Raw genomic sequence first — 72,089 nt, forward strand, 5'->3', positions numbered from 1 at the left:
ATGGTTGCTGTTGTTGTTTACTGCTTCAATTAATAATTGTGAGCTTTGCAAGGAAAGACCGGAATTTTCTTAGTTTTCTGATCAAGACGTACCTAACCAAGGACAACCTAGCTGTCCCAGCCCATATTGTTTACAGCAGTGGTTCCCAACCTGTGGTCAGGGGACCCCTGGGGGTCTGCGAAGCCTTCTCAGGGGGTCCGCGAGAGCCTAGAAAATTAAAAAATATTAACAAATATTGACAAATTAGGTCCCTAGCTTCCAGTAATGACTCAGGCGGGGGTCCCCGGATTCCCATGATGATTCAGTGGGGGTCCCTGGGTTCCATTAATGTTAAAGATGGGGTCCACAGAAATCAAAAGATTGGGAACCACTGGTTTACAGTGTTTCAACTCACCAAGGGCCAGATGTATGAAAAAAGCAATTTGCGACTTGCAAATTGCGAGTCCCTGCGACTCGCAATTTGCAACTCGCAAATTGCTATGCAGTACGGTGTCTCAGACACCGACTGCAACTCGCAATGGGGTCGCAATGACCCACCTCATGAATATTCATGAGGTGGGTCGCAAATTGCGGCCCCATTGCGAGTATAGGCACTCGCTAACATGGAGGCCTGCTGACGTCAGCAGGCCTCCATGTTAGCGACCTGCTTGTCAATAAAGCAGTTTTTTTTTTTTTAAAGTGTAGCCCGTTTTCCCTAAGGGAAAACGAGCTGCACTTTAAAAAAATCCGAAACCTTTAGTTTCGTTTTTTCAGGGCAGGGAGTGGACCCTTGGACCACTCCCTGCCCTGAAAAATTAATATCTGGTCCAGTCACAAAGGGGAAGGGGTCCCATGGGGACCCCTTCCCGTTTGCGACTGGGTTACCATCCACTTCAAGTGGATGGTAACTGCGAGTCCATTTGCGGCCGCTTTCGCGGCCGCAAATGGAATTGCATACCAGTGCGAGTCGCTAATAGGAAGGGAACACCCCTTCCTATTAGCGAGTCTGAAATGCATTTTGCGAGTCGGATCCGACTCGCAAAATGCATTTCTGCATAGCAAACCCACGTTTGCGAGTCGCAAACGGCGATTTTCGCCGTTTGCGACTCGCAAACGGGTTGCTACATCTGGCCCCAAATCCGAATAGACTCTAGACTCTCTGAATCCAATCTAATAGTATTACGAGATAATCTTCAAATGTCTTCTGCAGTAGAATGTTTCTTCCTGCCTGTTTCTCATTGGTGCATATTGTGAGAGCCATGCACTTGTGTAATAATAAGCCTTTATATGAACCTTTAGAAACGTTGGCCCTTGTATGTTCTGTAATTCTTAATGAGAATGTTACAGCCATATTTCTATGTGTGACCTTGGTAGTAGTAGAGAGGGTCCAGTGATTCAGTATAGCAGCTACACGCTCCCTGTCCGAGGATTTGTGCGCTGACACTACATTCAGACCCACATCACCAAACAAACCAGACAACACCGCGCTTCTTATTCACGCACTACTTGCTGGCAGATCTGGGCTACAGCTCTTTCACAGAAGACAGCCATCTATAATGTGTAATAAACCACGAATGAGGAAGCACAAAACACAGTCATACTTTGTTCCCCTGAGGTACGGAACAGGCGGATGATTGTTCATCTCTGGCCTGAATCACATGGTTAACCCCGTCTGGTGCCGGCTGCTCCGAGAGAGCCCCCCAGGTGTCCGCCACGGGATGCTGGCCAGGGGCCTACCTATCATTAGGGCATCAGTGGCAGCGTGGCACAGGGGACCAGGGATGTGAGGGGGGCACTCTTCCATTAAGGCTGCCTTTTACAGCTCAACAGTAGGAGAGGGAGCCATTTTCTGTCATTGGATTGGGGCTCGTGGACACTTGTAGCGTCACTAATGTCCCAAAAGAGATATGCATGGTGTTTTTTTTGGTTAAGCGGCAGACTTCTATTTTTGCGTTAGTCGAAGCTGCTCTATGTAGTTTGTGTTCTCTCACTGGAACAGGACGGATTCAGTCAGTGCTTGGTTTACGACAGATGTTTGCATAATAAGAAAAGAGGAACAGACCGAAGACTGCAGGGAAGAAACCGGAAGAAACTAGCTACTAAATCCCACAGTGTCAGCTGATAGGAAATCACAGCCACTCGGTGCTCGTCATCTCGAGGGAGGCAGACGTTCCACCTTGCGTCCTGCGTGGAGAGGCTGCCCCTGGTTTCATCATGGCCAGCGGCTCGGAATTCTACTTTAATGTGGACCATGGCTACCTCGAGGGGCTGGTCCGAGGGTTCAAGGCCGGCATCCTGACAAGCACAGACTACGTCAACTTAGCGCAGTGTGAAACGCTGGAAGGTGAGGGTCGCAAAACCACCACTCTCTCTCTCTTCCCTCGTATCTCTGTGCGCTCCTTAGGGTCGAGGCTGAATGAATGAGGAGTGCGAGCAAAGCAAATCTTGAACAATGCTTGGCTAAACTATATAGTGCCGCTTGGAAGGGTCACTGGTCTCTAGGCACTAGGCCGTATATGGAAGACACCAATTTTGTTGCTACTTACATCTCTTGATCCCCTCACCCCCCCCCCCCCCCCCCCCCAGACCCCCCCACCGCAGCCTCAAAACAATTACCTTCACAGAACGGGGGCTAATGAAAAATTGTAAAAATGTCCTCTTGGTGACATGGTTAATTTGATAGATTGATGAATAAATAGAATCCAGCTTTTGTCAGAGATGGTGATACCAAGGGCCTACATCCCCCTAGCTATGGTTGAGATGCAGGCGGTGCTCTGGAGAGGGGAGCATGGTCTGCTCTGAAGTTCACCTTGTCTCTTATTGTAAAATCAAACTGAGTGTATCCGGGAACTACCAGTTACACTAGCACACTTTACGTGCTTGCACTAAACACACTGACACATTGGCAGAAACCAGGACAACACTGCCTAAACATGCTGGCTTTGTTTTTACTTGTTGTGTACACATTAACTAATTTACTTGCCGAGATTATGTGAAAAGGGTGACATGAATTCGGGACTTTTGATAACTTGGTGAAGTTTTTTGTGAAGTATTTTTTAAAATAGTAAATTAGTAAATTTTCAGAGGTTTAATTTTCTGGTTGCTTGCAATCAGTGGTAAGCCGAAGTGTAAAGTGTTTTCATTAATAACAGGTGAAGCCTGAACAATGACGCAGCAGATTAATAAAAATCAAAGCTGAGCGTGAACGAAACCTCAAAAAGACAAAACCGAGGTCCTTAGAGTAAAAATTGCCTTAAAGCGTAATCCAATCCGAAGTTCTTTTTTTCATTTAAAAAAAAAACATTTTACATGTTGGAAGTATCTAAAAGGCTTTTCAAAAGCCAAAGGCCGAAAAACAAAGAACGAGGAGGGTGGTGAGATTTCCCGGTATTTCGATGTGTTATTTAGTAGATATCTGTTGCTCACACATAAAGGTTCATCACCCTTTCTTCGGCTTCCCTTTTTGTCCACTCTGGGCCTGTGACCTGGAGCTCGCTACAGGTTCTCAAACACCTCTGTTTCTGTGAGCTACATGAGATTCCACTCCTTCCCCTTGCATGGGCCTGCTCGCTGCCCTCTACATTCACTTCTGCTTCCAGGCTTTACTATATTTCACGTAAAACTCCTTGCTGCCTCTTACCAGTGATGCAAATAACATCTGATCTCATCACTTCCTTGCAATTTGTGCAGTGTTGCCAGAATAATGGGCCTTTCTTGTGCAGTTCTACCAGGAGCTATTGGGTCATGACTTGCTTGTATCTGTGTGAGCGTCTATCAGTGCCCAAGTTTGGGAGACTGTAATTTGTTCACCGATTCCACCATCAAACGGACGGTTTATTGATTTTGCTCTGCTGTAGCCAGCATTTCTCAACTTGAGTTGCATGTATAGTTGGGAGATTCACTCAGTCAGCAGAGGACACAGAAGGGCCTTCAATTGTCTTTGTGTTTGTACTCAAAGTGATAGCAGCAGCTGCATGGAATATTTTGATTAATCTCATACATGCTGTCAGCCATCGATTGAGGATGCCCTGGTACTACATCACCTAGTCTACACTCCGAGAGAAAGAGCCCTCTGGGCCATTTGCCCCTCAGAGGCGTGGGTTACAGGAGGAGCCGCGGAGCCGCTCATGTAATTGAGAAGGTCCAGGAACTACAGTGGTTGTGACGTTAATAGAGGTTATTGCCTTATTTGCATGCAGCATTACCCCATGCGAGTGAAAGAATCCCCTTCGACTGCCTGTTCTACCAATCCAGGAGCATGTGGCTGACCTGAGCAGGCTCCACTCATAGAATGAGCTCATGGCAGGTGGGTGTAAGGATATGTTTGAGGATGACACCTAAATAGTGATTGTGGATCTCATTCTCACACAAATAAAGGTGTTTCAAGTTTTAGAGCCAGATATATCAAGCAATTTTAAGAAATCACTATTTAAGAAATGCAAAATGGGATGTATGAAGATTGCGAGTCGGTAATAGTGATTTCTTAAAATTCGCAATCGCTATTACCAATTAGAGAATGGGACTCCATTCATCCCTATGGGCCTGCAGGCCCATAGGTGCAAATGGTTTTGCTTTACCTAATTTGCAAATTCCAGTTAGGAATTCGCAAATTAGGAAATGCAAACCCCAGGGTGCTGGGGGCCTAAGGACCCCTTTGATGCACCCCAAAAAATATTTGCGGACATGTCATTTTTAAAGGGGTACACACACTATTTTCACTGGGTGGACACCTTCCTCCCTGCCAAGAAGTTTGGCCCCACTGTAAAACACTGAATTTGTCGCTGTGTAATTTTCAGACACCGGGACATATTCAGGAGCGCCTGCACATTGTCTGCTTTCGATCTGAGCAACAATGTGCAAGCGACGAGGGGGTCTTTCCAAGTCAAGACTCCAGCTGGCCCATAACAACAGCCAGCTTTAAGGGCCCATCCGGCCTTTCTTTGTTGGAGTGCCCTTGATGGAAGCTATCTGGAGCCTCACCTCTTGATGCAAATACAGTGGAGGGGAAATAAAATGCCAGCACTTTGCATCTGCTTGAGCAGCATGCTTTTGACTTTGTTTTAGTCCCTGTTAATGAGCGATATGCATACACTGTAAGACTGTCAAATGTGTTTGTCTCCCCCAGTTTTTGCACAATAAATAACTTATATACTGCTATTTTATTTCTGTTAAAGCACTATTCATTAAAATGCTGGGTGTCAGAGCACTTTACATCACACGCGCTCATTACATTGACAAAAATCATACACATATGTACATCAGTGTTCAGGATATGTTACATAAGAAAGTGAGGGTTGCAAGGTGTAGAAGTCACATATCACCCTTCATAGCTTACTGAGATATATTAGTAGGATTACAATTTATGAACTGCAGTTAAGAAAAGTATCTCTGTGTTAAAAGCAGTAACTCACTCACCTATCTATGTAAAAAAAAAACTGTCATCCGCATGTTACATGCTGTGCTTTGCAGAAGGCACATTAACCCTCAATGCTACTTTCAGTCAAAACGGGGTGCCTATGCAAAACACAGATCTTTCCAGCAAATACCAAAGTTATCTTAACATTCCTTCAGATGTACTGGAAAGTCAGAGATCTCTGCAGCAGGTGCCTTAACCCCATAAGATATTTCATAACTCAGACTTTGCAACCAATTGAGCAGAACAGATTTACTGTCCTGTTTCTCCTTGTTACCAATTTTGTGTGGGAGAGATTTTACAAAAAAAGGCCCATATTTATGGGCTTTGTGGTGCAGGGCAGCACAGCAAGTCCCCTTACTATGATACCCTGCATCACAGGAAAAGAGCAGGAATATGCCATATTTATCCAATATGGCATTCCTGTCCTTTCCCTCTGCGCCGGCACCCTTTTGGCAGCCTAGCACCAACACAGGCAACCTTGCACCATGGTGCAAGGGTGCCTGCGTTGCATGCAGGATTGTTTTTGAGTTAAAAGAGACACCTTCCTGCACAAAAACAATCCTGAGAGGCTTTTTCCTCTACACATAGAAAGAGGAAAAAACAAGGAGAAATAAAGATATTTCTCCTTGTTATGCCTCTCCTGGGTAGGTGTACGATTCTGGCACATTCCTAGATTTACAAGTCCTTGTTATTCTGGACATGCGTCAGAATCTATGGGAGTTGCGTGGGATAACCCACCACAATGCCCATGGAACGCCTACCCAGGGCAGAGTAAGAAAATGCAAGGATTGTGCTGCATTGCCTTACTCCATATTTTTGAAGCAATTTAAAGCCATGCAAAATTACTTTGCGTGGCTTCAAAAATATGACTTAGTGGTTTGGGCCATGCATGTACCACACTGCGTGGTGCAAGCATGGTGCAACCCATTCATAAATAAGCCCCAAAATGTATAAGTTGAGGCGCAGGTTTTGCATCAGAGTTGCGTCACTTTTCTGGCATAACCCTGATGCAAAATATGTTTTGGGATTTCAGTGCCTCACACATTCCAGTTGCATGGATTTGTTAAGAAACAAAACATGAATGGAAGGCAGCACATTGCCCTGCGTTGTGTTACCTTGTGTCAGGTATGCGTTACATGCACAGGCAGCTAAAGCAATTTAACTTACATGGAAATGTGCTGCATATGGACTGTTATGCCTTGCGGAGATAGTTTGTTCAGTCCTTTGGTAAAGTAAGCTATATGCAACAAAAGCAAACAGTTTATGTGTAGCTTACAAAAATGATTTTTCTGTCTAAATGAGGAGTGTTTGCATATACTTCTGATAGACCTGCTAAACATACGTGTGAGGGCTTAATACATGATGTCACTTCTTACGATGTCACTTCCTGAAAAGTCATAGGTGGTGCTGTTACTTCCTGTTATGTCACTCCCTATAATGCCACGTAGGACGTTAGGCGCCGTAATGTCACTTGCATACTGCCTAACTTGATGAGCGCCCCCGCTTCTGTTTTTTAGGACTTGTGCCCTGTATTAAACTCAGACTTCGCAGCAGTTACAATTGCTGGTCGTACATTCATTGCAGCCCCTTCAAAGGCACCTGCTTTGTGATAAAGCATAAGAGCGTTAGCTTTCTCGGCTCCGCGTGCGCGTATGTCCTCCGTGACCTTGAAAGACCGCGAGCGGCACGTGTTTTGTAAGCAGACTGTGCTTTTCCTCTGGTTGTTTGGCGACAAGCACGGCTTCCCCAGGGTTGGTTCGCGCTGGTGAGGCTCGGTCTGGTTCACTGGGTTACCAACCGTGCAGGTTTACAGCAGAAACAGATGTTTGTTTGTACGCTCACAAGTTTTATGTTCTCATTGCATGAATAGGAATGATTCATGACTACAATGTCCATAGTGCAACGTGAGAGCAAATGAGAAGGAGGGCTTCTAAAGACCAGGCCCTCTCGCGATAGCCTCGTGTGACTCATGGAAGGGGTGAAAACGTCATGGCTGTATTTCAGTGGGTGACATGAAGCAGTGAGTAGGACTGGCCTTTGGATGGTGCATGTAGACAACATCCACATACATCGGCGTCCATCACATCGTCATGCAGATATGTAGAAAGAACAACACACATACATCCATGCACACGGAAAATCAGGCTGGTTATCATAGTTGCAATGACCGGAGCAAGGGCAATCTCCACTCAGCTTCCAATGGTAGCTAGAGGAAAATTGGTTACAATAATATTTGTATCCACTTTAGCTCTTTCTCATGGCTCTAAATCGCCCCATTAGTCTTACGTGAAGATTACAGTTTTGAAATCGGGCAGTATAATATAGTTTTCATCCCTAGGTTAATAACATGAGTACCATTGTATTTTGTTTTGTTCAGCGGCTGTGTGTGTGCCAGGGAGAGAGAGAGGGAGAGAGAAAGAGACTGTGTGTGAATGTGCTAAACTGCGTGAGTGTGTGTGTGTCAGGGTTCTAGCGCTTTAAAGCAAATATTTTTTTTAAACGAAGTACCTTCAACTGAATATCTTGCCAATGGTTTTATAACTCAATAATACAGTTCGGCATCTGTTATGGCTTCAACGAGGTACATAGAAATATAAATGATCCCCTCAGTTTTAAAGCAGAAAAGATTATTTCCAAGTTGTGACACCTTTAAATTAATACTCACTTAAGACTATTCATAAATCATACCCATGGACCTTTTTGAGAAATTAAACTGGACCCTAGGTTATGTCCTAACAGAGAGAGCATTACTGCCAAAATGTGGCATGTTATATACTTATTGTGACTGCTTGAAACCCAAGTAGGAGTGTCCCCGTGCTTATATAACGTGCACCGGCAAAGCCAATAGATCTCACCTTTGGGACCTATTGACTTTGCCAGTAGTTGTTATCCTGTTAGCATTCCCAATGCCAAACAGCATGGTTAAAAATAAATAACTTCAGATTCTGCCGGACAATTTTTGTAGAGGTAATCCGTGGTTGATAGTGACAATGTTAAACACTCCTTTATCCAGGAACGAAAATCCTGGAGTAAAGAGTGTGATAATTAAAAAGGGACATTTCAAAGAGTCTAAAATAAACCTGCAAGAAAGAGCTGCATCAAACCAAGTACATTTAAACGCCACACTGTCCTGGTGTTTCACATGATATCTGAGTTCTTCTGGCGTAATCATACCTGATGGGAAAGGTATGACTAAGTATCAGTTTATATTTTAATGGAAAGCAATTTAAAAATGGAAACACTCCTGTTGAAAGCTGGTGGCAATAGTGAGCATAAGACAGCGAGCGTATGAGTGAATATAATAAATGCTTCTATGCAATGTCTTTCAGGTCTGCAAACGAGTGAATAGAGCTGCGGCCTTGCCTCTTATTAACTACTCTCATGACTGAAGGCACTTGTCTGAGGTACAAGTGAATATATGGCTGCACTTATGGCTCGTCTAGTATGTGCACAGCATTAATGCTGTTCTCCATGCTCTTGAAGGAACAGTGTTAAACCTCAGTAAGCCTGGGCACCTTAAATGGTGCTATGACACTCAAGTACTGCCATAGACAGAGCTCTTCGCAAGACTGTTGTTGTGTTTACAAATCCTTGAATGTGAATAAATAGTACTATCAATGACTACTCATACTTAAAAGAACAGTGCTATGCCAAAAACTATTGGGACTAAAACACTGATGAAGGGTGTCATGGGAAGAGGCACAGTAACGCCTATAAACATCAAACATTGAACAACAATAAATGGTGCAGAGTGCCCCTTGAGTCTTTCATGTTAATGTTGGGTGCTATAAAATAAAAAAAATTGACAAGGCTGTTTTTTTCCCTTTTTTGTGACTGACTCGAGTTGGATCAGCAACTAAAAAGAAAAACAAATACAGAAAATATTATTTATTTTATAAAACAAGTGTGAGGAAAGCAATATGGGTGTGGAGCACTAAAAACAATGGGAACCAAAGTCTATCAAAGGTGCGCTCATCTCTGCATCTAAATGCCCTTATACTCTCTTGCATATTACAGGCACTAGTGCAACATATACAGTACTCTGCAGGGGTGCAAGCTGAACAAAGCTACTGAATAGTCCTGAAAAATCATGTGAGGTGCAATGTCCAGTATTAAAGGCCAGCAAATTTGTGCCGCAGGCTTGAAAGTGCACAGACATGCACACTCTTGCTTCTGTGTTATTGTGCTGGCAATTTCCACCCACCACGATTGTACTGTTTTCCCAGCCTATCTTCCTTTTCATAGCAGCAGACTCCCATTGCAGTGACCAGCTATGGCGAAACTGAAATCCAAGCCACTAACAGTGTGTATTACAAGAATGGTATGTTTAAAGCAGAAGCGTCATGTAAGCTGTGTCCCATGGCATAATGCGCACTGTTTTGGAGCTAAGAGAAAATTGGGAGAGGGGAGCAGCAGCTCTTGGATGTGCTCTATGGTAGGCGCAGGTTGGACTGGCCTCTTGGCAGGACAAGAGTTGGCTGTGACCATGTTGAGGCAGCTCCAAAATCTGTGCAGAGAGAATCCTTTGAGAGACGCAACACAGAGGAAAGGGTGGGGTTTATGGGTGTGAGAAAACAACGGACTGCTGAAGAAACAAGCATTTAGAATGCAATAGTCTCATGTTTGCTCGAGTTAGAGCTCATAGCTTTGTAAATTACTGACTGAACTTTTATTGCCACCCAGACTGAAAATAACAAGAGGAAGAGAGCGAGAGTGAGCTGGCCCTGGAAAAGCCCCCCTCTGATGTTGGTTTATGTTTACAGAGGGAGCTGGTGGGGAGGAGGGACTGAACACACACCCACAGTGCAAGGCAAACAGGCCAATACTGAAAGAACAAGTCCCCTTCAGAAGAGATAAACAGGACATAGCGTCATTACACAGTACTTTGTGCTGCTCCCAAAGTGAGAAAAGGCAGGACAAAGAGGCAGAAAGACAAAGAAAGTTTCAATCTAAAATGTCCTAGGAACTTGGGGCCAGATGTACAAACCTTTTTTCGCAAAAAGCACATCACGATGCCCAATCCCCGTTTTGCGAGTCAGTAACCTGGTTACCGACTCGCAGAATAGGACTGTTCCCCTTCCTAATTGCGAGTCGCAGCGCAATTCTGTATTGTTTTGTGACCGTGAACGCGGTCACAAAGCAATCGCAGTTACCACCGGTGTCACACTGGTGGTAACCCATTTGCAAAGGGGAAGGGGTCCGCATGGGACCCCTTCCCCTTTGTGAATGGCATGAAAAAAACATTTTCAGAGCAGGCCTAAGGACCACTGCCTGCTCTGAAAAAATGAAACGAAAACGTTTAATTTTTTTAGTTTTGTAATGCATCTCGTTTTCCTTCAAGGAAAACGGGCTGCATTACAAAAAAAACTGCTTTATTTAAAAGCAGTCACAGACATGGTGTTCTGCTGTCTCCAGCAGGCCACCATCCCTGTGAGTGCCGCCACTCGCAAGGAGGTCGCAAATTGCGACCCACCTCCTTAATATTAATGAGGTGGGCCTTTGCGACCCCCTTGCGAGTCGGAGATGGTGTCAGGGACACCATCCTACATTCTGGATTGCGAGTCGCAAATTGCGAGTCGGTCTGAGTCGCAATTTGCGAGTCGCAATCCAGATTTTAGCTACACCTGGCCCTTAATTCTTTATTTGCGGGTTGTCTAAAGACTTGCCTTGTAACTACAGGCCACTTGAGAGTGAGAGGTTAGCACCTGTCCAGGGAACTGGAGGAAAGTCTTTCGACAAGGACACATTTTTCAGTAGTGTGTCACACCTGATCCCATATGTGTTGGATACCTGATCTAAAATAGGAGAGATGCTAGTCATACTTGACTTAACAACATGGTGGGTGTGTTGTTCGAGGAGAACTATGCTTGATTGCTGCCTGGAGTAGGTTCCTGGATACAGGAATTGTGAATCACTGTATGGGAATGAAGTAGCACATCATTTAGAAGTGGGAGTGGACCGATGGAGGGTCAATTATAGGTAGATAAAGGTAACAGCTGCTAGTCCTAGTTTGCATTTTGCTACTCCTGGCTTTGCTCTTACTAACCCAGATTTCAGAAATCATGAGGGTTGTAGCAGGCACAGAATTTGAACAAGGCTTATTACCTCTGCTTAGTTTCTGCACATTTCTCTGCTTACCCTTTCCTTAGCCATTGAGCACTGATAGGAGGCTATTGGTTATACCCAGCGGCGGCTCCTCTGCTATGGCGGAGGAGCATTGCCCCCCGCCAGCAGCCAGGGCCGGCGTAAACAAAAATCACCTATTACATGGAAGATCCCCACCTTCTGTGACAGTCTTTTTTAGCGCTCCTCCACCCCATGACCACCTCCTCAGATTCCCTCACTACCACCCAGCAAATGTGCCACTCATCTCTCCATAGCCCTCCTTTCACTTACATTAATTTGTTTTAAAGCCCTTATAAAGGCTGGGTTTACTAATTCACTCAGCTATCCACATAAAATATAGTTCTGTTCTTTGTAGCAGGCACATTAACCCTCTATGCTATTCTTATCTCTCTCCCCAGCAGGAACATTAATCACAAGAGGTACCTTGACATTTTAATTGCTTCCTGGAGGATGGAGCACAAATAATTTTTCAGCAGGTGCTTTTAAATGCAGGTTTTGCAAGTTATTGCTAAACAAAGCCCCCCTAACGTCAGCGACCCCCAATCCAGGTTAGCACCGGGTGTGGCTGCACCACTCACACTGCCCTAAATTCGGCCCTGCCGGCAGCAGCTTCTGCAAACCTTTTACAACGAAACGTTAATAAACCATGTTTTGTATGATTTTGTTGTTAAAGGGGTGAGGCATCGGGGTGATGGGAATTAGGGATGTCCTCAGGGCGCATATGTACTGCCAAATACACATGCGCACTGTGCTCTCTCTAGCCCAGCACTATGTTGCCAGACTGGTGAGAGCAAGCACAGGCCCAGCCAGGGCGCCCCCAGCCAATCCTAACACTGCTCTGAGTAGCATCAGGATTGGCCGCAGGGCAGGCTGGGTGTCTGTGCCTCCTGTCAGGAAGAAGGAGCAACAGCACGGCGACAAAGCAAGGAAGGTAAGTTTTAATTTAAAAAAAATATGATTTCATGTTTATGATTTAATGTTTATTCACCCGCCAACTCCCCCCAATGCCGCCCGTTCCTTCACAGCGCAGCGAGCTGCAAATGGCTATACCCCAAAGCAACGTTGATGGCCTTTGCCATTTTGGGCATTTTGAGGTATGTTTTCTTTGCAGTCTGTAAATCCTCACATTCGTATCAGTTTGATGTTTTTAATTGTATTTCAGATTTAAAGTTACACCTGCAGTCCACTGACTATGGCAGCTTCCTGGCGAATGAGACCGGCCCGTTGACTGTGTCCACCATCGATGACAAATTGAAGGAAAAACTGTTGACAGAATTTCATTACTTCAGAAACCATGCCTTTGAGCCGCTTGCTACTTTTCTGAACTTCATCACGTGAGTGGCTTTTTGCAGCTGGCTGGAGGTGGTCTCATTCATATACAGATAGTTGGGGTTGGAATAGCAGACACAGACGGGAGATCTCGGTTGTTGCATTTGGCAGAAAAACTTTCGATTACACAAATTGAGGTTGATTTAGTGAACTGTATATGTTTGCTTCTCTGCGTGATGTTAGTGATGGGCAAATGAACGCAATAGCTTCCTTTGGTCTTAATTGGTAAAAGGTACCTTATTTAGAGTTGGGTGGTGATGTAGCTTTGCCTTTCAAATGACACAGAACCATGCTGGTTACTGATAGATCTCTTGTGGCGGGACTGGTTCCCACGTTCTCTTCCTGGTCTTACTGGGAGACACCATCTTGTGAATCCTAATTTGGAGGTCTGAGGCCGCACAGGAGTTATGTGATAGTGCAGATATACAGAAGAAGATGCCCTCTTCCATCTCGTGGTAGCTGTGAGTAGTTATGTGTCATCAGCAGTCCAACTGATCTTTCCCTCTACATTGGCTTAGCCTGCTCCTGCTGTGGTGCTGACGTCCATGGCCATGCTCTGTGCCTTAGCCCTCACTTGCCCTTTCTGACCCCCGGCCCTGCCTTTGCGACCCCTGACCTCAGAAGGGGCAAAATCAGTGCCAGGAACACAGTGGCAGCTCGTCCTCATAAACATCGGTTGGGGCTACACTATGTTTTCTGTCAACATGTTACTACACTAATACTAAGTAAGGTTTCATTGATCACTGCTAGTGCAATAACAAATGGAGTACAATTAGCTGGAATATAGCTTCCCTGGCAGCTGAGCTATGTAAAAAAATGCGCTTAAATGTATGTTGTGTGCATGCAGACCATGTCATTAGGAACTTGAGCATTAAACTGGGGCATCTAGGGAAGAACTCTCTGCAGAATGTTTCCTAGTTTAATTTAATGTAACCAAATAAAAGGACAATTCTGCTGCCACATCGCATCAGCAACTATGTGTGATTAAGCACTGTCGGTAATGAGGAGCAATAAATAAGGTTCTACCCTCTGCAAACCCTAGTCAAATCGCTTGGAAAGTTTGCCTCCCCGGTACCTGTGAGATGGCTCCCCGGTGTCTGTGAGAAATGGGGCGACATTTCCTAAGAAAGGAGGTCGTCCCTTTTCAGAGAAAATATAGTAGTTTTCTAGAGACCACTGCAGGGGAACGAGTGTCTTGTCTTATTTGAGTGAATCGATAACAAGCATTCAACCTCTGGAGTTTAAAGAGAAAACAGCAGCTTTAAAAACAGACCATCATTCGTTTCACGTGTATGGTTTCCAGAAGAAACAACCTTATCACACCTGGTGTTTCAATAGTTCAGACTTTACATGTGACACGAAGCGTGCAGGACGAACGTGTTTGTGCAGAAAGGTGATCTGGAACACATTTGATTGAAGTGGCCAGCATTTAGTGAATGTGGCACATTGATACGTCCCCTCTTATGTGCTAAGTTGTTTGTTAAGGTCTGCTCCACTATTCAAGTTACTTCTGTAAGAGTGTGCACCTTACTAATGGGTAATTCAGGGGCCTCACATTCTGAGCAAACGAGAGCTCCTGAAGACAATTAACTGCTGCCACATCTGCCTGAACTTTGGACATGCTATAATGGATTTTACCTGCATTAAGAGATGTAGTCCAATTGGATTTATGTAGCGCTTACTGCCCCTGACGAGGCGTTGAAACGCTTTATAGTAGGTAGCACTCTGCAAAACAAAGTTCGTGGTTAATCCCGTGCTTATTAGTCAGTGTTGTGTATTGTTGGTTATTGGGTTCGACTTGTGCTCTTAAGAAACTGTCAGAAGCATGTCCTCCTGTTTCATACGGTAGATTCGTTTTATTGAAGTTTCTTGGGATACAAGATGTAATTATTATAATAAACAATTGGTATACAATGTTATCTTCAATATTATCAGATCAACAAATCCCCAACAAGCCCCCACCCCCACTGCTGCTCTTATATCAGGTCTCTCGATAAGTAGTAAGGGATAATCTTGTGTGGGTGGATAGTGAAGGAGTGTCAGGGAAAGCTTGACTCACATCAGGGCCCCACACCTCCCCCCTGCTGTGGTGACAATGCCCCCCCCCTGGGACCATCTCTGTTGACCCCTCTGGGGCGACAGCATCTGGGGGTTCTTTCAAATCAGAACGTATGGCTGCCCAGGTTCTTAGGTCATCCTCCAATCTGTCATCTTTACGGATACAATTAATGCATACACAGGCATCTGGCATGCACGTTCATGCATGTTTCATGTGTATCTCTCATTGGCTGACACAATATTGTGAATGTAAGATTCGATAGGTGAGCAAAGTTTTGCTATATATAACTCCACCTATATGTACTTTGACGATATATATATCTTCAAGGTACTTACGTGTGGAGTTAAAATCTAGTAAATCTATGCTTACCTATTTGCACTTACTTTCTCGATATTTTGGTCCTCAATATTTTTGACACACTATTAAGTCCACACAAAATTTCTGTTTCTGATATTCAGTCAGTGATCCCTTGGTGGGATTAGTATTTTGAAGACTAAGGTTATTAATTCATAGAGTTTTTCTATTGAGTTTATTTGTTCTAGCTGAGTATTTATGAATAGTTGTGATTCCAATTTACAGCATGTTTAGTTTGTACCACTGTTTGTACGTTGTAGTGGAGTGGGTGGATTCAGTTGATATTTTATTTGGGATCTTCAATGAGAAGGTGGGGAACTTCCACGTAAATAGTGAATTTTGTTGAATAGTGATTAGCTCTAGGTTGGAGAAAATTACATCCAATCTATGACCTACTATATGAATAGATCCAGAGGAGATATCTTGTAAGTTGTGTGCTTTTAGTTGTGTGGTTTCAGTCCTGATATGATTGTATTTGATCCCAATGCTCAGCATCCAGCATGCATCCAGGCCCTTTATAAGTCATGTGGCAGATACCCTAACGTATTGTCTGGTGGGCAGCTCACACATTACAAAAGGCTCCACATGTTCCTGTGCACATCTGGTTGTAATCAATGCATGATGGGGTGTAGTTACCCACCAGGGTAACTACCTCAGTGGGTAGAACAGCTGATCTACCGACACCTTGGTCTGGGAGAAGTCAAGATACAGGCATGGCCTCCACAAAGGAACCTATGAATAGAAAGGACATCCCTGTTGGTCCTGATTGGCTCCATACATGAAATGACAAAGTAACGTCACCAGAATTGTTCAGAACACTTCACACATGGAGGAAGGAATTGCCTGAGTTTGACACTGACACCATTATTTGAAGAAAAAAAACTTTCTGTAGGGGCTGAGTTTCACTTCATGAAGGCAATTAGGGAACAGGAGGGCAAATCCAGCCCTGAAGGCAGAGTCTCTATCTCTCACTCTTTCTCTCCCTCTCTCTCCCTCTCATCCTCTGTTTGTCTGTCTTTCTTTTTCTGTTCCTGCACATCAAGGGAGAGGCAAGGTGTGATGCTGAGGTGCTGAGCTGCTGAGCTGCTGAGCTGCTGTCCTCTAGGCCTGGATACAAACCTAATTCTGAGGATCCACTAGTCTGGGGATGTCTGGAGAGCATTAGATCTCTCATGTGTTGGGTTAGAATGATTTCCACTTCACCCATTTCAGCTGCGAAACCCAGAGTCCACCAGTTTTCCAACCAGTCTGTTCTTCTATGCACATTATGTATTCCCCCTATCCAGGCCACATCACCAGAGATTATGATTTTTCTCATTTCCTTCTACTCACAGAGTGTCTATTGGTTAGTAGTACATTTCAGGGTAAAACTGGTCATACTGGATATACGGAGATGGTGTACGCATTTTATTACCACGTACAAATATGTATTAACAATTGCCTTTCTTCTAAAGTTAGTGTATAATATTATTTATATTGTGTATTGCTGGGATTGTTCCCACTCCATATTCCATCCTGTTGCTCCACAGGGTTTCTGAGTCCCTAGGTGGGGTATAATCATCTCACAAACAACCCTCACTAGGGATAAGAACATCATACAATTATGCAGGAGGATTTTATTGGCCCCTATATTCTGACCTACTTCCCACCTCAGGTGAACCTCTACCGTAGTGAGCCCGTTACCCCTGGTGAAGCCAGTGAACAATAACTTCTATTGTTGTCTAGCTTTCCATAGCTCGGCCAAAATCCTGTCTTTATTGATGATTGACTTTAAATTGTACAGAGTTGCATATGTCTCCAGTAGGATATATACTGTTGATATGTTTCAACTTGAGCAAGGTATTCTGAGGGTCATTTAAACATGGGGTTAGGCGGCAGTGGGACGTTTGCCTTAAAATAAGACATCTACCAAACAATGCCCCCCACATCCACCCACACCTGTGTTCCACCACCTGATTTAGATAGTGTGGGGGAGGCACAGTGCTGCCAGTGGGATAACCCATTTATCAGCCTTTGCACCAGAGGAAAGGGCATTCGATGTGTCACTCAGAAGCCATTCTCATTGGTAGTCCTTCTGTCTGGGATGCCACTGAAACCATGCTGGTGCGAGATAGCTAACCTTCTAAATGTCCCACTAGCAATGGTGGAGACTTCCAGCCCATATGGGACAAGACCTATGCACGTCCTGCAAATGGACCACAGCTTTAGAGGGTCTATATACAGGACACCTGTAGGTGACAGAAGTTCTGCCAGGTCACATTGGTATTGCAAAACTTCTCCTCAGCTTGTTTTTTCCCTGAAGCTGCTCCCCAGTGCATGCATGGCACATTTTAGGATAAAAAGGTCTACCACAGCGGCAGTCATCTCTAAATCTGGCAGCACATGCACCCAACTGCTGTTGAGGAAGAGGCATTATCATTTCTAGTTCACAAGGTAAGGTCACCCTCAGAAGATACATTTTTGAAAATACTGCAAGTAAAGAGCAGCAAAGCACTGGATCCCCACAATTTCCTTACTGTTTGTGTCACCTTTAGCCTCTACTAAGGATTTGTTTTAGAGTTTAATTTAGTGGCTGGAGGATATTTGCTAAAATTGGCGAATGTCCTGCCTGTAGTATTTATAGTGTATACCTATGCATACACTCTAAATAAGGTGGATGGGCCATCTCCAAACTCGAAACAATTCAACAAGGCCCTCATTACCAGTGAAGGGCTACATTATGATCCCTGTGTAAACTAGCGTTTACTCAGGGAACAGAATTACAAGTTGTGTGCTAATTATTACACACTCGCAGATTACCCCTGATTCAGTCTGGCAGATCAGTCTTTCCAGTGTTTGACGGGAAAGTAAGTTAATGCAACACAAGCCTCCAGAAACGATTTTAGCTTTCATCAGGACTAGAAGGGTGACCAAAATTTGAGAAAGATCTTGGAGAAGGATCATATTGTCCTCTATTTTTAAAGCCACCTAGGAGTCAGGAAGCATCAAGGCTCCAATGCATTCCTAATCATCATTGGTGCGAACGTCATAATGGTGAAAGTCTAAAAAGTATTCACTGTGAGCTATCGAATCTGTGTTACTTTCAGCTAATTTGGAAGGAAAGTGAAGATTTGAAAATAACTATTAACTGGCTAAATCCTCTGGGTCAGGGGTTGGCTTCAGGTAAAATGGTATCATTGAAACTGTCCTAAGGCTTAGTGGAACAGAAAAAAGAGGGGAAGGACGTAATAATAATAACAACATGTAATGGTTCAGCTAATCTCAGGTGGATTGCCAAGTAAGGTTTAGAGGAGGGAGCCAGCTGATTTACTGAATGAAATAAATGAGTTGAATTATTTGCATCTATGAGAACAGATGATTTCTAGTGGTGACTCAAGGATAGTCTGATGTTCAAGCTGGACTCTGAGCAGTATAGATTTACTTGAAATCTCATAAATCATGGATATTTTTTAACTGATCAAGGGAATACATTCTCCAGCTATCCTCCCCCATCTAGAAACTATACTACAAGACATCCACTATTTTAAATCACTGAACCGATCAATTGTTTTTTAATTTTTCTTCAACTTGCCGTTTTTTCTTTCATTTCAGGTACAGTTATATGATTGACAACGTCATTCTGCTGATCACTGGGACATTGCACCAACGACCAATTTCGGAACTGGTCCCAAAGTGCCACCCTCTCGGGAGCTTTGAGCAGATGGAAGCAGTGAGCATTGCACAAACTCCAGCAGAGCTCTATAATGCAATTCTAGTGGACACACCTCTAGGTATGAAAAATATATTTCCTATTTATTCTTAGTAACGTGTGTTCTTTACAATAAAAAGCTAACACCGCATTTCAAAAGAAATCAAGATATGTTTTTATTAAGTTGCTTTTTATAAATTAGAACTCGTTAAAGAGGTGTCAAACATCATTCTCCACACAGATGTCCAGATTTTGGAGGTGGAAGTGCAACCACTGCTTTTCACCCAGTTCCAAAAAACTGTGGCAAATGCCAGCACTTAGGGTTGGGCACCTGAAGTTGCCTCACGACTTCAAAGGGGGATGCAGTGAACAAGCAGAGCCCCATAACGGATTCACTTTTGGCATAGATGCTGAAATTGTATTGAGATTATTACACATCAGTTCTTATTGACCGTGAGTGCTTTGCAGCCCCACTGAGGAATACGATTATGGCTGCACAGTTTATCCAGGAATAAACAAAAAGCATTATTGTTAGAAATGGGGTCTTTAGTTGACAGTGGTTTGCACCCTGTCCAAATAGGGACCCTCGCTCTAGTCAGGGTACGAGAGCCACATAGATAAGTACACACACACACACACCCACACACACACACGCACACACACACACACACACACACACACACACACACATACAGTGAGAGCACCACAAAAGTGCTCCACACCAGTATAGAAAAGTAGGCAATTTATTAGAGTAAAACAAGACCAAAACAACCAACATCCAACATATACAAGCAAAGATACACATTTTTAAAGATTAAATCTCAATAAAGCGATTAGAAACACAATAGCTCCAACTGGGGTTATTACAACATCTTGACGTAGTTGTTCCCAACAGTCTGACACCACTAGCGAGGTAGTGCCGGCTGGTCACAGAGTCGCATGGACCCCTGGTAAAGTATCTTTGGAAAGCGAGGAAACACAGAGGTTGCACGGAGTCGGGGAGGTAACGCGTCGCTGAAGCCAGTGCAGCATTGGTTCCTTACTGCTACTGGGGAGGTTAGCCGTTGATTCCTTACTTCTAGGCAGGGGAGGTTCCTTACGGTTGCAGGGGAGGTAATGTGGCATTGGTAGCGAGGCATCGGTTCCTTACGATCCGGCGGAGTCGATGAATCCAGCAGGTCAAGATGCAAGGCGTCAGCTTCGGGGGGTCGCAATCACACCATCGGGCCACAGGTGCTGTATCGGAGTCGGAGTCTGGTGTCATGGACGTCGGTGATACACACTCGGGCACTGTGGCCGTATTTCAGAGGCACTGCAGCTGCGTCATACCTGCAGCATCAGTCACGATCGTTGCACTGAGTGGGGACCATGGCTCGGGTGCAGGCAGCGGCACGGAGTCGGACAGCGGCGCCGGTACCAAAGTTGCTCTGGAGTCAATGCACGTGGTTTCTTCTTGGTTGGTAACTGAACTCACTTCCAAGGCCCCAGGTTTTGGATTTGGCACCACTTGCTGAGTCAGGACTCTCAGAAAGAGAGCCCAGATGCTGGCAGATAATGTCTTTGATGCCCTTGAGACTTCTAACAGGATAACAGGAAAAAAGTTCAGTCCAAGCCCTTGGAGAACTTTTAGAATCAGGATGTAGAAAGCAAAGTCCAGTCCTTTCACTCCTAGGACGGAAGCAGCAAGCATCAGGCCAGCACAGCAAAGCAAAGCAACAGGCAGAGTAGCAGTCCCTCCTACGGCATCTATCTCTGCTTCCTGGCAGAATGTCCTCAGCCCAGGATTCTAAAATTGTGGTCTCAGAGGTCCAATATTTATACTCATTTCTGCCTTTGAAGTAGGCAAACTTCAAAGGAAAGCCTGTGTAGTGCACAAGACCCTGCCTTTCCTGCCCTGGCCCCAGACACACTCCAGGGAGTTGCAGACTGCTTTGTGTAAGGTCAGCCACAGCCCTATCCAGGTGCAAGTGTCAGCTCCTCCCACCACTCTAGCCCATCAGGATATGCAAGGCACATCTCATCTCCCTTTGTGCGACTCTCTAGAGTGAATTCACAAACAGCCCAACTGTCATCCTGACTCAGACATGTATTCCAAAACCAGGCAGAGGCACAGAATGGTTAAGCACGAAAATGGCCACATTCTAAAAGAGGCATTTTCAAACTGATGTATTTTTAAAATGTGAATTCAGAGTGCCCAAACTCCATATCTCTATCGGATCTCAATGAGAAATTACACTTAAAAGATAATCTCCATGTTACCCTATGGGAGAGATAGGCCTTGCAATAGTGAAAACTGAATACAGCAGTATTTCACTATCAGAACATGTAGAACACACCAGTACATGTCCTGCCTTTTAATTACACTGCACCATGCCCATGGGGCTGCCTTGGGCCTACTTTGACTTACATGTAGCAAAAAGGAAGGTATGGGCCTGGCAAGTGGGTGCCCTTGCCACGTCGAATTGGCAGTTACAACTGCACACACAGGCATTGCAATGGCAGGTCTGATAAATATTTACAGGGCTACTCATGGGGGAGGCACAATCGGTGCTGCAGGCCCACTAGTAGCATTTGATTTACAGACCCTTGGCAGACACTGTGCACTGTACTAGGGATTACTAGTAAACTAAATATGACAATCATGGATAAACCAATCACCAATACCATTTAGATAGAGAGTACTTACTTTAGCACTGATCAGGGGGTGGTAAGGTGTCCAGAGTCCTAAAGCCAGCAAAAACTAAGTTCAGCACAGGATCAAAAACAGGTCAGAGCTCAAACATTTGGGGATCACCCTGCAAAAAAGGCCATTTCCAACAATTATTAAACCACAGCAAACCACAAAAAGAGGCCTTTTAAAATATGTTTTCGGAATTTCCTTCTTGGAAGGCCACCATCCCTCCCCTGAACACTGTTGCCAAGCTGTTGGACATGTGGAGCTAGGCATGGCCGTAGTTCTCACGTAGTAGTGTTTTGACAGCATATATGACGGTGCTCATTCCAACCATCATTCACAAAAGGTGTAAGTCCTTACAGCCAATTGAAAATGTGCGAATAATGCACATCCACTTATCACCCAGCACAGTTGTTCTGTAATATAGCCTTAGAACCCGCCGTAGCGGGCTCTACCGGCTATTAAAGGCCCGCTCCCCGGGTTAAATGCCCGAGCCGAAGGCGAGGGCATTTAACAAGGGAGAGGGACTTTAATAGCCGGTAGAGCCCGCTACGGCGGGTTCTAAGGCTATTAGAACATTCTGCCACACAGGGCAGAATGTTCTATTAAAAAAAAAAATGTTCACGGAGCCCGAGGGGATTTAAATCCCCTCGGCCTCCGTGAGGCTTTGTTCACAGCTGTTGCTGTGAACAAAGCAAACTTTGGAATGTTGGCGCTGCGGGCTTTTACCGGCCAGTAAAAGCCCGCAGCACTCCATTGTTTTCAATGGAGCCCCCAGCATTCCAATGTTCCAATGCAGATTATATTTTCCTTACATATCTAATTTAGTTGCAAATACACATATAATTGCAAAACGCAGATCTTGCTTCAAAGACATGTTTGCTGGCAGATCAAACTTAGGCCCATATTTATACTTTTTAGAGCCGCATTTGCGTCATTTTTTTTACGCAAAACCGGCGCAAACTTCCAAAATACAATTGTATTTTGGAAGTTTGCACTGTTTTTGCATCAACAAATGACGCAAATGCGGCGCTAAAAAAGTATAAATATGGGCCTTAATACCCTGGTGAATTTAGCAAAGTAGTCCACATTAGGAAGTCTAGTGTAATTTATAGAAACATGATTGCTCCCTGGGGATAAGCAAGAACATAACTTTGGAAAGATATTAAATACAAATTTTTAACTAGTTATTAGGAATCTACTATCTCACCAGTCAAGAAACAGAGAGTTATTTGTCTTAGGACTCACCTCATTTATGTGAGGACTGTAAAAAGAAAGATGGGCTAAGTGGTAATGCTCCAGACTTTTAAGTATTTTCCTAGGAAGACTATCAAATGGAAAAAAGGTTTGATGTGCAATGCACATTTCCACCACAACTACTCCTGCAGCTTGTCCTGCAGAATAAGTGTGGGGCAGCAAGAGTACTCATTAAAACTTATGACTTTTATAGATTTTCATGAGAACTTTTGTACATATTTGTGAATCACCAAAAAGCCAGAAATCTACTTAAATGGTAGGAAGAAATGAATGAGCAGATTCACGACTTTTAAAAATAATTTTGTAAGTTGTCCTTTTAGGTTTCAGAACAGAGTATTGGTTTTGGATATCCTTTATCTAGATAGCAGCAAACCTCTTATGCTAAGTAATGTCACTCTTTTTCCTCCAACCACTCAGACACTTCAGCTCTGCAGGAATCCTATGCACCCACACCCCATGCATCCACTCAACCAGATCAGGAGGATGGGCATTCTTGTACCTCACTCCTAAAGCATGGAACTACCTCCTACTCCACATTAGAGCATCCTCCTCTCGTTTTGAATTCTGCAAGAGCCTGAAGACCTGGCTTTTCAATTAACTAACCTACCCTAGCCAGGGCTAAGCAGACACACACCTTCTCAGCAGGCACCAGCTGAAATCACTGCTTTCAGAGTGATAGTGCGCCTTACAAGTAGACATAGCATAACTCTTGTTTGAAGCACAACAGGAAGCACAAACCAAAGGTTTGTAGTGCCATCTTCGGGTGCTGTAAAGTGAAATGTTCCTTTCACCACACTGTAGACACATAAGATAAAACAATAAATAAAATAAATCTTTCAACTTAAACTATTGGTCATTTTTAGGAGTTGTATGCATGATTATGTATGGGTAAGGGACTTTGGGCATAGACTTGAATTTTGAACTGTGTAAGTGCAGTGTGTCTTTTTATAACATTAACTAATGTAGTCAAGATCTGTGATGCAATTGCTACTTAGCAGGGCCACCATTGTGCTGGCCACAGAAGTGTTTTTTTCCCATTTACTGCTGTATTTTACGATTACATGTTTTTGCATACAGCCACTTTTTTTCAAGACTGCCTCTCAGAAAATGACCTTGATGAAATGAACATTGAAATAATGCGCAACAAGCTGTACAAGGTACGTTGTGTATTTTACCACGAGTAATTTTCACATTATTATAAAAGTACCAATTTTTCACAAATCTGAAACATTAGTATTGTGTATGAATGGGATTTATTGCACTTTAAGGTTAATTCCAATAATTAAGATTCAGATTTTTAATGCAGAAATGTTTGCTGCGGCTTGGGCTGATATGGCTACGGTGCACAGGGAAAACACAGGGAGGTTGTAATACAGTGGGCCTCTTTTGGGTGTGAATTGGGTGAAGGATCCTATGCCCAGGGCCAAACTGGGAACTTGCAAATGGTGTCAGACCAGCCCTCGTACCATATATAGCGAGTGAGTACAGCAAGCAAGACTTACAACTACAAAAGGGGTTAGGGGGTTCTCCAACACATTTTTTCATTATATATTCAATAGCCGACGGAAGCAGATGTTGCGTCAGTGGTGTTCAGCAGTTGCAGTGGCAAGCACAGCCATAGCTGGGTCGTGCCGCGTTGCGGACTCACCAGGACACGAACTCAGTCCCGAATCCACCCGCTCGCACAGCCCAGCCCAGGTGCAGTAGCAACCCACAGCGGGCTGCAGGTTGTGCAAGCGGGACAAGCAGCGGAGGGAGCAGAAGCGTAGGAGTGCGGGAGAGCTGAAGACGCGGGCCCCGCTCCACCCACTCGGCCCACGGTGGTTCTACGCCACATGTCAGCCACACTGAACCAAGCCAGAACCAAGTCAGAGCCCACTGCACCATTGCAGCAAGTAAGTGCAGGCCCGACCTGTCCTAACCATCCTGTCTTGTCCTGACCCGCCTGATCTCCTCCGGCAAGTGAACCAGCCTCATCCCTGAATCTTAGCTCCCTTCTTCCCTCCTTTACCGCTCCCTCCCCTCTCCCTCTATCTTCTCCCAGAGGAGTACAGTGAGGCAGGTGAGTGTGGGTGGTGAACGGAGGCATAGGAGGAGAGCGGGTGGCAGAGAAGGTAGGAGGGGGCTAGAGGGGGCAGCGCCGGTCCTGAGAGACCAGTATTTGGGTTTGGACTAGGACTTGGACCAAGAGAAGTATTTCAACAAGGCAATCTAACAAGGCAAGAGGAGCGCTCGCTAAGTTGCACAGTGCTGAATACTACTGAGCGCAGCTGGACATTTGGACACCACAAGCACTGCAGCACCACAGCACCATAGCACCACAGCAGGCCAGAATTGTTAGTGCACTGTTAGTGCAAGCCAGCAGCCATAGGTGGCTGCTGCTAAGGGAGAGCCCCGGTCCCCCATGAAGGCGGCCCATCCAGGTCTGAGTACGGCTTGTGGAGGAGAACCAGTGAGACCCGCTCAACATCAGAGTGTGGTTGCAAGACTCCCGAGGCAGTGGGAGCCAAACGTGAGCCAGATGTGAGGGGCTCCTATCTCAACTCCAGCTTCAATCCTACACCAATTTAACAACTGAGCATTGATTTATAGGACCTTCAGGATCCAACAGTAGCGGGCATTTTTCATCCATTCATCCACTCAAGCTCACTTAGGGCCAGATGTAGGAAAGAAGCAAATTGCGACTTGCAATTTGCGAGTCCGTGCGACTCGCAAATTGCAAGTCGCAATTTGCTATGCAGAAAGGTGTCTCAGACACCTTCTGCGAGTCGCTATGGGGTCGCAAAGACCCACCTCATTAATATTAATGAGGTGGGTCGCAATTTGCGACCCCATAGCGACTCAGGGCACTCACGGGGATGGAGGCTGTTAGAAATGGGGTCTTTGGTTGACAGTCAGGTTACCCCCTGTTCAAGCAAGGACCCTCACTCTAGTCAGGGTAAAAGAGAATCACCCTCAGCTAACCCCTGCTTACCCCCTTGGTAGCTTGGCAGAGCAGTAGGCTTAACTTCAGAGCGCTAGGTGTAAAGTATTTGTACCAACACACACAGTAACTTAATGAAAACACTACAAAATGACACAACACCGGTTTAGAAAAATAGGAAATATTTATCTAAACAAAACAAGACCAAAACGACAGAAATCCGACATACACAAGTCAAGTTATGAATTTTTAAAGATTAAACTCAAAAATAGCGCTTAGAAACAAAAAATGCTTCAATGAGATGTTAACACGGCGTCGTGACGGAGTCGTTCCCAACAAGCCGACACCAGCGGCGCCGGACACGGAGTCGTGTAGACCCCCAACTACAGTACCTTTGGTGAAGAGTGAAAACAAGCCGAGGCGCGAAGTCAGGAATCGCGGCGTCTGTGCGAAACGTTGAATCCGTGCACTTCAAGCGGCGTCGGTCACGACTTGGTGCGGCGACTTCCACGGAGTCGCGGACTTCAGCGGGGCTGCTGCGGCGACGGGCCTGCGAAGAGTGTCACGTTCCAGCGAAGGTCACGGCGTCAGGTGCAGGCGGCGTTACCGGATTCAGCAGCGGCGTCGGTCTGGAGTCGTCCGAAGTCGATTTCCTTGGATTTCCACCAGCTTTCCTTTCAAGGGCCCAGGGACTGGATAGGGCACCACTTGTCAGAGCAGGAGTCTCTCCAGAGACTCCAGGTGCTGGCAGAGAGACGTCTTTGCTGTCCCTGAGACTTCAAACAACAGGAGGCAAGCTCTAAATCAAGCCCTTGGAGATTTCTTCACAAGATGGAAGGCACACAAAGTCCAGTCTTTGCCCTCTTACTCTGGCAGAAGCAGCACTGCAGGAAAGCTCCACAAAGCACAGTCACAGGCAGGGCAGCACGTCTTCCTCAGCTATCAGCTCTTCTCCAGGCAGAGGTTCCTCTTGGTTCCAGAAGTGTTTCTCAAGTCTGTAGATTTGGGTGCCCTTCTTATACCCATTTTAGTCTTTGAAGTCACCTTTCTTCAAAGGGGACTCACACCTACTTGTGAAATCCTGCCTTGCCCAGGCAAGTCATCAGACACACAGCAGGGGGTTGGAGCCGGCATTGTCAGAGGCAGGCACAGTCCTTTCAGATGAGAGTGACCACTCCACCCCTCCCTCCTAGCAGAGATGGCTAATCAGGAAATGCAGGTTACACCCCAGCCTCCTTTGTGTCACTGTCTGGTGTGAGGTGAAAAACAACCCAACTGTCAAACTGACCCAGACAGGGAATCCACAAACACGGCAGAGTCACAGAATGGTTTAAGCAAGAAAATGCTCACTTTCTAAAAGTGGCATTTTCAAATGCACAATCTTAAAATCAACTTTACTAAAAGATGTATTTTTAAATTGTGAGTTCAGGGACCCCAAACTCCATATGTCCATCTACTCTCTAGGGGAATCTACACTTTAATCATATTTAAAGGTAGCACCCATGTTATCCTATGAGAGAGACAGGCTTTGCAACAGTGAAAAACAAAATTGGCAGTATTTCACTGTCAGGACATATAAACCACATTACTGTATGTCCTACCTTATCCATACACTGCACCCTGCCCTTGGGGCTACCTAGGGCCTACCTTAGGGGTGCCTTACATGTAAGAAAAGGGAAGGTTTAGGCCTGGCAAGTGGGTACACTTGCCAAGTCGAATTTACAGTGTAAAAATACACACACAGACACTGCAGTGGCAGGTCTGAGACATGATTACAGAGCTACTTATGTGGGTGGCACAACCAGTGCTGCAGGCCCACTAGTAGCATTTGATTTACAGGCCCTGGGCACCTCTAGTGCACTTTACTAGGGACTTAACAGTAAAACAAATATGCCAATCATGGAGAACCAATTACGTACACATTTTAAACAGGAGCACTTGCACTTTAGCACTGGTTAGCAGTGGTAAAGTGCCCAGAGTAACAAAAACAATAAAATCAGAGTCCAGCACACATCAACAACCTGGGGAACAGAGGCAAAAAGTTAAGGGAGACCACGCCAAGGATGAAAAGTCTAACACGTGTCCCCCCCCCAGCTAAAAGTGGGGAGCAACTACCCAACCTCATGGGAGTTCTCATCACTAAGGCGGAAGAACCTGGACAGACCATCAGCATTGGCGTGTTCTGTACCAGGACGATGTTCCACCGTAAAGTCCATCCCCTGTAGGGAAATGGACCACCTCAACAGTTTTGGATTCTCACCCCTCATCTGCATTAACCATCTGAGGGGCCTGTGGTCGGTCTGAACTCGGAAGTGAGTCCCAAACAAGTAGGGTCTTAGCTTCTTCAGTGCCCAGACCACAGCAAACGCTTCGCGTTCTATGGCACTCCACCTACGTTCCCTGGGTAGTAAACTCCTGCTAATGAAGGCTATGGGTTGATCTAGGCCCTCTTCATTAAGCTGTGAGAGTACTGCTCCAATACCATGCTCTGAGGCGTCTGTTTGCACAACAAACTCCTTGGAGTAGTCAGGTGCCTGCAGCACAGGTGCTGTGCACATGGCAGCCTTCAGGGCATCAAAAGCGTTCTGGCAAGCCTCTGTCCAGATCACTTTCTTGGGTTGCTTCTTAGAAGTCAACTCAGTTAAGGGGGTAACAATGGTACCATATCCCTTAACAAACCTCCGGTAATATCCTGTGAGACCTAAAAAGGCTCTCACTTCAGTCTGGGTCTTGGGAGGCTCCCAAGCCAGAATCGTATCAATCTTAGGCTGTAGGGGTGCCACCTGGCCACTCCCCACCTGGTGTCCTAAGTACACCACAGAACCCTGCCCTATTTGGCACTTGCTCGCCTTAATAGTGAGGCCTGCCTTCTGCAGGGCCTCTAACACTCTCCAGAGGTGTTGCAGGTGTTCCTCCCATGTGGAACTAAACACAGCAATGTCATCCAGGTAGGCAGCACTGAACTCATCCAGTCCTGCCAACACCTGGTTGACCAACCTCTGAAAGGTGGCAGGGGCGTTCCTCATCCCAAAGGGCATCACATTGAAGTGGAAGTGCCCATCTGGGGTAGAGAATGCTGACCTCTCCTTTGCCCCCTCAGTTAAGGCAATCTGCCAGTACCCAGATGTTAAATCAAACGTACTGAGGTACTTGGCAGCTCCTAACCGATCAATGAGCTCATCAGCTCGGGGGATGGGTTGTGCGTCAGTCTTGCTGACCGCATTGAGACCCCGGTAGTCCACACAGAACCTAAGTTCTGGAGTGGCACCAGGAGCAGCAGCCTTTGGGACCAAGACCACTGGGCTGGCCCAAGGACTGCTTGAGTGCTCAATAACCCCTAGGGTTAACATTTTGGAGACTTCCTCCTTAATGCAAGCCCTGACCCTGTCAGTCACCCTGTAAACCTTATGTTTAACAGGTGTACTGTCCCCAGTGTCCACATCATGTGTGCACAGGTGTGTGACTCCTGGGATCAGGGAAAACAGCGAGGCAAACTGTCCCAGCACATGGCGACAGTCCCTCTGCTGTTCCTCAGTCAGGGAGGGGGAGAGGATCACTCCCTCCACAGACCCATCTTTCTCTCCTGCAGACAGGAGGTCAGGAAGAGGCTCACTCTCTTCCTCCACCCCGTCATCTGTCGCTAGGAGCATGGATAGCTCAGTTCGCTCGAAGTGTGGTTTGAGGCGGTTGACATGTAGGACCCTCAAAGGGTTCCTGGGGGATTGCAAGTCTACCAGATAGGTGACCTCGCTCTTTCTTTCCACCACCTCAAAAGGCCCAGTCCACTTATCTTGGAGAGCCCTAGGCTCCACTGGTGCCATAACCCACACTTTTTGTCCAGGCTGAAACTCAACCAGAGTGGCATTCTGGTCGTACCACCGTTTCATATCCTCCTGGCTTGCTTCCAGGTTCTCCTGAGCGAGACTCCTGAAGCGGGCAGTCTGGTTTCTTAGTGCCAGCATGTAGCTAAATACATCCTGGGGTGGTTTGCTAGGAGCTTTCTCCAAAGCCTCCTTCACCAGACTGAGCGGTCCCCTCACAGGGTGGCCATAGATGAGCTCAAAGGGGCTAAAGCCAAGTCCCTTTTGAGGCACCTCCCTGTAAGCGAACAGAAGGCATGGCAAGAGGACGTCCCACTTACGCCTCAAGGGCTCTGACAGGCCCTGAATCATGCCTTTCAAGGTGCGGTTGAATCTCTCAACCAGACCATTACTTTGGGGGTGGTAAGGGGTGGTGAACTTGTAGGTTACCCCACACACCTTCCACAGAGGCTTCATATAAGTGGAGATGAAGTTTGTACCTCTATCAGATACCACCTCCTTGGGGAACCCCATGCGGGTAAAAACCCCCATCAAGGCACGTCCCACCACGGGGGCAGTGACCGTCCTTAGAGGAATGGCTTCTGGGTACCGCGTGGCATGGTCCACCAAGACCAGGATGAACCTGTTGCCCATGGCTGTCTTGGGATCCAGAGGCCCCACAATGTCAATTCCTACCCTTTCAAAGGGAGTACTGACTACAGGTAAAGGTTGGAGGGGAGCTTTGCATTTCCCCCCACTCTTGCCACTTGCCTGACAAGTCTGACAAGACCTACAATAAGCAGCTGACTGCTTGTGCATCAAGGGCCAGTAAAAGTGGGAGACAAGCCTCTTATAGGTCTTGTCCTGCCCTAGGTGTCCTGCCAAAGGCACATCATGAGCCAAACCCAGTAGGAAGGCCCTGAAGCACTGGGGTACCACCAGCATACGAGCTGACCCAGGCTCAGGAACCTTAGGCTCACTGTACAGGAGGCCATCCTCCCAATAAATCAGGTGAGTACCTGGCGCCTCGCCAGCCGCCTGGGCTGCAGCCTGCTGTCGCAGCCCCTCAAGAGTAGGGCACTCCTTCTGCGCTGTGCAGAATGCTTCCCTGGTGGGTCCCTCTTCCTGCTGCCACTGCGACAGCTCAGGGACCTCCCCCAGTTCAGCCACCTGCTCCCCTGTAGGTTCCGGGGCGTCACCCTCAGGCTCCGCCTCCTCCCGGACCGTGGGAACCTCGGGGCCGGTTTCCCGCGCCCCCTGCCCTTCCTCTTCTTGGCGGTCCCCTGGGCCACTGTTTCAGGCTCCAGGGGCTCTTGACTAACCTGATTGGCTGCCATAGACCGGGTGGATACACATACCCACCCAGGCAGACCCAACATCTCCAAGTGAGACCTGTGTTCCACCTCCTTCCAAGGGGAATCCTCCAGGTCGTTACCTAGCAAACAATCAACAGGCATGGTTGGACTCACAGCTACTTTCCAGGAACCTTAGACGCCCCCCCCATTCAAAGGGAACCTGCGCCACTCTGCAGAGGCGCTCAGAGTTGTCTACCGCAACTACTTGGTGAAGTACCCGGGGATCAATCTGCTCTTCAGACACCAGGTGACTCCTCACTGTAGTCACACTGGCTCCTGTGTCTCTCAGAGCCTCCACCCTCTGTCCATTGATGGTCACCCATTGCCTTTACTTCTTAGTGTTATCAGGCACTAGGTTTCTCTGGACCATCTCACTGTCCCCTAGTGAGACAAGGGTCATTTCTGCTGGTTCCCACCCACCTGAAACCAACTCCTCCCCAAGCGCTACACTGGCCAAACCCTGGGACGGTGCACCAGTGGGTGCCGGTGTACTTTTGGGGCATTTGGGGTCCCCCCTCACATGACCCACCTGGTCACATGCATAGCACTTACGTGGGGGACCACCTGCCACTGGCTTCCCTTTGGACAACCATGGCTTCTTTTCAATGGGGGGTTGGGAATCCTTACCCTGGGAATCAGTTTGGGGCCCTTTAGAGAACTCCCCCTGTTTGCCCTTACCCCCCCCTTTCTTCTGAGAGGGACCCTGCCCACCCTTGGCGTGGTCTCCCCCATACCTCTTTTGGACCCTGGTGCTCTCCCAGCGGTCCGCTTCCTGCGCAAGCTTCCTGGGGTCAGTCAGCTTGCTGTCAATGAGGTGCTGGCGCAGCTCTGGAAAACATAAACTGTACAAGTGCTCCCAAGCAATTAAATTGTAAAGCCCCTCATACGTGTTTACCTTACTGCCCTTCACCCAACCATCCAGTGACCTGCAAAAAGAATCAACACATTCCAACTATGTTTGGGATTCCTTTCTCTTGTAGGATCTAAACTTCTCCTTGTACTGCTCAGGGGTGAGACCATACCTGGTGAGTAAGGCCTCCTTCATGACAGGGTAGGTGAGACTCTGAGCATCCCCTAAGGCCGTCAGTGTGTCCCTCCCCTCTGCCTCAAAATGCTTCCACAGGGCTGCCCCCCAATGAGCTTCAGGGACCAGGTTCATGTGGAGAGCTGACTCATAACCCTTGAACCACAAGTAGATATCATCCTCCCTCTTATAATCCCTCACAAGGTCTTTTGGGATGTGTACCCTTCTCTCAGGCTGCACTGTAGGATTGCTGCCACCATCTCTACTGGACTGGCTTCTATGATCCATCTCTTTCAAGCTAAGCTCATGAGCCATTGCTAACTTCCTCTCCTCAAGGGCTAGCCTCCTCTGCTCCAATTGGTACTCCCTTTCTGCCTGTCTGTCCTGTAACTCTTCAGGTGTCAGACCCTTGGAGGATACACTGCTACTTGCCCTAGAGACTCTTTCCCTGGGAATAACAGCCCCCCCCAATATACCATTATGTACTGATTGCTCTCCCTCCTCATCCTCATCCTCAGTGTGCCCTCCAGTGCTTCTGGTTGTCACCCAGGCCCTCAGCGCCTTTTTCAGCTCATCCTTCTTGGAAGAGCTCTTAATGGGACAACCAAAATTTTTACAAAACTGCTTTAGCTGAGCCTTGTTATAACTATCCAATTGCTTCAGGTCAAAAACAGCTTCAACTGGTGCATCTCCAAGTAGAGACATGATAAAAGGTTAAAAGAGTGCAAAGTTCCAAATGCAGAAAAGCAAGTTCTCAAATGAAGTTCCAGAAAAGTCAATCACCGGATCAGCGAAAAAGGAAACTGAATGCAGAGCAAAAACAGTCCAAATAGAGAAAAACAAAAATCACAAGACTAGCAGTATGTGGTCACGTAGTGGTCTGAACTCAAAACAGTAGTGTACACTTAATCACTGTATGTCAAGTACAAATACAAGTCCAAATCCCAACCGCTGATCACCAATGTTAGAAATGGGGTCTTTGGTTGACAGTCAGGTTACCCCCTGTTCAAGCAAGGACCCTCACTCTAGTCAGGGTAAAAGAGAATCACCCTCAGCTAACCCCTGCTTACCCCCTTGGTAGCTTGGCAGAGCAGTAGGCTTAACTTCAGAGCGCTAGGTGTAAAGTATTTATACCAACACACACAGTAACTTAATGAAAACACTACAAAATGACACAACACCGGTTTAGAACAATAGGAAATATTTATCTAAACAAAACAAGACCAAAACGACAAAAATCCGACATACACAAGTCAAGTTATGAATTTTTAAAGATTAAACTCAAAAATAGAGCTTAGAAACAAAAAATGCTTCAATGAGATGTTAACACGGCGTCGTGACGGAGTCGTTCCCAACAAGCCGACACCAGCGGCGCCGGACACGGAGTCGTGTAGACCCCCAAGTACAGTACCTTTGGTGAAGAGTGAAAACAAGCCGAGGCGCGAAGTCAGGAATCGCGGCGTCTGTGCGAAACGTTGAATCCGTGCACTTCAAGCGGCGTCGGTCACGCCGTGGTGCGGCGACTTCCACGGAGTCGCGGACTTCAGCGGGGCTGCTGCGGCGACGGGCCTGCGAAGAGTGTCGCGTTCCAGCGAAGGTCACGGCGTCAGGTGCAGGCGGCGTTACCGGATTCAGCAGCGGCGTCGGTCTGGAGTCGTCCGAAGTCGATTTCCTTGGATTTCCACCAGCTTTCCTTTCAAGGGCTCAGGGACTGGATAGGGCACCACTTGTCAGAGCAGGAGTCTCTCCAGAGACTCCAGGTGCTGGCAGAGAGAAGTCTTTGTTGTCCCTGAGACTTCAAACAACAGGAGGCAAGCTCTAAATCAAGCCCTTGGAGATTTCTTCACAAGATGGAAGGCACACAAAGTCCAGTCTTTGCCCTCTTACTCTGGCAGAAGCAGCACTGCAGGAAAGCTCCACAAAGCACAGTCACAGGCAGGGCAGCACGTCTTCCTCAGCTATCAGCTCTTCTCCAGGCAGAGGTTCCTCTTGGTTCCAGAAGTGTTTCTCAAGTCTGTAGATTTGGGTGCCCTTCTTATACCCATTTTAGTCTTTGAAGTCACCTTTCTTCAAAGCGGACTCACACCTACTTGTGAAATCCTGCCTTGCCCAGGCAAGTCATCAGACACACAGCAGGGGGTTGGAGCCGGCATTGTCAGAGGCAGGCACAGTCCTTTCAGATGAGAGTGACCACTCCACCCCTCCCTCCTAGCAGAGATGGCTAATCAGGAAATGCAGGTTACACCCCAGCCCCCTTTGTGTCACTGTCTGGTGTGAGGTGAAAAACAACCCAACTGTCAAACTGACCCAGACAGGGAATCCACAAACACGGCAGAGTCACAGAATGGTTTAAGCAAGAAAATGCTCACTTTCTAAAAGTGGCATTTTCAAATGCACAATCTTAAAATCAACTTTACTAAAAGATGTATTTTTAAATTGTGAGTTCAGGGACCCCAAACTCCACATGTCCATCTACTCTCTAGGGGAATCTACACTTTAATCATATTTAAAGGTAGCACCCATGTTATCCTATGAGAGAGACAGGCTTTGAAACAGTGAAAAACGAAATTGGCAGTATTTCACTGTCAGGACATATAAACCACATTACTATATGTCCTACCTTATCCATACACTGCACCCTGCCCTTGGGGCTACCTAGGGCCTACCTTAGGGGTGCCTTACATGTAAGAAAAGGGAAGGTTTAGGCCTGGCAAGTGGGTACACTTGCCAAGTCGAATTTACAGTGTACAAATACACACACAGACACTGCAGTGGCAGGTCTGAGACATGATTACAGAGCTACTTATGTGGGTGGCACAACCAGTGCTGCAGGCCCACTAGTAGCATTTGATTTACAGGCCCTGGGCACCTCTAGTGCACTTTACTAGGGACTTAACAGTAAAACAAATATGCCAATCATGGAGAACCAATTACGTACACATTTTAAACAGGAGCACTTGCACTTTAGCACTGGTTAGCAGTGGTAAAGTGCCCAGAGTAACAAAAACAATAAAATCAGAGTCCAGCACACATCAACAACCTGGGGAACAGAGGCAAAAAGTTAAGGGAGACCACGCCAAGGATGAAAAGTCTAACAGAGGCCTGCTGGGAACAGCAGACCTCCATGTCCGTGACTGCTTTTCAATAAAGCAGTTTTTTTTTTCCAAGTGTAGCCCGTTTTCCTTAAAGGAAAACGAGCTGCACTTAGAAAAAAAAACGAAACCTTTTGTTTCGGATTTTTTCAGGGCAGGTAGTGGTCCCTTGGACCACTGCCTGCTCTGAAAAAATAATTTTGGGTCCAGTCACAAAGGGGAAGGTGTCCCATGGGGACCCCTTCCCGTTTGCGAGTGGGTTACCATCCACTTCAAGTGGATGGTAACTGCGACTCCATTTGCGACCGCGTACGCTGTCGCAAATGGAATTGCATACCACTGCGACTCGCAAATAGGAAGGGAACACCCCTTCCTATTTGCGACTCGGAAATGCATTTTGCGAGTCGGTTCCGACTCACAAAATGCATTTCTACATAGCAAACACGCATTTGCGACTCGCAAACGGCGATTTTTGCCGTTTGCGAGTCGCAAAGTGTTTGCTACATCTGGCCATAAGACTGTCCGAGCACCCCGTAGGGTGTAGCAGCATGCTCGTGCCCTCCTTGCCCTTCCTGCTTATGGTCTGTGGCAGCAAACGCCGAATCAATAGGACCACAAGCAACAATAGCACAGAAGGTCTGGGTCGAGGGCGTGGCAGGGGGTGAGGCGGCGCTCATTGTGCTCAACTGCGAGGGTGAGGTGGCAAGAGGCAAGCAGCAAGAGGCGAGTGGCAAAGGGCCATTAAATCACTAGCGAACCACTAGTGAATCAATTGGATTCAATCCACTCCTACATATCTGTCTACTATTATGTACTAAACACCGCAAATCCTTACTTGAGCAAGCTAAATGAGCCAGTTGCGCAACCAGCAGGCCTAGTAGATCGATCAGGCCCATGACGCTTCTGGAAGGGAGGGCAGACACATGAGACACAGAAGATACAGAAACAAGTACAGGAACCAAGGCTGGAAGAACCACCAATAAACCCTATACCTTTGCCAACACTAATTTCACTTGGCAATCAGAAGTGTTGGAAACTGGGGCCGAAGGTACAAATAGTGCAGAATCAACAAGAAAATTGGAAAGGAGATAGAGCCCTTAAAATATTCAGAGGTTGCTGGAAACCAGCACATAGGATTTTTACCACCAGCAGGGCTCGTAGAAAGACGAGAAGGCATTCCGATATAGCACAACACATTCCATTTGGGCTCACAATTGACTATTCAAGCATGAACAAATTTGGATTGGAGAAAAGCAGAGAAGGAGGCAGCCCCACTGGTCCTAGCATAGGCCCCCAGGTAACCAAAGTAATTGCTACAGAAATTACGGACACTACAGAAATTAATTGTCCAGATGGAAAAGACAAGGGCCTGCATGCTAAAGTTGCCCAATCGCCCACAGCCCAGAAGGATCATAAGACAGGACTCAAACTAATTTTTTTGAATACATAGACATAATTTATACATAACTACTTGACAAAACCAAGAAGGGGAGTAGGAGAATCCAATGACACTGTGGCCAACAAAACCACATGAATGGTCCACCGGGATGTGTTAGAGACACAATAAGTTCCAGCCTGGAAGCCTCAGCAATAGGTGAATTGTTAGATCTGGCAGACACCGCAGATACCACAAGGAGAGAAAGAAACTATTTCCTCAATAATCTTGGCAGCCCACCTAGCTCCAATGCTTACCTAGTCGACTGTGGACCAGAGAAAACTAGAACAGCTTCTTCGGCATCGACCTGCCACCATCTGGCCAAAGGGCAGGTTGATTCTGCAGAAAAGAACAAATGGCAAATAGTGGCAGAGATTCATATATATATTTGTATATAAATCCAAAGCGGGAAAACAAGAATACAAGGTCAAAACTATCCTGAAATTATTAAAGAGTTCTTAAGTGAATATCAAGACCACAAACATCTAATTTCAGTAGACTTTAACATTCGGCACCTTGGTCAGGAGGTAGGGCTCCCTCGAGATGATATAAGATCAACCCTAGAAACCGTTTTTAAGGAATATGACCTGAGAAGGTCCAACTGCAGTAATACAGTAGCAGGCTCACTGATCCCTACATTCAGAAATATATCCACATTGGATTACGTCTTCTTAAGTCCAGCTTTACTACACAGATATGCATGCCATAAGGTGATAGGAAGATCAGAGAGTGATCACAATCCCATAGAAATAGAGATTGACCTCCAACCACCTAGGCTCCCATGCTACAAAACCAGTGGACTGCAATCATCAACCAAGATATGCCTCCTGACTAAAAGGATCTAATGGAGCTTGCCCAGAAAGTGGAAATACGATCTATGGAAGCAGGTCAATGGCCCATTAAACCTGGGAAGTGGGACAGGCAGAACTAGTGACCAGTGGGAAAATAAGGTTAGGAATTTACATGAGTCACTATGTAGCTTTACGCACCAAGGGACTGCAGGAAGTTAAAGACAGAAAATAGCCAGGTTCACAACAACTAGGGAACACAGACAGTGTAAGTGGAAATGTAGATGGGCAGAAGCATACTGCAGAAGGAACAAATCTCCCGAAGTGGAAGCTCTTAGGAGGTTGGTGAGGAAAGACTGTAAAAAAGCAATATGGGAGTTGAAACAAAAGGAGATTGAAGAATGCTGGATCCACCTACATGCATTATCACCACCGAGTAAAAGTGAAGAATTTTGGGTCTATGTCAGTTCTTTACTCCATGGAACAACAAGTAAGGTTAATGCTATATCGACCAGCTTGTGAGAATCCCACGTAGGCAGTCTTTACTCGGACCCAACACACTCCACAGCCCTGAGCACCACGGGGCCACACGATCTGGATGGCCTTGTAGATAAGGCACTATAGACCACAATCAAATCAGTAAAAACAGTTATCGGCAACATCAGGAGGGACAGATGTCCGGGACCAAATGGCCTCTCAGGGTACATATTCAGAGATGACCAGGACTACTGGGCCAAACCCTTGAGCACCCTCTTCAACTACTGCTTACATCATTCTGTGGTCCCAGAGGCATGGAAAGGCTCAATATTGCACCCAATCTATAAAAAAGGAGACTTCAATCTTCTGGAAAACTACAGGCTGATAGCCCTTCTGGATGTGGACGGCAAAGCCTATGCAAGGGCGTTGTTACAAGAGCTGGAAAATTGGATCGCAGAAAACAAGATCATACCAATACACCAAACCAGCTTTAGACTTAGCTCTTCCACCTTAGACAACGCGCTAGCCATCTCATATCTAGGTCAGAAAGCACTGAAACCATCGGCCCAGCCGCTCTATGCTTCCATTATAGACTATAGTGCAGCATTTGATGGAGTAGTGCATCATATCCTCTGGAAGAAGCTAGCTGCATTGTGGGTACCAGGGAAACTCCTCAACACCATAATCACATTATACTCCGACACCTGGGTGAAAATCAAGATCGCAAACTTACATGTGAACAAAAAATGTTATACCAATAAAGGACTAAAACAGGGTTGTGTCATTGCACCCACCCTTTTCAACCTGTATACAGCAGATTTGGGGCCAGAATTGTTGAGAGGAAACACATTCCCCCCGAAATTTGGGGAAAACCCGCTCCAGATATTACAATACGCAGATGACCTGGTGCTTCTTGCACAGACCAGAAAGGGTTTGGAGATACTACACAGATACAATGAAAAGAATGATTTAAGGTCGAATGCGGCAAAAACCAAGGTGCTGGTCTTTGGTCATCAGGCCAAAAAACATCAAAGAGAGTAGAAGCCTGGTCCACTAACAATAGATACTGAAGATAAATATCATTACCTCGGAGTCTGGTTATCAAACACAGGGAAAACATCATCCCAGGCAGCGGCAATAAGAGAGGGAGAGGCAGCCACTAAAGACACAACATTAACAAAGTGGCTTACTCACCCATGAACGGCCGACAAAAGTATTAGACTTTGAGCTAGTCATTGGACTGATAGGTCAGAATGGGTATCCCTGTTCGAACTTCAAAGCATACTATTGTGCATATTACTGTGCTTTCCGCACCTTTTTCACCCATGGAAAGCTCTTTCATAGCTTGAGACTATGGGCCAGATTTTGGAGTAATAGCCTAGACAGGAAAATCTTTGCTTCTTCTCTCAGTTCTTACTATAGCGTACTGCTTTACTTGGTCTTTTACGTGGCTAACTTAATCTTAACCCTGCAGGGAAGCCTGGTATAGGCAATCTTTCCGCCATGGCTGAGTTCGTGGACTGCACACTAAAGGATGAGACTATGCGACCACAGCATGCACTTTCTATTACTGGTATTTTAGCTTTAAGTTATTAGATTTTCTATAACTGTTAGTTTTATTAAACTTTATATCCGCCTTTTGCTTGAGTATCCACACAGACATGCAGACAGCATTATAGGTAGAATGCGCACATGCCTAAAGTAAATTAGAATGGATAACAAGGACAGGCCTCTGATTCTAGCACATTTTGCACTCTTCACACTGATATTTGCATTCGAATGCAGTGAGGCTGAGGAGATTGCATTTATCTAGAGGTATTTTATGGTAAAGCATTTGTATTGTATTTTATGCAATGACTTTAAGTAATTATGCAATAAAAGCTACTACTACTACTCCTACTACCATATATTCAACTGTATTAGCTTTAAAAGCATAGTAAATGATCACCTTAGAGTGCACCTGGATACAACAATGATTGTTGGAGCTCTTCAATGATTCTCTCATTATCAGTGCCCCTCTCCTCTCCATAGCCCCTCTCTTAAATGTGCTTCATTTGCATTACCACACCTCTATTACCAGTGTAGGATGTCAGAATACTATACATCACACACACATACAAGACAATGAGTCACACATATGTAAATCAGTGTATAGGAAATGTGACATAAGACAAAAGGGAATACCGGGTCTAGGATTTACATGTCATCCATACAGGTAGGAGGCATTTTTTTACGAGTGTTTGGTCTGGAGAAGCACAAACTCATGATTAAAAATCTAACACAGTAATTGGGGTTGGATTTACTAATAATAATGTATTTCTACCAAAACCAGCGACTTTTAGTAACATTAAGATAATGAAATACTGGGGAAAACACATATCTTTCAAACCTATACCATGCAGTTTGCATGTAGTTCTTTGATGGCAGTTCATACCTCACTGTGCCATAATATGATTGCAAGCTTTGGAACACAAGTTACAAAAGGCTGTCTGACAAAGGCATTAACCATTGACATATGCACATTAAATACAATTCTGTGATCTGCATAGTACACATTCTTTGCAGCAGGCATATTAACCCTCTGCATTACTTTAGGTTAGTCAAAACTGCCAATAGACAAAACTCCAATCTCTCTCCAGATTAATCACCAGAGGTAGTAACCTTCACACTTTTATTGTTGCCTGAAAACTGCTGGATGTAGGATGACAGCACTGCTGCAAAACTGGCCCCCAGTAACAAAACCGGTCCCCCACCTCTCCAGCCGCCCAGGGAAACGCCTGATGCACGGTACAGCCAGTCCTGCCCTGCCTATGCCCATCAAGGTCAGAGAGCACAGCTGAGAGACGAGCACACCAGTATAGTAGATAGTGTGTGGTGGGTTGCAGTGCACAGAAGGAAAGGCCCTCTGGCTGCTGTTTGAATGATAAAATACAGCAACATTCAAGGTTCAGTGGGCTCCTCTGGACCCTGGTGCCACTGCACATGCTGCACCAATGGAAGCTACGCCCCTGTACAACAATTTTGTGATAGGAACATACATAATTTGCTGGTGTGGAAAAATTGTGCTCCGATAATCTACAAATATTAAAGAGTATTAATGAGATTAGTATGTTGTATGGAGCTAGTCGCAAGAATAGCACAGTGCTTTTTGTATAACAACGAAATATAAACAAACTGTTGTAGCTATGGTTAGGTTAGGGACCTGAAAATGACCAGCAGTATTAGCCTTTATGTCTGTTCTCTATAAACAGTTGGACCAGGAAATAGTCCTTTTCTGCATGGTTAAAAATTTTAGATTTACCACCTGCTGAGAGCAGGTGATAAATCTGAGAAGGGCCATAGGGGGTTGGTGCTGAGGAGAGTGAGTCAGGAGTGAGTCTGGTGTAGGGTAGGTCCTTGAGCTCCAGGGGAGCAATGCATGCTCTCCCATGGTGTTCCAAGTTGCCCGGTTGTACCTCAGTCAATAGCCGCAACACCATGGTTTCTGCAGTTTGAGTGTGTGTGGATGTATGCTGGGAAAAATCACCTGGTGTTCCTAGAGCCTCCCAGGAAGTGGGAACATGGGCAGCTCATAGTCTGGCGGAGCGGTATCCCTCTGGTGGATAGCCGAATATTATTACTTCAGTCAATTGTGCAAATAGTTCAGTAGCATCTATGTTGGCTCTTAACCCTTTCAAAATGATTATAGGAGAAACAATTACATTTATTTATTTAATCAATAAGGTGTTTTATAAAGCATCAAACATTTAAAATACATGCCGTGGTTATTATTTATAGAGCCCAAAGTGATATATTCAACATTTCTCTGGGCATATTTCCAAGAATATATAAAAAATAATATCTTGATTTCTTTAGGCTTACCTGGAAGCATTTTATGCCTTCTGCAAATCACAAGGAGGGACGACAGAGGACATAATGTGCCCAATCCTCAGGGTAAGTCGCACTTGACCTTTCTGCATCAGTTAATTTACAGAGTTGCCTTTTTAATGCCTGCCAGGAATTCTCAACAGGATTCCTGGCCGGCATAATCCTCTTAATGGGGGGCTGGTGATCTCCTAAATGTTAAGATCTCTGCAGCCATAAATCCCACTCAAGGGACGAGAGTTGGGCATTCCAAGGTATATGCTGGCTTGGAAGTCTGTGAATGTTCACAAATGTATACGTTTTTGGGCATTCCTAAATTCCTCCCACTACACTTTCCACCCTGCATGAAGTTGTACATTTACTCTAACACAGGGGCTGGCATACCTCACTTTCTATGGGGGGAGGGAAACGGGCCACTGCAGATTTGATAGGGGTGGGAGAACAGGGCTTTCTTCATGGAGAAAAATAGTGTGAGAACGGAAAAAAGTGTGCACATGCATAGAGGATCTCATACCCTAAGTGTGTACTTCTGTGCTATGGAGAACTCTGCACAGCTGGAATAAGATACCATAGGAAAACAAGCCGTTGCAAAGCCAATAGGTCTCACCTTTAAGACTTATTGGCTTTGTCAATGCTTTTAAGCCATGGTTCATAGCATCTCTGGTGCGGTGCAGCGTGGCTAAATATGAAAAAAAGCCTATGACACAGCCGGCTGCATCATTTTGTAGGCACCACACTAAACACGTGGACAGCTACAAAAAGGGGCCCACTGACACTCACTTTTGGGACAAGTATTTATTATGCCTTAACAAACCTTGATCTAGGGCAACAGAAAGAAAAATAAAAAAAAGGGGGACAGAAGAAGGTAGAAGAGAAAAGCAGTAACGGGGGAGAAAGCAGGGATGAATAAGAACCTTCAAAAGTGAGATAGAGAGGCAGGGAGTGTCTTGTGGTGGATTAAAGAAGCATCAAGTGTAATCAAGACTATGCAGCCTTGGTATTCGGCGCCCTGACCTTCAGTAGTACCAGCAATAAGCTTCTGAGCAAAACTTTGGACCCTGGCACTTATTCTTTTACAAACTGAGCACTGTACATGGCACCACCTCTCTCAAAAGGCCCTAGGAAGAAGGATGACCAAGCAAAAACTGTGATGCAGCTCTTGTGCACAAGATGAAAGTAGCAATATGGACCAGGCTAAGACTCTTCCAAACTAACCCTGTGGATCCTGAGTCATATGAGTGCAAAGAGAGACATTGCTAGAGATATGGGAACTGAGTGACACGTGGGCATGGACCAATGCCTTAAGGCATAGAGGGTTTTTAAAGAAAGTAGAGAGTGCCCCGGGGAATTCCAGAAAATATGGGGACCAGGGAAGAATTACTACAGGTAAGACAAAATAGAGGGGTAAGATAATGCATGTGTAGATCGGGGGACGTGAAATCTTAATACAGAAGGAACGGGAGGGTAATCGAACGTTTATAGTATCGAGTCTCCTAGCAAAGATGGGGAAAATTCGCCATTTGATATTAATTCTGTCCAGAGATCTAAAAATAGCAGTGCAGATCAATGCCTTAGAACTCAATACTTGAATACCTGTGTGAATATCAGTAGCCTAGTAAACTAGAATGTGTCAAAAGATAAGAAACTAATCACAGTGAATACACAGCCTCACGCTATTGAGAATTTGTGTTGGTTTGATTATCTGACAGACAAAATACTCAAATATGTTACATAAAGAAATTACAGATTCATAGGTCACTTTGTGCAGAAACACGTTAGGAGGTACAGTGCAACACACTCAAAGACATGAATTAATAGGCCTGCTCCTCCTCTTCTCTTTTTCCTACCTAACCTCAGTGTCTACCCCTTTACTGCCCTGGGCTTCTCTTACTCATACACTAAAGTTAGGATTTCAAATATGTTAAGTAACCATCTTCAAAATAATTGTTGCCTTACCATAGTGAAATGCTAAGCAACAAAGTGCAAGCCTCCTAGTAGACTGACACTGCAGAAGATGAACTGAGGTGGACTCCTTAGCTAATTTTAGATGAAACAATCAACCAAGGATTAAAGCCAGTGACAAAGGAATTACGTGAATTCTCAATTTTACACTACTTAAACAGACTGAATGCAATCACTCCAGACTCTACTACATTTGACCGCCACTATTTCGAAGGGGAGAGAGAGAGAGGTATCCTTCAAAAAAGAGAGCTGGTGCAGCTTGCCCCCCTCCTGGAGAAAGTGAGACAACTCACAGGCTCAACAGCCTGTGAGTGTGGCCAGTGCTGCAAGTCTGCAACACATGAATGGCTGCTGTTTATGGCATGTATTTGTGCCCGCTGTGTACACTACTGTCGGTGCCCTTTTGACACATGAGCAACATAAACAATGCAACTTTTCTCATCCTAATTTATGTGATTGGACTTACTTGGTGGACCAACCTGCCTCAACCTCTGACGTGCATTGGTAGATTCTTAGGCTGGCTAGCGGTGGATGTTTTACAGTCAGGGTGGCACTTGCTATGATGTTGGGGTATTTTCAAAAGACAACTGTAGAGGGAGGAGATGGTTGGATGAGAGAATGAGGATTTAGTGTGGAAGAGGCAGGATTCGAAGGTAAAGAATGGTAGCGCGTCGGACCTTAATAAGTGAACTTACAAGGGGACGCGAATAGGCTGATGGACCTTTTGCGCTCCGAGTAGTTCCCACCATGTAACCCCATACCAATACAAATCAATAGCAATAACAATCAATGATATCAATAATCAATAGTAGTCAATCATTTCCACTCACCCTGACCTCGCGGCCATGAATAACCACATTTTGGTGTAAAAGTTACAATGTTTTTTTCCCTATATTAAAAATGCTAGTGTCACGTAACTTAATCTTAAAATCAAATGATAAGCATACAGATACAAGACTGGCTGACCAAAGCGCTGAAAGAGTCGCAATCTAATTAAAGCTTGAGCCACTACACATTCTAATGAAATAACATACATTTAGATTCAGCAAAGAAAATACATCAACTGTTATTACATGTAGTGAATATCATCAGTGAGAACCCTAACTAACATCAGATTAGAATTGCTTGTTCAGACTTCATGCAAAACAATTTAGTCAACACAAATTTGGAAAAAAACGTCTAACTATGGCTCTTTCAAAAGTAGTGGTTGATACCAAGAAACAAAAGCAAATAGACCTAACAATCAGTAACATTGTCTTCATACCTGTCCTCAATATAGTTCAGCACGCTGTGACAGTCTTCGTCAATAGGACATCAGTTCAGTCAGCAAGGCATCATGATATAGCATTAAAGTTCAGAAAAAGCAAAGTCTCTTCATGCAGTTTGGTGGAAAAGAATAGCTATACTCTGAAGAAGAATGGGGAGAATGCTGCATCTCCTCTCGGTGCAGACTGGCCAAGTTAGATTTTCTAAAACTACTTCCCACATCCTTTTTGGTCAAAGAATCGCATGTTTGCAGTTAGTCCAAATCTGCAAGTCTCACTAGTACACAGTTCACATGTCGATGATTGGCTCCTCTTCTCCTGTTCCCATAGTTTGACTTGTCAAGTATCAATATTGTTGCAGCTTATACTCCAGTCAGTGCATCCATTGGCTTCTCCTGGGAAGGTCAATTTTACACATACTACATTAAACATTGTATCCTAGCTAGTACATCATCTTCTAGCAAGCAGTTCTCATCAGAAAGATTTTAAGCTATGAGCACTTGGTCAGCACAGTCGAAATCAGAATTTAATTCTTTAAACAGCCATTTTATAAGTCGATTAAGAAATGCAGCTTGACATGAGGCCGTGCAACTAGGCCCAAGACCTCGTTAAGTTAAGGCCTATGATTATTAAAGCTAATACATAATACATAACCCTTAATATGACATATTACTACATTAATAAAACATAAGATCAACATTTCATATTAATAAGCTATTTATAAGTACACTTCATGAACACTAGCGGCCACTCAGGTGGGCGCACCTTCAAATGCATGCATTATTTTTATCTACACTAATACATTTTCTATGAAAATTCAACACTCAGAATACGTTAATATTTATTAGTAAAACTCAGTGTTAACAAGAACATGGGGTGACCCAGGGATAGGGTTACAAGTGGAAAGGAAGAGGGTTTAGAGAGCATAGGATGCTTTGAAGGTTGTCATGAGTAAAGTATACTGAGTGAGAGAAATAATTCCATGACTTAGTTGGTGCACAGGGATAGCTAGTAGTGTCTGGTTGACACAGGACTGGTCTGATGAATTTGAATAATGTTTGAGCATGCCTATGACTGAACTGCACACAAAATGAGTCATCCAACTAGTCTCCATGTGGTTTTGTCTCCTACAAACAGTTTGAAGCGGACCGGCGTGCTTTCATCATCACCATTAATTCTTTTGGCACTGAGCTGAGTAAAGAAGACCGAGAGAAGCTGTATCCAACATGTGGCTCTCTCTACCCTGAGGGTCTGCAACTGCTTGCCAATGCAGAGGACTATGAACAAGTGAAAACAGCAGCATCCTACTTTGCAGTATGTAAAACCTATACATACACATATGTGCACCACTCAGCATACTACCTACCAGAGAACAAAAATAAGTATTTCAATATGTTATCCATCACGAGATGCAGTAAGGTATCTTATAAAACACACATAGGGGAACGTAGTTAGAACAGTGCCTTTACAGACTCAGTAGGAGTACATTTGCTAGCAAGCATAATTACACAAAATTGCTATAATTTAATTGCCAGTAATTCAATTTACAAATTATTTTACATTTTGTACAAAGAAGATAGAAATGTTTGCACCTAAGATTAGCTTGTACAGTTTTCTTTGTGAAAACGTGCCCTAGGCCACACTATGATAGAAATGCTCTCACTTCTAGAAAAAGGCAAAGTATTGTGGTATTGTGCTTCATTTTAAGATATAAACTTACATAATGTTTAAATGTAATGATGAATTGGAATGTTGCATATTTTATCAATTGGCTTTGTTCTGCAGAATAGCATCTTGCACCCAAATTGTTGCTCATGACATATGCTGAGAATACTGATGTACATGAGAATATGCTAGGCACGGCTTAGGTGTACAGATAATTAGAAAAATCTTAGATGAGCCATTCACCATGAACAACTTTACCAACTTCAGTTTTTCAAAGCAACGTACTACAATAAGAACATGTTTTTTTCTCTACCATGAAATCCCTTCCAGGTAATAATAAACACCTCCTCCAATACTGGATCACATCCATCGGGTCTGAAAACCAGACCCATACTAGCTTTGCTAAAAAAAATAATCTGTACCCTGATGATCTTACAAACTACTGCCCCTTCATTCATTTGTGCATGTTCCTTTAAAAAGACACAGCACTACAGCTTCAAAAACATATTGACCAGCACAACCTATTGCAAAAGTATGAATCTGGCTTCTAATATCAATATAGCCTGGAGACCACAACCCTTCTAGTCACTAATAATGTCCTGTGAATCACAGACAAAGGGCACCACTGCCCCTTTGTTCTTCTCGGCCATCCAGTGGAATCCACACTATTGACCACCAAGTATTATTCAACACTCTTGATTGCCTCTTTTTTGACAAACAGACACTAAATGGTTGCTACCATAGATTTCTCAGCATGCCTACTCCCATTCATATCCAAAGTCACTCAAGGCACCATCCTTTCCCTCATGATATGTAGGCCTGTATTTATACTTTTTGACGCTAAACTGCGCTAACGCAGTTTAGCGTCAAAAAGTTTAGCGCCGGCTAACGCCATTCTGAAGCGCCATGCGGGCGCCGTATTTATTGAATGGCGTTAGCCGGCGCTAGCAGACCGGCGCTGCCTGGTGTGCGTGGAAAAAAACCACGTACACCAGGCAGCGCCGGCGTTGGGGAAAATGGCGTTAGGGCGTCTTAAAATGGGGCAAGTCAGGTTGAGGCAAAAAAATCGCCTCAACCCGATTTGCGCCATTTTTAACGACGCCCAGATGCCATTTACATGACTCCTGTCTTAGTAAAGACAGGAGTCATGCCCCCTTGCCCAATGGCCATGCCCAGGGGACTTATATCCCCTAGGCATGGTCATTGGGCATTGTGGCATGTAGGGGGGCACAAATCAGGCCCCCCTATGCCCAAAACAATTATTTAAAAAAAAAATAATTATACTTACCTGAACTTACCTGAATGTCCCTGGGATGGGTCCCTCCATCCTTGGGTGTCATCCTGGGGTGGGCAAGGGTGGCAGGGGGGGTCCCTGGGGGCATGGGAGGGCACCTCTGGGCTCATTTTGAGCCCACAGGTCCCTTAACGCCTGCCCTGACCCAGGCGTTAAAAAGAGGCGCAAATGCGGGGTTTTTTGCCCCGCCCACTCCCGGGCGTGATTTTTGCCCGGGAGTATAAATACGACGCATTTGCGTCTCAGTCATTTTTTTAGACGGGAACGCCTACCTTGCATCTCATTAACGCAAGGAAGGCGTTCACGCAAAAAAATTACGCTCATTCCTCATACTTTGGCGCTAGACGTGTCTAACGCCAAAGTATAAATATGGCGTTAGTTTTGCGCCGAATTTGCGTTGAAAAAAACGACGCAAATTCGGCGCAAACGGAGTATAAATATGCCCCCAAATGTCTAAATGGACCTCTGATGGTGGCTCTTTGCCGATCAAGATATCTCCTTTTACCAACATGCAGATGACATACACCTAAAACACTGTCTACATTAAATTTAGTTCTGAATGTCATTCGTTTAGTACCTCAGATAATGCATCTAAATCTAGGAGCTATCCTCAGACTTATGAAATTTCAACCAGCCTCTGGATGTGACCTGCCATTTGTATGCTCCCTCTGTTCATTATTATAAATCTACACATCGTGGACATACTTTTAAAGGATCTTTTACGTTTATTTATATACTTTTGCTACAATTATTGCTGAATTTGATGTCCATTAAAATAGATTTTTCCAAGACCTGTCTACTGCTATCATTAGCTAATGCATTCATAGACTTTGCCGATCTGTTAATATATACTATGTTACTCTGTTGCTCTTGGGTCTTCACATAAGTGCCCAGGATGCGCTGGTCTCGCCCTCGGCAACGGTTGCCTGGTGCCGAGGACGAGACAAGCTCATCCCGCTGTGGGCCCCCGGGGGGAGTGCTTGCGCTCCCCCAGATGGCCAAGCACCCCCTTCCCCTGGGCAGGGATGAAAGGGGAATCGCTTCCTCTTCCACCTCACCCCACCCCTGACCCCCCCATGGCGTCTGATGATGTCAGCGAGCGAGCTTCCAGCGCAGATTGGAGGAGAAATGCAAAAGCATTTCTCCTCCGATCACATGGAGGGGGCGAGAGAGGCATGAAAGGAGAAGAAGGGTCTTTCCTCTCCTTTCATGTCTCTCTCAGCAGAAATGCGATCGGGCAGCAGAAATGTCCCTAGACACCAGGGAATTTTTTTTAGGCAAATTATTTTTAGGCCTTTTCTGCCCCCCCGGGGGCAGATTGGCCTAATCTAGTTAGGCGGATTTGCCCCCGGGGGGCAGAAACCCCAAGACACCAGGGAGATATATATATATATATATATATATGTATATATATATATATTTTTTTATATGTGGGGAGCGACCACTTACACAAAGGCCGCTCCCCAGGGGGGGGGCAAGTTGTCTTTAGGCCATTTCTGCCCCCCTTGGGGACAGACCAGACTATTTTTATTTGCCCAATCTGACCCCAAGGGGGGCAGAAACCACTAGACACCAGGGATTTTTATAGGCCATTTCTGCCCCCCTTGGGGGCAGCTAGGCCTATTTTTATTAGGCCGAACTGCCCCCAAGGGGGGCAGAAACCACTAGGCACTAGGGATTTTTTTTTTGTGCACCAATTTCACACAAGGGGAGCGACCCCTTAGGGGCAAATTTATTTTAGGCCATTTCTGCTCCCCTTTGGGTCAGATCAGCCTATTTCTATTAGGCCAATCTGCCCCCGGGGGGCAGAAACCACTTAGGCACCAGTGATTGGTGTGTGTGTGTGTATGTGTGTGTTTTGTTTGGGGGGGCAGCCCCTTGGGCAAGGGTCACTCCTCAGGGGGGCACATTACTGGTGGCCATATCTGCCCCCATTGGGGGCAGATCGGCCTATTTTTGGAAGACCCATCTGCCCGCCCAGGGGGGCAGAAAGCCCACCAGAGACCACAGAAGATTTTTTTTTTTCAAAAAAAGAGGCTCAGGTATGGCCATACCCCCACCCCAAATAAATGGGGCCAAAGTTGTTCTGCCCACTAGTGGGCAGATGGGACAATTACCCCCGATCCACTCCCCGGGGGGGCAGAAAGCCTACTAGATGCCAGGGAATTAAAAAAATAAAATTGGGGTGTGATGGGACACTGCAATGTAGAAATATCCACAAGACCTAGACACATCTGAAAAAGAAACATCTGGGTGAGTCCAGGGTTGTGTGCTTCACATGCAGCCGCACCATTTTCTTACTCACAATGCCCTGCAAACCTCCAACTTTGCTGGAAAAAACAATTTTTTCCCACATTTTTGTGATGGAACCTTCTGGAATCTGCAGGAATCTACAAAATTCCTACTCCCCAGCATTGTCTCATCTATACCAATAACAATTCTGCCCCACTTGTCAGTCTTAAAATGTTTTTGTTTCAAACTGCCCTTTTGGGCCCGCTTTGGTTCCCCCTCAATTTCGACATGTTTTTGGCTCTTCCCTGTCACAGGCACTTGGCCCACCTACACAAGTGAGGTATCATTTTTACCGGGAGACTGAGGGGTACTTTGGGTGGTAGGAAATTTGTCCCAGTGCGGTGATACCACACAGAAATGTGGGGAAAATGTGATTTTTTTTAGCTAAATTTGAGGTTAGCTGAGGATTCTGTCACCCCTCCCTGGATTCCCTCGGGTGTCTAGTTTCCAGAAATGTTTGGGTTTGGTAGGTTTACCTATATGGCTGCGAAGCCCAGGACCAAAAACTCAGGTGCACCCCCGCAAAAACAGGTAGTTTTGTATGTGATAATTTTGATGTGTCCACATAGTGTTTTGGGGCACAAGTGAGGTACCATGTTTATCAGAATACTTGGGGGACTGCTGCGTGGAAGGAAATTTGTGGCTCCTCTCAGATTCCAGAACTTTCTGTCACCGAAATGTGAGGAAAAAGTGTTTTACTGGCCCAATTTTGAGGTTTACAAATGATCCTGGGTAACAGAACCTGGTGAGAGCCCCACAAATCTCCCCATCCTGGATTCCCCTAGGTGTCCAGTTTTAAAAAAGGCACAGGATTGGTAGGTGTCCCTATGTGCTGGCTGAGCTAGAGGCAAAAATCCCCAGCTAGGCACTTTGCAAAAAACAGCTCTGTTTTCTTTGGGAAAATGTGATGTGTCCATGTTGTGTTTTGGGCATTTCCTGACGCAGGCATTAGGCCTACTCACGCAAGTGAGGTTCCATTTTTACCAGGAAACTTGGGGGAACACAGAATAGCAGAACAAGTGTTATTGCCCCTTGTCTTTCTCTACATTTTTTCCTTCTAAATGTAAGGCAATGTGTAAAAAAGACAACTATTTGAGAAATGCCCTGTAATTCACATGCTAGTATGGGCACCCCGCAATTCAGAGATGTTCAAATAATCACTGCTTCTCAACACCTTATCTTGTGCCCATTTTGGAAATACAATGGTATTCTTGATACCTATTTTTCACTCTTTATATTTCAGCAGATGAATTGGTGTATACCTGGTATAGAATGAAAAACCCATTGCAAGGAACAGCTCTTTTATTGGCTCTGGGTACCTAGGGTTCTTGATGAACCTACAAGCCCAATATATCCCCGCAACCAGAAGAGTCCAGCAGGCGTAACGGTATATTACTTTAAAAAAATTTACATCACAGGAAAAAGTTATAGAGTAAAACGTGGAAAAAAATGGCTGTTTTTTCCAACTCAATTTCAATATTTTTTTATTTAAGCTGTTATTTTCTATAGGAAAACCTTGTAGGATCTACACAAATCACCCCTTGCTAAATTTAGAATTGTGTCTATTTTTTAGAAATGTTTAGCTTTCCATGATCCAGCATTGGCTTCACACACATTTCTGTCACTGTAGGAGGGTGAAAGCCCACAAAATAGTAAAAATGGGGTATGTCGCAGTAAAATGCCAAAATTGTGTTGAAAAATGTGATTTTCTGAATCATGTCTGCCTGTTCCTGAAAGCTGGGAAGATGGTGATTTTAGTACCTTTGTTGATGCCATTTTCAGGGGAAAAAACACAAGCCTTCTTCTGAAGCCCTTTTTCCCATTTTTTTAAAATAAAAAAAATGTTTTTGTTGTTTTTTGGCTAATTTCTTGGTCTCCATCAGGGGAACCCACAAACTCTGGTTACTTCTAGAATCCCTAGGATGTTGGAAAAAAGGAAATTTGGCGTGGGTGGCTTATGTGGACAAAAAGTTATAAGGGTCTAGGCACGAGCTGCCCCAAATGGCCAAAAAAGACCTGGTACCTGAGGGGGAAAAGGCATGGACGAGAAGGGGTTAATAATTAGATCCCATAAACTAAAGCCACATAAAGAAATCCACACTCATTACTGTTGGCAAGCTGCTATTCCAAAAAGTGAATTGGCTCAGAAAACTGCAACAAGGCAATTTCAGGCCTACCATCTCTGCAACTCCCACGTTTCCTGGCCTCTACAATTACCATCCCTTTCCTCTGAAGACCATGTCAGTATGAAAGCCACACACATCCTTGCACCAAGTCAGTTTCCTAAGTGAGAGTAAATATATCTATAGTGCTCCCAAGTTCCACACAAGTCCCCATCCTAAGGCCAGTCAACAGGACAACACCCTCATCGCTGGTATGGATTTTCCTGATAGCACTCTCATCCCACTCGAACCTCCTGTCATGCAGGCAGCTCCTCTACTCTCACTGCCTTCCACCAGTATGCACCATATTCAAAGCACTTTGCATTACCATAAGGCGATTCACAGAAAACTACCTGATTACCTAGCGGAAAAACTCTACTTCACTGACCACTCCTGCAGCACCACACAACTAATCATAGAAGCTCACAAAACAATGGTTGGAAAACACAATACAAAATTCCTGTAGTACTCCATTTAAAGTTACCTTTTGCTGTATTTGTGATAGCAGCAACACTTATAAATCTCAAGACAGAACTTAACCTTTCTCTCCTCTGTATATATACTCAAGCTGACCAGCCCCGTGCCTGGAATGCTCAATGTGAACTATTCTGTTGTGTGACTATTTATATCTATATATTCGTTTGTTATCCATGTAAATTTTGCAGTTGCATATCTTGCAATCCTTTCCCAGTGCTGTAACCTACTCACTTTGCCATTGTGAGCGTGGGCGATGAAACCTGCACGAGGCAGCGTGTCTCGCCCACAACCCTCCAAAGTGAGTGGTAGCCCTTTGGGTCTCTGTCAGTTATATGTATTTCTCCCGTATCGAAATTAAAAAACACATGATGTGTGTTAACACACGTGAAAGTGATGTAAGAAATCATTGGCAATTTTATACCCTTGGGGCTGGTGATTTTCATTTCGAGTCTTAGAACTTGTTGAAGATATAAAAACTATTTATCTCGTGGTGTGTTGGTATTACCACTAAGTTGTATGTTCTTTGCTGTGAAACGCTGACATTATATTTTGTTATTTTGCAAGGAGTACAAGGCTTTATTTGAAGGAATAGAAACTGGAACAGAGGATAAAACACTGGAAGACAAGTTCTTTGAACATGAGGTAAGAAACTTTAAAATAAATATAAACAAACTGCAGCTGTACTACTTCAACAATGATGAAACTGCTACAAGGACACCAAGGATCATTAGTTGGAAGAGAACCACCGTTTTAAACATTTAGGGCCAGATGTAGCAAAGACTTTGCGACTCCCAAACGGCGAAAATCGCCGTTTGCGAGTCGCAAATGCGTCTTTGCTATGCAGAAATGCATTTTGCGAGTCGGAACCGACTCGCAAAATGCATTTCCGAGTCGCAAATAGGAAGGGGTGTTCCCTTCCTATTTGCAAGTCGCAGTGGTATGCAATTCCATTTGTGACCGCGATCGCAAATGGACTCGCAGTTACTATCCACTTGAAGTGGATGGTAACCCACTCGCAAACGGGAAGGGGTCCCTTTGGGACCCCTTCCCCTTTGTGACTGGACCAAATAATAATTTTTCAGAGCAGGCAGTGGTCCAGTGGACCACTACCTGCCCTGAAAAATAACGAAACAAAAGGTTTCGGTTTATTTTTCAAAGTGCAGCTCGTTTTCCTTTAAGGAAAACGGGTTGCACTTTGAAAAAAAAAACTGCTTTATTTAAAAGCAGTCACGGACATGGAGGTCTGCTGTTCCCAGCAGGCCTCCATCCCCGTGAGTGCCCTGAGTCGCTATGGGGTCGCAAATTGCGACCCACCTCATTAATACTAATGAGGTGGGTCTTTGCGACCCCATAGCGACTCGCAGAAGGTGTCTGAGACACCTTTCTGCATTCCAAATTGCGAGTTGCAATTTGCGAGTCGATGGGACTCGCAAATTGCAACTCGCAATTTGGAACCTACCTACATCTGGCCCTTAGATCCTCTAGAGTTGTATATTTTAGCAAAGTCAGTTTTCATGCTACTGTCACTATGAAAAATCAAGATTTGGTCTGCTACTTTGTGAACACTTTGTGATGGATTTAAGAAAAGGTATTTGGTTGCAAGTGATTGACAATGGATTAGGCTCTAGAGAAATGTGATGCAAAGGAAAAAGCCTGAGATACTTACATTTCTATATCACTTACATATAGGCACCAGGCAAACCGAAATGAGTATCATAATGCTTAGTGACAAAGCCAAAGCAACCCAGATATGTAAAACACCGAACTTTAGAAATGTCCGTAATTTAGCATTATCTCAAGTCACAGTAGAAAATCCAACATTAAGATGTGGGGCAAGGAGTGTATGTGCAGTCAAGCTCTATTGAAGTCCATATAAACATATGTATGTGCAACTCAACACTTAAACATTGTGGCTTTAATTGAACTTCAGCAAAAGGAAGATCTTTACAGAACGTTTCCTACATGCAGAAAACCACCTACCAGCGAAAGTGGTACAAATCTAACACAATTTTAAAAATCACCTCAAACAGAGTAAGGGAAATTATCATAGTGTTCGAGCAAAGACTGAGCTGGGGACCTTGCTGGGTCTGAAAGCATGTCGGACAGAGTGGTACAGCCACTTGATTACAACAAGCTTGATGTGTCTGCACCCACATGCTTCAGGCGTGGGAACACCAAGCCAGACTTCACTGGTTGGGGACATGCAGTCAGTACAATCATGTGCACATTGTACCGCTACACGTGCACAGACCTTCACCATCAGTATAACAGTGGGACTCAAAAGGCCTACGGTGCTACCTTGCTTTAAACAGCCTTTCTCTGATCAATGGGGCCACTCTGATTCTCTGCCAGAAGCCTACAGGTAAGGTCTTCTTGTTGTCTTCCCATGGGGTTGGCATGTTTACAAAATTTATTTTATGTCTAGTGTTAAGAGTACCTTGTCAGGAACTCACTAAACCCAACGAACATCATTTAGGATTTGCATGGAATTCCCACTCAAACAATGAGCCCTGCCAATTGGGATGTTCAAGCTCATGACCAATCAATGTATCAAGTGACCCTGTGTTGTGGTCTGAGCTCATAGATCAAGGTCAAAATAATAAGCACAATATTACCACAAGCAGTACCTTCATTAGAGTGTCTCCTAAAAGAGCACCCTTTGTCTTATGTTGTGGTATAGAAGGCAATCGAAGTAGTTAAAGAAACACAGTTTCATGGAGTACTTGTACAAAACAGATAGTGAACCCAGGAAAGGGAAAAGGTGGACTGGAACAGCACAGACAGCACAGAGCAGAACAGACAACCCCGTGGCTTGGGTGGGACAGACATGTCCCACACAGGGAGTAAAGAGGCAAAGTTTCTCACAGGTTTTAGACAAAGTTTAAAGCAAAGTTTTGCATAGTTACATGACACTGAGGTACGCTAATCCTAAGAGAAGACAAGGTAGAGGGATGAATCTACAAAGAGGCAGTCGATGAGTGGGCTTTACAATACCTGGGAAAAAGTATTAACTGTAGCATAGTTATCACCTAAACATCTGGAGCACATCAAGGTACACTTCTGTAGCAATGGTGCCAATCTGAGCAGTGCCGGTCAGAAGGCTTAGTCCATCATGTATACCAGGAACACCATTCCAGGATGGAGGTCTGGACGATTGTCAAAATCAGTACACCATATAACAGGAGAACAGAATAATGTGCAGTAGGATGCAGTTCAGATGGGGTTGCCTGCTCTGGGACACAAACAGAAACACTTATCCGACTTCAGATCGAGGGACCATTGATATAAAGGCAAATTCCAGGTGGCTAGTTAGTTATGAAGCACATCCTAAACATCTGACAAAACTTTAATTGAGGAACTGAAAATGGATTCCTTGTTTGTGTGGATAAGTATTGGGAATCTTAAATGAAAACCAATGAACAGTCAATCATCTTTGAAAGGGCAGTGTATAGGCCTTATCCACGCCCCATTCCTGAAACTCATGATGTTCGTTTGATAAACGAAGAAAAAGCATCCTTTGCCCAGCAATAAATTTGGCAGTCCCACCGCAACCCAGTATACCTGGCACTTCTGAATGCCCACAGCACGGAGGCATTAGAGTGGTCCAGGTGACAAGGACACTCTTCCACGGATGTAACAAAGGTCCCAGCAGCTCCCGCAGTGCGAGGAGCCCTGAGCTCCAGGGGTCCCCCTCAGCAGGGTACCTGGGCCGGAGAGCTCCTGGATACGTCCAGAGGGTCCCCTCTATGTACTTTGAAGGGGGACCCATTAGGTTTTGTTACCACTGCACTCTACCATACAGTCAGCATGGTGTGAAACAATGTTCTACATCTCCTTAAAGGTGTAGTATTTCGTAAGTTCCACACATTAGTCTTTAAGGGCCAGATGTAGCAAAGGGTATTTCCCATTTTGTGTCAATGGGAAAATGTGTTTGTACATATGGACCTAAGTTCCTTTTTGTAATGTCTGCTTCCACAGGTGCAAATAAAGCTGTAGAAGCTACTGTTTTTGCTTCTATAGAACATTCTATAACAACATGGGCTGGCAGGATTATCTTTGATTGCCCAGTTCTGTAATACTAAGGGCCATATTTATACTTTTCGACGCACAACTGCGCCAACGCAGTTGTGCGTCAAAAAATTTAACGCCGGCTAACGCCATTCTGAAGCACCATGCGGGCGCCGTATTTATTCAATGACGTTAGCCGGCGTTAGCCGGCGGAGCTGCCTGGTGTGCGTCAAAAAAAATGACTTACACCAGGAAGCGCCGCCGTAGGGGAAAATGGAGCTTGGGCGTCAAAAAATGGGGCAAGTCAGGCTGAGGCAAAATTTTCGCCTCAACCCAATTTGCGCCATTTTTTTTTACTCCCAACCCCCATTGAAATGACTCCTGTCTTAGCAAAGACAGGAGTCATGCCCCCTTGCCCAATGGCCATGCCAAGGGGACTTATGTCCCCTGGGCATGGTCATTGGGCATAGTGGCATGTAGGGGGGCACAAATCAGGCCCCCCTATGCCACAAAAAAAAAAAAAAAAATACTTACCAGCACTTACCTTAATGTCCCAGGGGTGGGTCCCTCCATCCTTGGGCGTCCTCCTGGGGTGGGCAAGGGTGGCAGGGGGTGTCCCTGGGGGCATGGGAGGGCACCTCTGGGCTCCTTCCGAGCCCACAGGTCCCTTAACGCCTGCCCTGACCAGGCGCTAAAAAATGACGCAAAAGCGGCTGGACATCATTTTTTTTGACCCACCCACTCCCGGGCGTCATTTTTGCCCGGGAGTATAAATACGGCGCACATGCCTCGGAGTCATTTTTTAGACGGGAACGCCTACCTTGCATATCATTAACGCAAGGAAGGTGTCCACGCTAAAAAATGACGCAAACTCCATGAACTTTGGCGCTAGATGCGTCTAACGCCAAAGTATAAATATGGAGTTCGTTTTGCGTCGAATTTGCGTTAAAAAAAACAACGCAAATCCGGCGCAAACAGAATATAAGTATGGCCCTAAAGGTCTTTTTCTAACTTCATAGTATGGAAGCACAAGAACATGGTCTTTTGCTAGTCATATTCAGGGAAGTTCATGTTTCAACAAAAATGTGAATCCAATTCGTAATACATTAAGACCAAATCTTTTATGTTTTTAATTTAAGATACGTTACTGCATGTGTTTGCTCAAAGGTCTCCTTAAGCCAGGTGTTGTAACATGCGCTGATGTTTCAGAATGAGTAGTTTTTGATTTTGCTACCTATAACTGGATAAGAAAGAGGAGGCTGCATATTTCCTCTCAGATAGGAAAACGATCGTCACTTGTGTTTCACAAACACGTATTTGTTATATTTATCTTTTAGGTCAAAATGAACGTGTTGGCGTTCATCAATCAGTTCCACTTTGGAGTTTTTTATGCCTACATCAAGCTGAAGGAGCAAGAATGCCGCAACATCGTGTGGATCGCGGAGTGCATCTCACAGAGACACAGAACCAAGATTAATAACTACATCCCTATCTTCTAAAAGCGTGTACTCCAGTAACCAAAGACACAAGCAGCGAAGGTCTCTGCCGGCGGCCACGCCCAGCGGATGGACTTCTGCTCCGAGAGTCGAGTGAAATACTAACATGAAATTCTGCATCCGGGGCATGACTGTCATCAGTAATTTAAAAGTTGGCAACTGGGTGCTCAAAGTAAATAATACACATTCCTAAATGTCAAGAAAAGACATCCGTTTTCCTCTTTTGTGGCGCATGTTTGGGAGTATTCTCACATCTCGCGTGTTTTCAGCGTCTAACAGCGCCCCTGCAATTTGACACACGATATAGCCGAAACGTCAGTTCCTAATGGCTGAGTTAAGCATGATACCTTCAGCCAGGCTTTCCATTTTAGCCAATAGATAGCCTTAAAAATTCCCACCATGCAAAGTGGTGTTGACTTAAAAACCAAAATTGTCTGGACGTGTCACAGACCCATGATGGATCTTCTATTAGAAAGCGCAATTATACATTTGCGCAAAGTATGATTAAAATAAGCAGATGTTGATTCTGTTCCCAGTGGATGTACATTTTGATCAAAAGATGCCAAAATAAAATGAAAAAATATTGTAGTGTTTTGTTTCCTTTAAGTAAACCATCAAGAATTCAAAGTATTGCTAACTCTTTTATTACATTTGCTTTGTGTGTGTTTATGTTTAAGGTAAAATCTTTAGTTACGTTCTAAAAATGCCTTATTAAGGGCTCGATTCAAAAAGACCAGGTTGAAAACTCATAGGTTTACTCCTCTTGTTTGTGCTCATTTCTGAATTTCTAGAGATTCACAAAGCATTCCTGGTACACTCCGGGGAATCCCAATAGTGGTCAATATTTCCTGGAGGTTTTTTTAATCTGTAGATTGTGTTCATTGGAAATTTCCCGCAGGTGGAAAAGTATACAGATGTTAGGCAGATACGCATTTGCACGTATACATTTTTCTCCCCGATAGTCTGCATATTTCTCCACATGCAGCACTCCCTTCTGTCACACTTTGATAAAATAGAGGAGTGCTTCCTCTATGTTTCCACACGCTTATTCCTCGTTTTGACAGGAGAAAATGTAAGTTTATTTCTAGGGACCCAAGGGACAAAGTACAGTCACTAAAGTCAGAGATAGAAAGTTGTGTTCACTACTGAATCCAGCTGAAAAGGTGAACTCTAGTTCGTCTCCTAGGGATATCATGCCTGAAGAAAGAATGGCTGGGTCAGTTGGGAGTGCCTACCCTTTCCTGGGTTTGAAGCTCCTTTGGACATAGATGGGGGGCAGGAGGAGTACCATATCTATGCCTTACAATTTAATTATCTGTGACAGCATAGAGAGATTGATGTTTGCTTTGCATAACTGAGATGTTCTTTTCTCTTGGAGGCCTGGTTTGGCACCAGCAGCCATCACTATAGGTACCTGGGCAAACATATTGGAGGCCAGACCTGCTGACCTCTCAGAGATTGGAGAACACATTATAGTCGAAACAGCAATAATGGGTCTAAGTAGTTACCGCACTCTTTGAGGCAAGTGGTTGTATAAACACTATACCTAGCTTATGGACAGGAGGGGGTGAAAGCTAAACCTGCTAAACTTCAGGATAATTGCCACTTTTTGTAAGAGAGGAAATATCTTCTCCTAGATAATTGTATTCAGGATGCAGGTATCTTAAGTCTACTACAAGTGAGATTCAGGAAAGATTGACCTAATAAAACACTTTTTGCCTATTCACCCTAGCAGCAAACTTGCAGTATTAAAATAACCTACCATTTTAACAAAAACAATAGAAATCAATATTAATTGTCTGGGTCAGGGATCGGAAAGAGACACAGAATATTTCAAATTCTTCTGGTGTTCTGTAAGGTCAGGAACTGCTTCTGAAAGTCTACATCGAAAACTGGGCATACTTCGTCATCACTCACAAAAAATGTAACTGTCCTAGAAGATACATCTATGTGCTTGCAGATTTTGCTCAATTGAACGCTTCAAAAGACGTCAAGATCAACGAACACAAGACAAAGATCTGTATGGTTGGGAACATGAGGCACAGGTTTACTGGAAAGCTGGCAGCACTCAGTGATAGAGTGTCAACTTTTCCTAACATGGAGGCTTGCTGTTTGGCAGCAAACTAGTAAAGAAAGGCTTAATGAAGCCAATATGTGGTAATAATTACTAAATGCAATGGGAGGCCTAAGTAACTTAAATTCCTTACATGTGGTCTCTGTGGGACCAATGATGACAGCAATCTTTACAACATATAACTTCCCCAGACTTATGGTGTAAAACTTAGAGCATGGCACTCCCACAATAAAGCTGGATGACCACACCTGGAAAAAAAGACATAGGTCTGTGGCAGAAAAACCCCATTGAAATATTGAACATCAACCTGAGATTCGTAGCTTGTGTTGCTCCAACAGTTTTCTGTCAATCCTGCCTAAACAGCACGAAGGTTTTCCATGGTCGCATAAGATTTGGATCCAAGTGCAAGAAATGGATGATATTTCTGATGAATGAAGCTGTGAAACGCTTACAGGATGCAAACGTTGATATTTAAAGAGCTTGGCTGTCTGCGTGTCATGCAAGGAGGCATAGTTGGTGGATGACAGCATAGTACTACACTCACATTTCAGCAACACCCCAACCTTCGCCTCTGAACTGGAGCAAGAGATGAACTGCAACAAGATGGGAATCACCCCATTTGGCGCCCCTCGCCCCTTCTCCTTGATAGGTCACTTCAGGTGTGTAAGCCAGTAGGCTTACCCTATGCTGAGACCTCTGTCAAGCCTCTTTTTCAGGTCACAGTGAACCCACCCTACCAAAAAACCTTAGTAAGGTATCTTATGCATGCTTTTTGTGATATTTTTGTTCTTGTGTGTCCAGTTTTATGTGTTGCAGGTGGAGTTACAAGGCAATCCAACTGTTTTAGTATTCTCAAGCAACCTGGAAGATGTGCCTAAAAGAGGGGTCTTCATGACAATCACTCTGCAATCATTTGGGGGTCCCCAGAGAAAGAGGCAGCTCCCCTTTATTCTCTACAGCATATGCAAGCCTAAGCAACTGGGTCTCTGGCCTTCGGTGAGAGCTACTTTCCCTAGAATTACAGTCTCCAGATGCAGGGTAACACATCTGAAGCTGTTTGAAGTACTGCATCAGCTGTATATCGTGATGATGCTTTCTGGTTAATCAGGCTGGCGGCCAGCTTAGGCTGGTCATCACTGGCTGCTTCTGGATGGACTGTAAGTTACCCTTGTACCTGGCTCAGTAAATCTGCAATATAATTTTCCTGAAGAAATAATTGTGGCCTGCCTCTTAATTAATTTGATCTGCTTATGGTATATGCATTCATTCAGTTGCGTAAATTAGTTTGGTTTGATTGTTTGTCTATGGTATTGGCATACCAGTGCTCTGTGTTAAGGGGAGAATTAAATTATTGTGAGAAAACAGGGCTGATTGTAGATGTCCTCTAACTTTTTGCCCCCATTTTTCACTTTTTGCTGGTGTTTTGTTGACTCTGGTGGTGCCCTGGGTACTGCTAACCAGTACCAACGCCTGTGCTCTCTGAAAAATGAGTATGCAAATTAGGCTAATTATAATTGTCTATGCCAACCCACCTTTAAGTCCCTAGTATATGGTAGGGCATGTAGGTTTAGGGACCCCAGCATAGATGGTGCACTCATAGGTCATTTTAAGGGCAGGCCTGCATTGCTGGCTGCCTTTAAATTAAAGTTATATGCAAATTCGACTTTGGAATTAAACGTACTTCCAAAGTCTTAAACTACCTGATTTTTACATATAAGTCACCCTAAGGTCTGCCCTATGTGCCCCTAGGGGTGGGTGCCATGTAACTATAAGTACGGACCTTATAAAAATAGTTTTATAAGCCCTGGTCACTTAAAATAGCAGAATTTGTTTTTCCCTCACTGTAGTGAATGGCTGCCATAGGCTAAAATGGGGAGACTTTATTTTAATTAATAAAGTCCCCTTAATTGTCAGATACCATGAGTTTGGTATCAAATTAATTGTTATAATAAATCCCACAACTTACAATTGGTGGATTTAATATAACTAGTTCAGGTAAAGAGTTTTAATACTCTGCCTGAAAGTTGACAACTTCTGCTCTGTAGTGCCCTTCTCTGATTGGCCAGCCTCTGGCAGCCAGGCTGCCTTGATGAGGTGTGAAGTGGCCTGGGCTGAGGACAAAGGATGTGCCTGGGAGAGGAGATCTGCTTCAGCAGATGGGGAAGCAGGAAAGGAGGAGGGTGGCCAAACTGGTCTTCAAAGGCAGAGAAGGACATTTGGAGCAGCTCAGCACCTCCCTGATATCCTGCAGACAGTTAGGTGCACTTTTGATTAGATTAGGAGAATGCAGTAGAGGGGTGTGTTTAGGATTTTTAGCTACACCAGTGGGTGGGCTCAGCCAGATCTAACCTCCAAAAATCACTTTCAGCCATGTTGGATTTTTGAACAATGTTGCTCCCTGGGATTGATTTTTGCAACACCTCCTAGGAAGTGGTCATCAAAGGGGGAAGGAGCGTGCCTGTGATTGGATACCCAGGACCCCCATACTTTCCACCCAGGAGCAAGGATAAATATGGTAGATATTTACCCACACCTCAGATCCCTACAAGGAACAAGACAAAGAAGAAGAAGGACTGTCCTGCTGAAACCCTGACCTGCACCTGGACACGGAACTCTGAAGGACTGCACCAACTGCATACTTGGGCTTCACCACTAAAAATACTTTGCCTGTCTTCTACTGCTTCAAGAAGGAACTCTATGTTTGTGAAAGGTACAAAGGCGCTGCCTAGAGTCCTGTGCATCAAGTCCTGTAAGCTGAGCCCACTGACCAGCGTCCAGTGGCCTTTTGAGGATTCTGACAAGGTGCATTCTGGGAATTACAGTCCCAGCTCCCATGAAGGAACTCAGAGCTTCTGGAACCTTGGATCAAGTTGTGGACACTTCAAGGACTCAAAAAGGACCTCTGGAAGAAGATCCGGAAGTTTGGAGACATTTGGAGCAACTCCATAGGTTGAAAAGGTACATTGTGGGGGTTGTAGTCCCAGACCCCAAAAGGCAAACCAGAGCCTCTGAACTCTTGGCTGGTGCTGTGGACCACTTTCCTGAATCAAGAAACACTTCTGAAAGTAAGTGTAACAGAGTTACCTCCTGGGTTGCCTGAACTCTGGACTTTGTCCCTTTCCAGTGTAACGTTTTTTAACCCTTTGAGCGCTAGTTGCTTCTATGCACTAGAAACCAATAATTCTTTACAAATTCATATCCCCGGTTCCCCTTATCCGATTTTAATCATTTTGGTGTCATTTTAAACATAAAAATATAATCTATTTTTGTAATTGGTGTTGGATTATTATTGTGTTTTGTGTTTTACTTGTTCACTGTTTTGTGATTTTTAAATGCTTTATATACTTTGTCTCCTTGTTGCCAAGCTAGCAAGGGTCGAGCTGGGTTTAATTTATTGAGACCTCACTGGACCTAAGTGGAGGTTAGTGGCCTATTGCTAAGTGTAGGTACTTACCTGCCTTTCCCAATAATTCACTTTCCAACAATAATGGATTTTGAAAAGGCTCTGTTTTTGCTTGGAATGTAAGAGCTTGGGAGGAAATTGTTTGGAGAAAAGAAAGGACATCAACCCTCTATATTATTTTTCTTGTCTACTGGGCCCATGGGCCAGGGGCAGTTGATGACATTTTGGCTTTGGCATTTAAGAGCATGTGGGGCAGCAAGGACTTGTGGAAGAGATTCCATTTCCAACCCCACCCCCCTTATTCAGTGCCTGTGTTCCCACCACTTTACTACGTTGCAGATGCAATATATGTATAGCACACTAGAAAATGTGTGATATGATCTGTTTCGCTTTATGTTACATACTACTCTGTTTAGGTTTGCAAAAGTGGTCTCACCAAGTTCAATAACTCAAGTATAAATTGACCTCAGCCCTTTTTACATTATAAAATACCATCTAGTCTTGGTGAAATCCAGTATATTTCAATTTGAAAACTCTGGACTGTTGCAATACCACAAACCTAAAGCATACTGACTCCACCTTGTGAGATCACTTCTTGATGCTGTATTGAGTAATTGGCAGAGATATAAATCCCACCCATACACACTCACAAATATTTAGCTATAAGGAAATACTGTCCACTCAATATATTTGGGGGGAAACATTGTATTTGTTCAATAACTGAAGCTATGTACATTCACATCCCTGATGTCTTGTGGTAAAGAGTCTGATGACTTACAGATGATTTTCAGAATTGATCCCTCCTGAATTTCTTATCCTTTATTGACAACCGCTTTGCCTGTTTGTGATTATCTTATCATTGCCCTGATTATCTTATCATTGCCCTTGTTTCTTCCAATACATAGCAACATCTCAGAGTTGGTTGGCAGCTGTACTTACTGTTCAGTCAAAGGAAAATAGTTGATTGCAAATAAGAGGTAATAGTCCAATCTGCAAAATTAACTGAAGGTCGAAATCTTTCAGATTAATTAACACGTGTCTCCTTTTAACTAAATGTTTTTATTGATTTGGTCAGTATTTCTAAAGACAAATGAGAATCACATTTTTGACTGCTCAAATTGTTTCTGGATGTGCTCCTGTCTTCATGAGCTTCATGTTTGTCTTACAACAGCAAGAATCTGAGACGGCTTCTGATTCTTACTAATGCAACTACTAGGTACTAAGGGGTTCAGGACCATCTACTATAAGTGATTCTCCCTTCCTTTCATTCCTACCTGTTGCTTCACCAGTCTGCGTAATAAGGATGAAATCTTGCTTCTAAGGCCACTTAATTCGAGATTCTGGAGTCTCTCATGTGATAAAGATGACCTTACCTCACAGTGCCTTATTAACAAGTTGGTTTGGCACTACTGAATTTGGGTCAATAGTTTAGGAACTCTGGACCTCTTCTATGAATTAACATGAGAGGGGCCCTAGGCAGATTTTTAAAAGAAAAACCTTTGGTCAGTCACCTCTTTGAATGCCTGCTCTTCAGGAGACCTGATGAAGATCTCCTTCCCAGTCTTCTGCTAAATCTCAAGTAACTCACACATAGCTTTTAGTCAGAACCAGCCTCAATGTCCTGTTAAGTCACCACAGAGTACAGACTCTTCGTAGCTTTGACTGGCATTAGAATGAAGCATGTGTTAAGTCACACAAAACATTCACACAGACAGAGCATACCTGACACCTCAGCGCTTGCATAGAATATCCCCCTCAAGACCTGACATCTGTGGCCATTGTGGGGCGCCGTCAGCTTCATTTGATCATATGGCATGGGTCTGTAGTTCTGTCCAACCCTTCTGGCGTCAGGTAGTGGAGGCACTGAGGGAGGTGACGGCTGTGCGAGTGCAGGCAATGATGAAACACTGTTTGCTGGGCCTGCTCCCTGTCCCTAAAAAGGGTTGTAGAATGGCGTATAGATTTGCACAGCTGGGACTTATCTTGGCGAAGAGGCGTATTGCGATCTGTTGGGCTAGCCCACACCCCCGCTGCGTGCTGCTTGGCTGAGTGACTTTGCTGAATTGGCTACCGCAGAAGACTGTCGCCTACGAAAGGTTCAAGTGGATGAGCATGCTGACCGCGACTTGGAGCTCTGGCGTGCCATGATTAATGAGTTATCTGGTGTGCGAGAGAGTGAACGGGAAGACCCCTTAACAGACGCTTCCACTTGCTGAGCTCTGGCCATAGTTAGGCCATTCAAGGAATGAGTTTGGGGGTTATAGAGGCATAGCTGGGAATTTTGGGGCTCTATGGTGGGTGTGTCTCCAGGGTTGGCTTTTGATGTGGAGATCGTCATGAGTGCATCTCCTCCTCATCTTCGTCCCTGACTTGTATATGGACTGTTGTCCAGATGCCCACCCGGGCATTCCCCCCCCCTTGGCCACATGTGCGTGATGCCTTCGATGTTGTATGGGCATTTGTTGCACTATCTTCTGTTCTGTCAGTGCTCGCTTTAATCACAGTGTTCTTTTGTTTGAAAGTTAATGTATTGAAATGTACTGCACTGAATTTGTAGTGGTTGGTGCCACTAATCAATATACCTACTGAGTACACTGTGGTTGGGTTTGACCTAGTCTAGTTCCATAAATGTTTTATTTCTCTATGCTTACTAGGTGAGAGCACAATGTGTGGTCTCGGGTTGGGGTCTCAAACTGGTACTGCCATTGGCCGGTCGGCTGACTGTAATTTCCCGTAAATGTAATCTGCTATAATGTAGTGCATAGTTATATGTGTTCTTTTCTATGCATAAATAAACAATTAAAAAAAACATTCACACAGACAGAGACAGACCCTATTCACCATACAAACACAAATTCATAACACTTAGCGCTCTGATATAAAAATACAGCAAGTATGAAGCCAAGTAAAAGCACTGGCCAGATGCAGGCAAATTCTACTTCTGACAGACGGGTTAACCAGGTTAACACATGAAATGCGTTTTTGTGTAGATTCGGTAACCTTGATGTACAAGAGTCATCTACCCACGCTAGATGGCACTGTGAAGGTATCGACTGTGATATGTGATGGATGCAGTGAGGGAGACAGAGAAAATTAAATAATGGAAATGGAGAAAACGGACACAATGGGAGACAAACTGAAAGAGTGGGAGAGAGAAAGGTATGGCAGGAAAATTAAAGATTCAGGAAAGTAAAAGGAGAAAAAATGGAAGAAGGAAGGGACTGTGATTAAAGGGAAAACTGCAGCACGGAAAAAGATAGTGAAAGGATCACTAGGTAAAAGGAAGAGTAGGAAGAATGATGAGAGGATGGACCGTTGGTTAGATGACAGATGAAAGGACGGCAGGTGGATGAATCAATGGATAAATGTATACATGGATATACTGATGGGTGGGTATTGTACCAAAATATGTATAAGTGGAACAGTGGCATTTTGGATGAATGGATGCAAAGGTGAAAGGATGAAAAGAAGTATGAATCAATGGAAATGTGAAAGCATGAATGAATAGTTGAATGGAAGGATGAAGGAACTCTTCTAAGGAGGGTACGGCTCACTGGTTTTGCCAACTCTGTGTGAATAAATGAACTGTTCAAAGTCAGAGACAATTTATTTTACTGGCTACTATCTTGTGTGCAGTGGTGATGTCAAAGGTGTTGAACCTGTTGGCATCTTCCTCATATTGATACTCATAACCGTTTAAAATAATTTCACAATAGAATTATTAATTTAAGGAAATGTTGAAAGTGATATTACCATATGGTTGTTTCTATTCATGTAACAAGTGTCAGTTTTGAGTGTTTTTCTGAAATTTCATGATAATACCATATGGTTGTTTCTATGGTGTGTTTTTATAAAAATGAACTTTAAAAAGAAACAATCTGGCATTGGAGAGCACGTTTGGGATTGAGGAAAGCAAGCTAGAGTTTGATTTTATGCCTGAATGGATGCAATGGCTAGTATGAGTAATTCACCTTAGAACCTTTTACTCTTTGTCAAGTGCATGAACATAAATCCCGCTTAGCAGAGTATGTGGGCTCTTTCTCAAGCACCATAATAGATCAGCAGTGGCTAGGGAGAGTTAAAATGTAAACATCTATCCAGGTAATTCGAACATTCAAATGCTGAATTGAGTGACACCAGGCTCTAAAGGATTGCACAGGCTGTCTGGCTTCAAAATTCAGTAATGTTGGACACAATGCCAAGGTAAGTTTAACGCAATGTATTTCACTTCCAAAAGTGCCAAACGAGAATGTCAATTAATGCAATAACATTCTATATCTCATGCTGATATTCTAGCCACATGTGCAAATGGTACATGTACATGGCACACAATAAGCATGTCTCATACAGGGCCTGAAAAAATATGATCACATCTACGCCATCCTGATGTAACTCTGTTAGCTCCTCTTGCTAGGACACACCCTCTTCAAAACTAGCTGCTTCATTTACAAAGCCTTCACAACCAGCACCTCTGCTTATTTTGACCATCTCTAGGGTTTCTCAGCACTCCAGCAGCCAGGATACCATGAGACTGCAGACTAGGAAGTGTAACAATGAAATAACAAGACAACAGACCTTTCCATCTATAGACCCAGGATGTGGACAAACATGTCTGTATCCATCAGGACAGCCCCGACCATGCAACAATTTAGAAAGAGTTGAAGACTCACCTCTATGAAGAATACTACATCACAATGCATTAGTTGTCCACAACTCAGCTTCTTTTCCTATTACTTGTTGCCTTTAAACTTGCCTTTTGTAAAGATGACTTGTGCAAGTAAAGGTACGTTTAGAATTTATTGGAGAGCAAGTCAATGACACCAAATAACCAGAGGTATTACCTCCAGCTGTCACTGCCCGCTCCCTTCCATCACCACATTCCAGAGCCTGTGGCATCATCTGTGGCTGCAATCAGGACTGTCTTGGTACTGTAGTTAGCACGAAATCCAGATTGTTACGCGTCCAGGAGGTTGTGGTCTTCTAGGTGTTGAGAGAGTTGCTGATTGATCACATTCTCGAGGTCTTTTGCTGGATAGGGGAGAAGAGAGATGGGCCGGTAGATCATCAGTTCAGCTGGGTCGGCGGATGTTTTTTTCAGGAGGGGCCTCACTTCAGCATGCTTCCAGATTCCAGAGCTCTAGGAAGGAGGCCACAGTGATGGAGGTATTCAGGACCTTCCCGAGCTCGTAGCCAATTCTCTTGCTTCCAAGGTTGAGGAGGTGGTGAGGGCAAGGGTCCGTGGGTGCTCCCGAGTGTACGGAGTTCATGATGGAGATAGTGTGTTGCGTGGTGAGGAATTCCCAGTGGGTGAAAAGGTGTTTGGGTTGGTATAATTAGGGAAGTTTTCACAGAGTGTATTGGTGCTTCCTGTCCTTAATTCACTGCTTAACTAGCTCGGGAGGTGCACTGAGCAGGGTGAATACCTCCAAAAGACTTTATATACCAGCAACAAGATACTGATAGACATATATTTAGTTATTTTCAGGCACTCATCCAGCTAGTCATTTACAATTTGTAAGATTCACAGTACATGATCAGTGTTCATCATTTTGTACAATATTTATTGTAATTATTTCACTATCCATGTATATGCCCATGTGGCATCTACTGCAATCCTTTTAGTTAAATAGAATCCAACATAAATCTATTAGATGTTCATCCAAATCCAAATCACATTGACCTCACATTAAATCTCCACCGTAATAGCAACCTTATATTCATCAATTCAGCCAACACGTGTTTTGTCAGGGGTATCTCCCAACAGACTTCATCAGGGCTGTGATAATATATAACAAAAAATGTAGTACAGAGTAACCCATTAGTTCTGTTGCTTGTTTAACTCACTATGCGGTGTTAAGTGGGTAATAATATGATGTCTTCAAAATTCTAGTTAAAAATTGTATGTGTATTATTCCATCCGTGTTTACTTTATAATGAGTTGTAAGATATTATGTGCTATAAGGTGGTTACGTTCCTAATGTCTTAATTGCATTAGGTGAGAATTGTGCTAGTTACAATGCAAATACTCCCCCTGTTTCCAAAACAGTGCATATCCTGTGTACATGCACACCCATGTGAATATTGCCCAATTAATAATATAAACTGACCTGGATTAATCATTCGATTCCTTGTTTCCAAGTATAGATCGTTAAATTGTCATGAATTTCTAGTTAATGTGTTAAGGTGTTTGGTGTCTGTGTTTGTGCATGTGAGCTGGTTGATACTTTCTGCAGCGGAGGGTTGGCGTTCAAAGTCTTCTTCTCCTCTTCTTAATCATAACAATCGTTAGGCTTAACAATAATGAATAATGAATAAAGAATAGATAAATAATAAGGAGTGTATTAATAGACAAATGTAAAATGGAATTACAGTAGCAAAAGCAGACCCAAATCCCTTCCTAATACACAATTTTAAAAAACTGAATACATAGTAAAATTACACTCAAATACCTGGTGCACACCTACACAATACTGCATGTGTCACTAACTGCATGCATCACTAACTGCATGCATTTTCTAAATCACAGACAAATCCAACACATAAAACTGATTTTTTCACATGACAAAATCTTTGTACTTTTTGGGTAGAATCACAGGCCTTCCAATACGAGTAGCCATTCTTTTATCTCCTAACTCACTCGTAACAGTACCCATCATATGAGTATCCACATTCCCTTCATTATTTCCCCAGTAGGTATAGGTGCCAACTCCTCAGTGTTCAACCTTGTCGCTCTCCCTAAAATGATGCGTACTTCATTTTGCAATCTGCCAATTAGGAACTTTATTGCATCCGGACATCCTGAAAAAATGCCAAACTCTTTTTTTCTCTCAGCAAGGCAGGCTTCGCATAAACATTTACCACTTACTAGGGTTCAAAATATTTTCTACTTCCTTTCCTAGTCCTGTGGTCCAACTTTACTCTTACCCAATCTCCTGGTGCTAAATACAAATATTTCATCCCATGCTTTGTGTCATAATGCACTTTGTAGAACTTTTGCATTTTTAATAGGTTGCATTTCACTCCAGAAGAGACCATTTACTACAAAGTTTCATGTTTCCAGGAACTATTATGTTTCATGAAGGGCTCTCTCCCTCTTAAAATTCTAAATGGACTATAGCCCATTGATGTGGTTGTTATCCTGTATGCCCAAATTGTCCTTCCTAACTCCTACTCCCAGTTGACAGACCTTGGGATTGGCGGTGTTCTCCATATTGGTGGCGTCCCCCATATTGCCGGCTGACAATTGGACCGCCAGGGTCGTAGTAACGCCCTATGTAGCTACCCTTAAGAAATGAGCATTTACATGCAAATTTGGGGCCCTTCACGATGGTCTTAACAGACATGAAATTGTAATTTATTCTAACAATGAGGGCATCCAAGAAAAGTTATGGGTGTGTGGTGATGCACCCCTTAATGAAATTGATGCTATCGTAAAAAAGGTAAAATGTCAAGAAGATGCGCTAAACCTGCACTGAAAAATGTTGGTGAGGATGAGTCTATATGTAAGACATTAAGGGGGTCATTCTAACCCTGGCGGTAAAAACCGCCAGGGCGAATGACCGCGGTAGCACCGCCAACAGGCTGGCGGTGCACCGCTGTGCATTCTGACCGCGGCGGTTCAGCCGCGGCCAGAAACGGAAAGTCGGCGGTGTACCGCCGACTTTCCGCTGCCCTTGAGAATCCTCCATGGCGGCGGAGCGCGCTCCGCCGCCATGGGGATTCTGACACCCACTACCGCCATCCTGTTCCTGGCGGGTCTCCCACCAGGAACAGGATGGCGGTAGGGGGTGCAGCGGGGCCCCCGTAAGAGGGCCCCAAAAAGAATTTCAGTGTCTGCCTAGCAGACACTGAAATTCGCGACGGGTGCAACTGCACCCGTCGCACCTTCCCACTCCGCCGGCTCAATTCTGAGCCGGCGTCCTCGTGGGAAGGGTGTTTCCCGCTGGGCTGGCGGGCGGACTTTCGGCGGTCGCCCGCCAGCCCAGTGGGAAACCCAGAATGACCGCCGCGGTCTTTTGACCGCGGTACGGTCTTTTGACCGCGGTACGGTCTTCTGGCGGTTCCCGCTTGGCGGGCGGCTACCGCCGCCCGCCAAGCTCAGAATCACCCCCTAAATAAAGACGAGAAGAAGATGGAAAAGCAAAGTGGCAAACATTTTGTCTGGAAAAAGTCTGTCAACAGTAAACCTAAGATAGATGGCAGCCGTCCTGTGTGTTTTAGGTGTGGGAACAAAGCCCACATGGCCAGAGAGAAGAATTGTCTGGCTATGAAATCTAAATGTGCATATTGTGGTATAATGGGCCATTTCGTCAACGTCTGCAGAAAAAAGAGAAAAAAATTAAGAATGACAA

At 44.6% G+C, this 72,089-nt stretch overlaps 1 protein-coding gene across 1 annotated transcript; it reads left to right on the forward strand.

Moving 5' to 3' along the window:
- The first annotated feature begins 2,097 nt into the window (after positions 1-2,097).
- ATP6V0D2 (ATPase H+ transporting V0 subunit d2) lies at positions 2,098-58,846 on the forward strand. Its single transcript, XM_069220435.1, has 8 exons — positions 2,098-2,323; positions 12,684-12,855; positions 18,855-19,033; positions 23,960-24,039; positions 41,632-41,709; positions 46,005-46,181; positions 53,322-53,399; positions 58,103-58,846. The coding sequence occupies exons 1-8, from the start codon at positions 2,194-2,196 to the stop codon at positions 58,262-58,264; spliced, it is 1,056 nt and encodes a 351-aa protein (XP_069076536.1). The 5' UTR covers positions 2,098-2,193; the 3' UTR covers positions 58,265-58,846.
- The last annotated feature ends 13,243 nt before the right edge of the window (positions 58,847-72,089 follow it).

Source organism: Pleurodeles waltl, chromosome 2_2 (assembly GCF_031143425.1).
Source record: "Pleurodeles waltl isolate 20211129_DDA chromosome 2_2, aPleWal1.hap1.20221129, whole genome shotgun sequence".
Taxonomy (NCBI): Eukaryota; Metazoa; Chordata; class Amphibia; order Caudata; family Salamandridae; genus Pleurodeles; species Pleurodeles waltl.

Bases quoted from the DNA above. Each gene is read 5' to 3' on its own strand.
- ATP6V0D2 (XM_069220435.1), top strand. From the start codon at position 2,194: ATGGCCAGCGGCTCGGAATTCTACTTTAATGTGGACCATGGCTACCTC. The intron at 41,710-46,004 runs GTAAGTCGCACT...TCCTACAAACAG, and splicing joins TAATGTGCCCAATCCTCAGG to TTTGAAGCGGACCGGCGTGC. The intron at 46,182-53,321 runs GTATGTAAAACC...TTATTTTGCAAG, and splicing joins CAGCAGCATCCTACTTTGCA to GAGTACAAGGCTTTATTTGA.